The sequence below is a fragment of the Pinus tabuliformis genome, chromosome 9 (assembly GCF_031772625.1).
Source record: "Pinus tabuliformis cultivar Carrire ecotype Pingquan chromosome 9, CPIR1, whole genome shotgun sequence".
NCBI classification, from domain to species: domain Eukaryota; kingdom Viridiplantae; phylum Streptophyta; class Pinopsida; order Pinales; family Pinaceae; genus Pinus; species Pinus tabuliformis.
This window is the reverse complement of record NC_142307.1, coordinates 1,146,288,186-1,146,360,274: the sequence shown is the minus strand read 5'-3', so window position 1 is coordinate 1,146,360,274 and position 72,089 is coordinate 1,146,288,186.

Genomic DNA, 72,089 nt, shown 5'->3' with positions numbered 1-72,089 from the left:
TGGGGATGACGGGTATGTTGATGCACACGTAATATATTTGTCAGAGTTTACGTTTCATCTATGGTGTTTCTTCACTGTCAACGGGCCTGGAAAATACCCCGACAGAGTCAAACAGGAACACAAACATTGTTGTGCTGCTAGTGAGCCTGGTCAGTACCCTGAAAGAATTACTTGCATCACCTCTCTATGCAGGAAGATTTTCTCTTCTTTTGCCTTATTCATTTTTCATGTTTTTATTTTTCCTTTTTTTCAAAACAAATTGTGCATAGGCACTTATTTATTTCAAAGGTGGAAGAGGGATCTTGACCTTTTTTGTTCCCAAGGAAAAATCATAATATTTCATTAATTTTGAAAAATTACATATAGTAGATGCTTGACAGCATATGCATCATTGTCTCTTTGTCAATTTTGTCACAAAATTCCATCAAAAACCATTCCTGTAATGGCTAGAAAAAGAAAAACATTCACCACGCAGGGTGATAGCCTGAGAAAGTATAATATGTATGTTTAAAATCCATGAGATCTATATATACACCATGTAGGGTGATCTCATATGATATAATTTGCAAAAGAACTATGATATATACAGCATAAATTATAACCGAGAACTTCCAGCAAAATTTAAGTTCCATCAACCCGATGATATGCCTGATCTATATATGGCCTGTGATAATATTGGTATTGTGTAGTACCCCTCTGCTCTTGTATCATCCACTGACCTCTGGGAAGTAGCGTGGCCTCCTTGGAAAGCCTGTCAGCGCTGTCGTTATGCTCCCTATAAATATGATGACACATGATGGAATTAAAATAAGATTTGAAAATGTTCACTTCATCCAAAATATTTCTAAGTGTGTGTGAATGGCAGTTCGTGATATTATTGAACCAGCTAATAATGATTTTGGAATCTCTGAAAATCTTAAGATTGCTGCAGTCATGGCTTAGAGAGAAATGTAATAAATGGCGAAGGGTAATTAGTTCTGCAAAATTGTTTGTTCCTTCACCAAGTCCCATCTTGACCCTGTAATGATGTTGATCAGAGAGGTACAGTAGAAATCCACCCCCACACCCATGTTCCTGTGCGGCACTGTCGAAAAAATCCCACGAGATGGAGTGGTCTATAGGAACGTGAGCTAGTTGTCTGCGAGGTCTCGGCTTAGTGAATTCAGGGAGCTCGTGATATGTGGAGATTATTTTTGCAGTGAGAAATTTCCATCTGACTGCACAGTTTTCAAATATCATTGTGTTCCAATCCAGCCAAATAGACCAGCATATAATTAGAGGAAGGAATATCATATTGATTCCCGAGTGCGAGCTGAGCCAGGTGTTCCATGCTTGGATGATGTTGTCCCCTTCCCACTTGCCAGAATAATGAATCTCTGTTGCGATGGATCTCCAAAGATTGACTGTAGTTTTGCACTTTAGAAATAGATTCTCAGTCAATTCGGAAGCTTTCTTGCATAGCACACACCAGTGGGGTCTGTGGATGGCTCTGTGTGTTAGGGATTCCCCACTGGGGATTTTATTGCTAAGTACACACCAAAAGAAGAGCTTGGTCCGGGGGGGGGTTTTTGATTTCCAGATAGCCTGCCACCATTCATGTGTAATCTCTGGTTTTTTGTTATTAATCAGTACAAGGTAACCAGCCTTTAGGGTGTATGCTCCATTTTCCGCCAGGCACCACATAATTTCATATGATTCCTCTTTTATTCTGATGTGAGACTCTATCAAAGAAGCAATGTAATTATTCCAAATTTGGGGCCAATGAAGTGGAATGCTTAACTGATTTGCAAATTTCCAGGCCTGTGCATAAATGGAGGAGTTATCTTGATCTGCAATATGGGCAATCACACTGATATCTCTCTGATTTAAGTGGAGGATTAACTCTTACGAAAGCTAGAATCGACCGCCTCCCCCTATCCAGGGGTCCAGACCATTGCGCACTTTAGTGCCATCATTTATCCTCCATGCCAAATTATTGTGGATGTTCAGGAGGGAGTGGAGCAGTGTTTTCCAGATCGATGAGATACAGATCCTTGTCCATTGTGGTAGCCTAACCCAGTCCATGATTTGGAGAGGCCAGGTATATTTGTGATATGAAACAGAGGTCCAAAGGTTTTATTTTTTGACGAGTTTCCAACCCATTTTTGTTGCAAGAGCTTTAGCAAAAAGGGTTAAATATTTGAGTCCCCACCCTCCCCATTTTTTGGGGAAGGCAATCTTGTTCCAACTAACCCAGGAAAATTTTCTCTTATCCAGTTGACCATTCCAAAGATATATGCTACAAATTTGTTGGAGGCAAGCAAGTATACTTCAAGGTATCCAGGCTAAAGCCATCCAGAAAACATGGTAGCCTCCAAGACTGATTTTATTAGCACTAATCTTCCAGCTCTGGACAAGAAGCGATGACACCAATTTGTTAGCCTCTTCTCCAATTTGATGACCAACCATATCCAATCTACAATTTTTTGGCTCAAGAGTTTGATCCAAAAATCCAGGTATTTGAATCCATGGTTAAGAGGGCGAATACAATAAGGGAAGTGTTGTTGAGCAAATCTAGATTCATGGATGGATGTGTGGGCCAAAGTAATGGTAGATTTCCCATGGTTGGCCATCATACCTGTAGCCTGGGAGAAAGAGGATAGAAGCTTATCAAAGGATACAGAGTCTCGAATGCTACCATCCAGAAAAATAAGGACATCATCGACAAATAGGAGGTGTGTGAGATAGCAATGATCATTGATTTTCAGACCGAAAAGTCTGCCATTTCGCTTTTCATGTGCTATTAACCGACTGAGTCCTTCCATGACAATGAGGAATAGGAGTGGGGATAGAGGGCATCCTTGTCTGAGTCCCCTTTCAGCATGAAAGAAATGGGAAGCAGAGCCATTTATGAGAACAGTGAAGGAGGCAGATGATATGCAAGACATAATCCAGGTGGTGAAAAGATGCAGGAATCCTAGGTGAATAAGGAGCATTTTGATGTATAACCAGCTAACATGGTCGAAAGCTTTTGCCAGGTCGATCTTTAGAATGATGCCTTTAAGATTTATTGATCTAATAGAGTGTATAGCCTCTTGAGCGGTACCAATGGCTTCATGGATCTATCGATCTTCGAGAAAAGCGAACTGCTCAGGTGAAATATGGTGAGATAGGATGGGTCTCATTCGGTTGGCAATGATCTTGGAGATGATTTTGTAGAGACAATTGCAGAGGGAGATAGGGCGAAAGTCATTGAAGGATGATGGAGAATCAGACTTGGGTATAAGGGCAATGAAGGTGGAATTGATGGCATCATACATCTTGCCTGAAGTCCTGCACTCCTCCACCACATTGAGCAGGTCTTGTCCCAAGAGATCATAGAATGCCAGATAAAACTCAATAGTCCACCCATCCGGCCCTAGAATTTTATCTTTTTTAAACCACTTCAGGATCCCCTCAAGCTTAGCAGGTGATACTGGTGAATTTAGCTCCTCTGCCTCCTCATCATCTACAAACCTAGGGAAATGGCGAGCTAGTTGAGTAATATCCGCTAGATTGGTCTCTCGAGGAGATTTGTAAAGGTTTTGGAAATGTGAGGTACCCAGAAGTGATAGCTTTTTGAAGGTGTCAGCCATGCCTCCATCCGGAAGGGGCATTTTCCAGATTGTGTTGGTGACCTTTCTTCCCTTTGCAAAGTTCTGAAAAAACTTTGTGTTATCATCTCCCACTTGTAGCCATAATGCCCTGCTCTTAAGTCTCCAGGTTTCTTCTCTTTCCTTCAGAATTTTGTCCTTCTATTTCTCAAGCTTAATGAGATGCAGTTTTTCAGTAGCAGATGCAAATCCCTTATTGCTGTCATCCATAAGGGCATTCAATTCAGATTCAATCAAAGATAGGGTGTGATCATCCCTCAGTTTTTTCTCCTTGGCCCATGAAATGGAGAGGTGCTTAAGCTGTGAAAGATTGTGGCAGAAGCCCTCAGCTAGGGATCTGTGATTTGATATTGGATGTGATCTCCAAAAGTTCATGACCATCTTGATGTATCCTGAATCCTATAACCAGACATGATTAAATTTGTAGGGGCATTTAGGCTTGGTTTTAGGGCCCAGGATCTCCAAGTATATAAGGGAGTGGTCTGATATGCCCCCAGTACCCACCCATTATCTATATTTATATAGTTGTTGCATCAGGGGCGCCTTAATCAGGAATTTATCGAGCCTCCTAGCCAAAGTTGCATCCCCTACCTTTCTATTTCTCCATGTGGGTAAGGGATTGTTCATGGGGATGTCTGTGAGGTTGTGTTGCTCCAAAGAATCCCTAAAGTAACCAGACAGAGGATCTACTTGTGCTTGGGATCCCCAGGATTCCCCAAATCCTATGGAGAAGTTGAGATCACCTCTGATGACCAGATGATCAAATGAAGTGATTTCCAAGTTGAGGAAAAGCTTCCAGAAATCTTCTCGCCATTGACAAGGTCCATAAACATTTATAACCCGGATATTCATACCCAGATCGGCAGAAAAAATATCCATACCTATGAATCCTAATCACCCTGAGGATGGTGAAACCTTTATAGTGCATGAGTTATATCCAATGGCTAATCCCCGCGATCGACCTACAACATCAAGGGAGTAGAATAGCCAACCATGTTTTAAAGATGCTAAGTTTTGATTGATGAGATCAGCGTCCCCCAGGGTTTCTTGCATCATGATGATATCCACAGGCTCAACTTCAAATAATCTACGTAGGGCTAGTTTTTTGGAGGCACTAGCCATGCCTCTGCAGTTAAAGGAAAACCATTTCATGGTGGAACCCTCCCAGGGGTGTTCATAGCTCTAAGAACCCCTTCTAGAGTGGATTGTCTACCCGAGACCACTTCTGCCCCAGCCTTCTGAATGGCTTTCGTGAGATTGGACTTGCTTCGACAAGATGGTTGAATAGCTGGACCAGGGAAAGTGAGACCTAGCCCTGAGTAGGAGGGAGTAAGGATCTTCAGGAGTGATCGAGAGTGAAGGTTGTATGGGTGAGTCGTCTCCATTTGATTCATGGCAGATGGAAGGGGGGAGGAGGGGGGAGTAGGAACAGATGGAGATGTGGTGGAAATGGTGGGAGGAGGCGAGGAAAGTGTACATGGAATGGAGGGAGAAATGAACCTTGAAGATGTAGTATCCAATGATGCACAACATGTAAGAGATACAGATGAGATAAGGAGGGAGGAAAGAGGTGTACCCACATTTCTTGCGGCCTCGGCAGCAGCAGCTCGTTCACGAGTCATCGGTGGCGATGGATTCCTATGCGTTCCTTCCATAGCAATGGAGGTACCGACCCTATTAGGTGATCAGTGTACCGAAGCCAAAGTGCTGGCCTAGTTGGCTACTGATTTACCCTTAGAGATAGCTGGTGTGCTCGAAGGATCAGTTGATTTCATAATTAATGGACATTCCTTGTAGATATGCCCTACCTTGTGGCATCTTCTGCGACGAAAAGGGACTCCTTCGTAGTCCAATATCTGAATTTGAGTGTAATGCCTCCATTTTAATGTAATTTTATCCTCCAAGCCCTCTCACGTATCCAAATGCACCAAGATACAGGCCAAGGTTCGATTCTTGGTCTAGACATAGGCATAGTCAAGGTAGGTGCCAAGCATGTTCCCGATTCTAACAAAAACTACTTCAGACCAATACTGGAGCCAGAGACCTGGTAATCAAACCCAAATAGGTCCAGCTCCTATTTGCTCCCTTTTCGGGTCAAACAATGGACTCCATCCCTTAAGGAGAACTGACGCCATATCAATATGCCAGTATTTCGCTAGAACCAAGTCTGTATAGTCCTCCTTGGAAAAATGCAGCACGAACCATCCCCTTGGAAGGACCTGGACCTTCGGAAATTCTTTGAGGGTATTGCCCCAAATTTCCTTGACCCAGAGGGTTAGTCTCTCCACTGTGTAAGCCCTTCCCCGGACATGCCCAACCAGGACCGAGCTGGCCTTGTTCGCGACTTCACCCATTGGGATGTCTTCCCTAAAGGAGATTGTGAAGTCCTTTGTTGAGGCCTTTACACACTTAACCTTCTGTTTCCTGGTTCACGGAGCTGATGGATGTCCCTGCAATGGATCAGTGGTAGACCCTCCCTCCTGTTGGTGTTGAGCTGTCGATTTGACCCTGATCACAGGGGTTTCAAAACACCCTGAAGGTGGAAGGCTAGGGTTTGGCTGGCTGGTACTCTGAGGGCCTCCGGATGCCAGATCCATTGTCGGCAAAGGGCAAGACTAGTGCAACTGTATGCCCGGAGGGCACGGCTCGAATGAAGGAGATGGCGAGGTGATGGCAGTGAGCAGATTCAGCGTCCTAAGTGAGAGTGGAGGACAATCAAGGCCATGAGAATCAATGGAAAGCGAGCCAAACTGTAGAGTATATGCAGTATGGCTAGGTAGGGATACCACCGGAGTGAAGTGTGAACAGTGGCGGAAGGCGGAGACACAACAACATTCGATGAGATAGGGTTAGGGTTACTAAAGATGGTCTGACCGAAAAACGGGTCCAGGGAATAATCGAATTCTTCGAAATCCATGCTATCCTCTATGTTGAGACAAGGAACTGACCCCGAGACCGCCAGAAGTAGGTTGACAACGACGCAGGGAGACAGATGTCGATGGTTGCTGGGAGACTGCAGGTTACGGTTAGCTGCAGATTACCCTCGAAATTAACCTAACCTTTTGCTAGGCAGGCTATGCGTGCGAGCCTCCATCCTTTGTCTTTTGATCATATGGGTATGCCACTATACTAACAAGAGGGATCTTGACTTATTGAGAGCAGAACAAGTTTTTCCTTCATAGAAGTATGTTATGTATACCTCTAACATACTTTTTAAGGTTTTACCCCTCACTTTACTCTACTTGACCGAGTTGACAAGGGTTAACCCAAAAGAACCGATTAGAGTAGGTGGTACTAGTTAACAATGTAAGCATTGTGTTTTAACTAAAACTCACTCTGAATAGAATATATTTTCCATCAAGGCATCATTGACTGAAGACAACAATCTCTTCATAAAGAGAGAGGGCAACAGATAACCAAGTGTTGGTAATTGTAAAAGTCCTCTTATATTTTCCCAGCTTGTCTTGAGAGCCAAACATGGTTTCACAAGAGGCTAACCTACGGGTACAAGCAAGAAAATAAAGAAAAAAGAAAAAGTAAAGCGAAAGAAAAACAAGTAGGAAAATCAAGCAAGAAATCAAACCAAACCAAGTAAGCAAGCAAACAAACATGCAAATCAAAAATCAAAGCAAAGAAACAAACAAAGACTACTCCTACTCCTACACTAAACAGTGCATGGGCCTACTTACGTGAAGTGATATTTCCAATGTAGCCACTAGCGCATTGGTTGGCCCATGTTGGCGAAGGCATGAAAAATATGCATGTAAACCAGTGAACCAGAAATATTGATCAGCGAAGACCAACAAGCTCCAAGTTCTAAAACATCCACAGAAAAGAAAAGAGTGAATGCACAAGACAAACATTCTGTGGACTTAACACGGTTTTGTGACACATTGCATGCAAATGATAAGCATACACACTCTCTTAACTATGACAGACAAGAAAACATGAGAAAGAGAGAAAAATTACGCCTTGCAAGTGTGCTTTCCATGTATGATTCCTCCAATGAATGAGCGATGGGATCACGTGATTCGAGCGAAGGAAGCGAAATCTATGTGTTGGATTAATCTTTGGTGTAGATAGATGAGTGATGAGGAGCCTTGAGTGTTTCACAATTTTTCTAATGGGAAGTGGAACTAATCACAGGACAGTGAGGGCCTAACATAACCATTAGCTCAAGTTGAAGTGCCTCGACATCCTGCTAGGTTTCCACTTCATCAATAGAAAGATCATCAGAGACCAGTGGTTTAGACAGATTAACAACGAGTGAATCAACATCATGATCAAATGAAGAAGTATAGGGATCACGACAACCATGATCATAAAATTTAGGATGTTTGTTGGCATCCTCATGATTTGATGAATCATACAGAGGGGTAGATGAGAAGAAAGAATGTTCACCCTTTGTGTTTCTGGAAAAATAGATGATAATTCAAGTGGATTCTCAATGAAAGATTTGTCCTCTCTGCTATCAAACGATGGACTGACATCGAGTGTGTTCTACGGATGATTGGGAGTAGATGCATCTGTGGATGGATTTACACAAGGAAAATAAAAGATAGCAGAAACAGGAGGAGACGCAGACAAAAGGAGGTCATCCTTTACCACAGGTTCATGTTCAAATTTTCACGCACACTCATCATGAATGATAGCACAGGTTGGCTCTGAAACATCAACTTCGTCGATAGCTCAATCCTCATTCACAAAAATTGTGGAGTCCAAAACAGAATAACACAAGACAACACAATTCGTAGGATCAGCAGAATGTAGGGATGAAGGTTGAGGTACCAGGTGCATATGAAAACCCATGGGCTTCCCATCTAAATCTACATAGAAATTGAGAGTAGTGAGGGTGGGAGGATGTGACAGTTGAATAAACTTATGAGCATGCTCTCCGACATCACTCTGCGGGGGTGGAGTTGTTTGATGAGGGGAAGGCAGACAGTCACTTGTGACAGCAACTGTGTCCGCTTGTGATTGCACAGCTCCATCACTGAAGTATCTTGAGCAAGGTTTAAACTTTTTCTTCACTTCGGGACAGATTGATTTGTGACAGAAATGTTCAAATCTATCCATAAGATATAAGAATTCCATCTTACTTTTTGGAGCTTTAAACATGAGTAGATGGAAGCGCTTCCAAAAATCCATAGGTGATTCATTTGAGGCCTTCCATTGTTTTAACATTTTCTTGTCAATAGATTCAGGGTCAAAATGGTGGAAAACAAATTTGATTATATCACTGAACTACTTAAATGAGTGCATGCAATTGTGAGGTAGGTTACGGCACCAATGTTTTGGGTATTCGTGAAGCGTGTATGCAAGCAACATGTTGACTTCTACTTCATCAAAATCTTCCTCATTCCCCAAGAATGCAAGGAAGTCATGTAAGTGCTTAGTTCAGGCCACTTTGCCTTCACCATCATACGTGAGTTCAGAAAGTCATCAAAAAACTCCTTCGTGACTTCAAAGGAATGTGATTTGGAAAAACATCGTGGACGGTTAACTACAACAATATCCATGATAGATGTGCAAATATTCAAAACAATATGTGAGGACTCAACTTTCATCTGGTCCTCCTTCTAGCGCCAGAAATGTTGACGGTGCTGGACCCACCAACATTTAGGGGATATCCCCGGTATGAAGTCCCAACTAGACCTCACATTGTTTGGTGTAGGAGTCTCATCCAGTATGATGATCTAGTTTCCATTATCTTAAATATTTGCCTTAGTTCTTGCTTGTCATCACATGAGAGTGGTTTTCTTAGTCTTCGAACAACAAGGTTCGCGTTCTTGGTGAGTGCTTAGTGTCACTTGTGTCAAGGACGTTATTTCACTGTAGAGGGAGAGGGTGAGAGTGAGTCTCAATTCGAAAGGGAATTGTCCCAACTTTGTTAGAGACACACAACACAGTAGGACATCTGAAGCTTCCAACAGAGTAGTCCACATGGATGTGGCAGTAAAAAACACAAGAGGAATAGATAGCATGTACAACACCCAACGAAATAGTCCACATGAGTGCGACGGTCGTCATTACAAGTTTACGAGAATAAATATTTCGAGTGTCCCACAAAATAGTCCACACGGGTGAGAGAATGTTAACAACTGATACAACACATTTCCAAAAGCATATGTACTAGAAAAATTGAAATAGTTCAATTGTCTTCATACAGGTTAAAAAATATGCATTACAAGCATCCAACAAATAGTCTTACAAACGAATACAATACATGTGTGAAAATGTGCTGGCCTTTTAACAGGATTCTGAGTTAAGCGAAAGTTCAAGGACACATCCGTACACCATTACATCACTAACCCTGATAGCGAGACGTTGGAGCCAATGCTCGCTCCTCAAAGAAAATACTACAAACTATCAAGACTATGTGGGAGGAGACAAGGTTAAAATTCCTTTGCATGTACAAATGAGGGGTATATATATCCAAGGGTGAAACTGACCCTGGTGACTGTTTGACTTCCCACATTACTATTTGACTTACATGACTCTTCAACTTTACATGTGGGTCTCTTGGACTTCCACATTACATTAAATTGATTACAGCAGTATGGCCCACAGTAGTGATGTGGCCAAGATGACTCATGATATGACTCAACATGACCATTTGGTATGTTCATGCTACTCATGGTGTCCATGTCGAGTTGCAGTGTTTCTAAGTGATGAGTGTGCTCTTGGTGTATCATAGCTTCACCTCTGCATGGCAAGGTGTTCTGAGTCTTTGATGGTCTTGGTGTTCACTTGATGTTGCACATGCATGTCTCTCCTTCGCTTGTACTTGGCATGCTCCATGTGTTCGTCCGTTTGCAAACAAGTCTCCTAGCATGCACTCCTTGTTCATCTCGTTCATTACCACACCATGTATCATCCATGTACCTGTATCTGCAATCACTCATGACGAGACCACATCAAATCCAGAGATATCCTAGTCTACCATAATGCATCATCTTTTTCTTTCAGGTGCAGGAGACCGAGAGAGAGGACAAGGCTTTAAAACTGTGCAGAGCACATTTCAGGCCGGGATGCAAGGTCCAAGGCACTGTCAAGGAAAATTGTGCAAAGGTCATTGGGAGGCTGAGATGAGTAGTCCAGAATAGCAGTGACCATTTGTAGGATCTGGCTCGGTTGGAGGGAAAAATTGTGCAAATTTTCCAGGGAGACAGTGCAGGCAGCAGGGAGGACATTGGTAGTGAAAATTGTGCAGATACTCTAGGGAGGTTGGCAATGGGCTATGGGAGCTTTCTAGCCAAAATTGCATAGAACTGGGAGGTTGGCCTACAAGACATCCCTGCGTAGTTTCTAGGTTGAGCGAGGTATCAGGAAGCTCGACGACAACCCAAGAAAACTGCACAGTTTTTAGGAGGAGCAGTAGGTCGGATGACAGGGCGATTGGTTGACAAAACTACACAAATTTTGAGGACAGTGCAGTGACAAGCACTTGGTGCCTATCCATCATGAATTAGAAATTTCTTCAGTCAATGGGGGCAGGTATACTGGCAGCTTCTACGCAATTTTTTGGAGGAGTGAAGCCCGGAGTCACTGCCCATTCAAACTCTCTGGTTGACTAGTGGGAAGCTTGATAGATTTTATTGTGGGCAATGCAAATTGAGATGGCTTGCTGAGAAATTTTTGCATTGTTCGTGGTGACATTCAATTGGTTGATTCCAGGATTGTGTAGTGAAGACAGCCTAGGAGGTAGCCTCAAGCTCTGTGCAATTATGGGCATCAATACATGATCACTGAGGGCTAAGACTGCACAGTGCAACTCAGCGGAGGTCCAGTTGATGGAGGGTGGTCTGGTTGATGGACTTTCAGAAAAATGGCTAAGTGTGTGAGTCAGTGAACTCGTGAATACATGACCTTGTGAACACACACTCAACATGACTTGGTGATAAGACACCTCAGGCCAACAAGACAACATATGCTCAGTGTGACTGACTGTGGGACTGTCTAATGGTGAGAGTGACAAGTGTGACACTTCGAATATACATTCGAACGACTGTGATGACACTTTCCCGACAGTACTTACAACATCGTGTGCAAGTGTGATAAATTTTTACATAGCGAACACAACTCAAAAACAACCTTCAACATCACCAAAATGAGGTCGCAAGCATGACATAGTAATCAACATGCCGAAGATGAAAATTGGTCAAACTAGTGAAAAGGAAGCAAGGCATGTAGAAGAAACACATAAAATGACTTTTCGTGTTTGCACACATGCATGTTACTGAATCTAGGATGTTATGACAATGACAAGCAGCCCTGCAAACTCAGCTAAGAGGTGTACTTCTAAAGGTTTTTTTTACTTACCATACTTACCCTCAAGATGATCATCCATCCAACCAAGTTTGCATGCTATCCTGATCTTTTCCATTAACTAGTCTCTTGATCCTTCTCCTCGACTCCTTGGGAGTGATCTCAGCATGTCACCTTTTCCTATAGTCATTGAGTGATGGATCAGCGTAGTTTCAGTGAAAATTGACTTATATTTTGAGGCACAAGACACTGCTGTAGAATGGGGGTCTTGGGAGGACACCTCTACGCAGTTTCTGAATGGAGGGAAGCTAGATTACTTTGCGCATTTCTGGATAGCAGTGTTGGCTAGGGTCTCTTTGGGCTACCAGGTTTTAGCAAGGAAGAGAGGAAAATTTATGGGTGCAGAAGAAAAGTACAAAGTTCTAGGAACTTGAACGAGGCTAGGTTTCTTGGGAAATGACTAAGTGTTATAATAGTGATACAGATGTAAACAATGATAGGAATCGACTGGGATCACACACGAACATTTAGTGACGCAATGTATAACATCCAGAATTCATAAGACATACTTTTCTTGATGCAACAACCTTCGTGACAAGAGTGCATGAAGTGGGTGTGAAACATGTCTATTTTATGACAATCACTCATGCATACATGCTTTCTCTTGAAGCAAAAAAAAAATTCCCTTTGCATGATGAACAACAACCCTTGTGCACAAAGATGACACATGTTGCATAAACATGAGAACACGAACAACTCTTAAGATCAAGAAAGGTGTAATGCCCTACTTCATCTTATCATGCAAATTTTACTAGTGTTTAAATTACCTCAAAATATTGTTTTATAATTATCAATAAATATCGGTACATACCTACATTGGTGAAACTGTAAATTTATTACTAATATAAATTTTGTTATTATTCAATTCCCAACCTACCTCCTCAAATTTAAGTTTTGATAGGATATGGTCTCCTTCCATTTATTCCAATTTAAATATTCATATCTCATTCCCAAAATGTCCTCTCAAATTTACTTGGTAGAATACATGGTCCTCTCCAATTAATTACCAAATTATATATTCATATCTCATCCCCAAAATGTCCTCTCAAATTTACTTGGGAGAAGACATGGTCCTCTCCAATTAATTACCAAATTATATATTCATATTTCATCCCCAAAATGTCCTCTCAAATTTACTTGGGAGAAGATATGGTCCTCTCCAATTAATTACCAAATTATATATTCATATCTCATCCCAAAAATGTCCTCTCAAATTTACTTGGGAGAAGATAAGTCAAATGTAAGGATGAGGGAGTAGTTATGACATTAATGAGAGGTGGTTGAGGTGGAGAAGAGAAGGGGGCATAAAAGGGGAAGGATGAGGGGAGGACAGGGGATCCTTGGTCTTGCTTTTGGTTTTGGGGGATTTTTTTTGGAGAGGAAGGTGGAGAAGAGAGAGGGGAGAGAAGAAGAGTATTGTTTATTTTGGACACACTACATCTAGTTGTACTTGGGCTCGGAGGGCTACGGAACCTATGGAGGTTTCCTGGGCTAGGAAATAATTCCTAGTTGGCTGGGAGGAAAATCCAGTTGGTAGTCAAGAGGAGCATCCTAGCATGATCAGGAGCTCAGGGGCATCTCAACCAGGGTATCGGAACAGTTATTCCTCTATTTATAGATTACTCATGTAAGTGATTGAAATGAAATGCTTACTATTTAATTGTGGGAAATAAATTTTAATGGTAAATTTTCATCGATTAAAATTTTAGTTAGAAATAAATTATTTCCCATTTTATTGTATTTAAAATTAGAGAAATTTAGTTTTGTTAGAGGACCCTAGGATGGAGTCTTACATGTGGTATCAGAGCGGGTTCAAAATTTGGACCCATGACCCACTAGACACAAACCTCTGCTAATTTTTTTATAAAAATTATGTGGAACTGATTTCTCCACCTTCCTCTCCCATTACCTTCCTTGCAAAATCCTCCAATCAGAGTGTTGTAACTAACATGGTCTGGAAACAACCCTTTTTCCAACATTTCATCCAATAGCTATCTCGCTTTACCCATTCTACCAATCTGACAAAGCCCACTAATGAGAACAGTGTAAGAAAAATCATCAGGTTGAACACCACTTTTTACCACTTTGTCAAATACCTCTAAGGCTACCTGCACATCACCTACTTTGCAATACCCATCGATAACAGAAGTGTAAGTAATACAATCAGCTTCCATTCCTACTTTTTCGATTTTTTCCAACAACTTTACTGCACAATCCATCTTCCCTTCCTTGTTGAGACCACTCGTGAGAATACTGTGGGCCTTTAAGTTTGGCTTTAGTCCCTTTTGCACCATCTCATCCACTCTCTGGAAATCACCATCCATATCCTTCGATGCAGAGTGTCCATAAATTAATACATTATAAGTAGTTGCATCTGGTTTAAGAACTTGCTCAGTCATTTCTTGCAAAGACTCACTCACTTCTTTCATTCTACTATGCCTACAAAGTCCATTGATGATTGAAGTGTAAGTGAAATTATCAGGATAAACACCCTTTTCAATCATTCTTTTTTCAATTTCAACCCCTCTTCCAAATCCATTTTTTTTGAAATACCCATCAATCAAAGTATTATAAGTCACCACATTCGGTGCGCAGTTGTGCTTTAACATTTCGATCTTCACCTTGTTTATTTTCTCTAAATTTCCTTCCTTGCACAAAGAATTAATCATCATACTATAGACATAGACATTGGGAAAGGGACCTGAACTACTCATCTCTCGGTACACTTTCCAAGCCATGTCTTTGTAATTTGATTTCAAGAATAGGCCAATAAGGCTACTTCATGACCTTGATTCAGGCATCAGTCCATGCCTTACCATTCTATGAAAAAATTCATACGATTCATGGACCATTCTGGCCTTAGTATAGATACTAATCAGTATATCAAAAACAATAGAACTGTCGGCACCAAATGCACTATAAGTAGAAATAATCATCTCAAAGATCTTAGAGCTGAATTATTTTTCCATAACTGATAAAGCATGTCATGGGAACAACTATAGATTCCCAAACTACAAAGTTTATGAGCAAAAATAAATCATACTTGAGGGCTAAGAACAAGGTCCTTCCTCATCAATCTATAAAACCTAAAGGCCAATTTGTGATCAGTATTTATGTGTTTCAACACATGTATTATATGATTTGGTTTCAATAAGTTTAATACGGGATGAATTTCACTCAATTATCCTTGACATAGTTTCAATCAAACACTATCAATGAGCTCGACTCTTGTAGTGAAAATGGTTTTTGTAGGGCTTTAGGGATTTTATGAACCTCAGGACAATCATGCGTTGTAGAAAAAGATGCTCGCGACTCAGAAAAACCTTCAGTTGGGTAGCTTTTGTTGCTCGTTTTGCGAGCCAAAACCACTGAAAATGTAGTGGGTGCACATATTTGGCTGATTTCGTTAGTCTTTGGCGAAGCCGAGGTGGAAAGAATAGTGATTTTGCGGAAAACTTAAACGCGCAAAATGTCCCGGTGTAAGTATTTGCCATCTGCACGGTTTTCTGATGTGATTTCTGAATTTTGTAAGCCATGAATTTGCCCACATATAGAAGCATTGGGACCAAATAATATTCTCAGTTTCAATTGGAGTCTGGCCACACTCCATCGAACTACATTGGCTGAAAAAGCCTCAGGGCTTCCATACCATGCCCATTCTGTGCCAATCCCATAATCACTGCAGTCCATGACACGACACTCCTTTGAGGAATTTCTTCAAACATATTCATTCCTTCTTCAACAAACCCATTCCAGAAAAGTCCCGAAAGCATAGCATTCTAAGAAATCAAGTTTTGTGGAGGTATTTTGTTAAACACTTTGTGTTCAAGATCAACTCTCCCGCATTTCGCATACATATCAACTAGGGTAGTCATTACAATAACATTTGACTAAAACCCACCTCTCATTATCATTTTTTGATGAATCCCCAACCCCTGTTCCAGATCTGCCATGTCTGTGCACGTGGGAAGGACTCTAGAAAATGTAAACTGATTTGTTTCAACCCCTTCTCCTTGCATTTTCCAAAACAAACTCAATGCCTCCTCAGGAATACCCTCTTTTGCATAACCAGCAATCATGGCGGTCCAAGAAACCACATTGCGATCGAGCATTTGATCAAAAACTCTGCGAGCATCCTTCAAAATTCTGCATTCTACACACATATTGATTAGTGTGTTCTGCAAATATCTATCTACTACCAAAATGGATCCCTTTTCATTCATGTACATGTGGGCATGGATTCATTTCCCATCTACAAAGGCTTTCCTGCGAATACAATCCTGCAAGAGATGAACATATGTACAAGAATCTATATGCTTGTCTGTAATATACAAAATTTGGATCTAGAATTCCTTTTCCAAAATGAAATCTTTACAAGTCGATCTTCTGCGATCTTATACAGATAAATTCTTGGCATTGGCTTGAATTTGAGTACACATTGGCCGAACAAATAAAACTATCTTCATGATTGTATTCAGGTCGCCTATGCAAAACAACCATTTTTATTCCAGTGCGTCGAGTTGGGAATTAAAAGTAGAAGAAGTATACCTCAATGAAATATAAATTACGTTCTAAAATACAAAATCTATATTGGCATCCATAGTCACAGTGCTCAAACACCAATGCATCTGGTGTGATGCTATGATTGAAGGAGTTACTGATGCACTGCGAAAGTATGCATCCAATTCATCGTCCTTAAAATCACTGCAGCTACTTTTAATGGTATATTTTATCATCGGAAATATTATGGATATTAACTCTATTAATAATCTCTTTTTGAACCCTATTTTTTTCAAATCCAAACCCTTTTCATTGTATGAGATTGAATAATTTCCAACAACATTCAATGGGTTTTGCTCAGGATCAGAATAAACAACCTCTAATAAGTGTCTAATTGTCTCAACTGCAACAACCTGCACTTTGTTTTTGGAATCCGTGACATCAGGGCTGCCATGTTGGCATTGGATGAATCTATTGCTACATAGCAAATAAATAAGCATGTTATTTTTTTGTTTCTGTAGTATCTTTCAGCAACCACTGCCCACCCTTGACTGGAAAAAGAGACTCCATAGCAGAGTTTATTTCTACACTTTTCCCATCATAATGATTTTGTTGGGTTGAAAATAGTATTTCCAGTATTCTAAAAGAGTCTTCAACTAGCCATCCCTTGGAATCTTTGAATCTGTGTAGGCCACTTTTGGTCTTCTTTGTTATTTTTTTCTTTAGTTTCACATCTGGTTGAGCCAAAACTATGTTCTATGTTTCTGAGTCTTTGAATGTTTGGGTATGAAACACATTGCTCTAGGCATGGATTAAACTCATTTTGTGAATACCAAAGCTACACAACTCATTCAAGATATGGCTCAATCTTGCAACCTCACAACCATCTCATTTAAAAAATAAAAATCTAAATTTATCGAAATTAAGTCACAAATATTGACCTAAAAGCTTCTCTCAATTCCGTTAGTTCAATGAGTTAAGAAGTTATGAAAATTATATGTTAGATACATTTTGAAATTGATATTTATGTGTTTTGAAAGTATATAAGTGATATTAATTTTCATTCTCCATTCTATTAATATCAAAAAGTGGCATTCTTTCATCCCACAATATTTTAGATTTTGTCTATGAAGCTAGTAAGAAGTCACATTTATTTTGGTAATGTAATTTTTCTTATTTAAACTAATTATTGGAAATAGGTGTGTGTGTGTGTGTGTGTGTGTGTGTGTGTGTGTATATATATATATATATAGATATATATGCGTTCATGGATAATTTCTTAGGAACCTTGCTTCAAGGACACTGCCTCTTCGAGAGGTGAGACCAATTTTTTATATGTCCTATAGGGGGTCCCAAGATTCATAAAATGGACATAAAGGATTTTAAAAACATAATATAAAGGGTGGGAAGGAACAACTAATGGCCATAGAAGACATGGCTAAAAAGGGTATTATTCACATTAATATTTAACTTAGTTATTTGAATATATTAAACCAAGTTATTAATTGGCTAAATATTAAATTATAGCTATGGTACTAAAGAAAACAATTTGTGTTAGAGCGTGACTTACAAGTATACTACACCAGTACCCTAGTGAATCGCAAGAGAAAATTTGTAAGTTATGTAGAGCTCACACCTAAGAGGATTTGGTAGATCCTTGGGAATCTTATCAGTACTAATAATGCTTGTTTACGAACATAGTAAAAGAAAAACTTATGACTATTGTTATACACATGTATGTGAGTCAGCTAAGAGGGACAAGTCCTAAGAGGGATTAATGAGTCTTGCACATCATACAAATATTTGGACAATTAAAAATGGTGAGGACATGAAGAAATCAAGGTCAGAGAGAGCCATCACAAGGACTTCCTACAAATAACCCATTACCTTCACTGGAGTTGACTCTCATCTTGCGTTCCCTAGAAGCAATTAATAAGACTTTAAAAGGGCACCAAATGAATGAAGTGGAAGTGGAGCACCCTCCATCAGGGTTAGTAAATCTTGAGGGATCAAGAGACTCTGATAGAGGACCTCCAGTCGAGGAAATTACTAGGGAGTTCCAAAATATTACGCTCCCGGAGTTTGCCGAAGGTCTTGCCAGCGAACGTGCAGAAGCCTGGTTAGAAGGAATGAAAAGGTGCTTCGCACTAAGGGATTATAATTCCAATTCAAAGGCTAAAATAACAACATTCCAACTCAAAGATAGTGCTCTGAATTGGTGGGGTAACTTAGAGTGTCAACTACACCTCACTCCGGACACAGTTACTTGGGAGTTATTTGAGGAGAGATTCAGGAAAAAGTACCTACCAGCATATTATGAAGAATAACAGGTAGGAGCCTTCCATGCCTTGGTACAGGGAAATCGTATGGTAGAAGAATATGAAATTAGATTCATGGAATTGGTCAAGTATGTCTCCTACATGGATACTGACTAGCGCCAAGCAGATCATTTTATTTATGGATTGAACCCTAAGATTAGGGCAATGGTGCAGATGTGGAAACCATCCTCAGTTGCAGAAGCTGTGGAACAGGCTCGTTATGTCGAAGAACACTTAGACTTAAAGGGTGGAAACAAAACCATTTTTCCACGCCAACCAAGGTTTATGGGGAAGGCCCCTCGTACCTTCCCCAAGGGAGGAAGTTTGAGGCCACCACCATATGGAAATAGGGTTGTACCCATAGCACCGACAGTGGGGATTTCAATGGTTACTAGTGCAACTTCACCCACAGCTTCAAGGGCGCGTGCAAATCAGGGTCCTACGCGAGGAGAAACAAGTAGGGGCAGGGGTCCCAAGTGAAGGAACTATTTCCAAAGAACTCCACAACATTTGGTTCAAGGTCTACCAATCATCGCTTGTTGGGGATGCGAGGGACCTCATTACTAGCGTGATTGCCCTAAGTTACAAGTTGGTAACAACCATAGAGAAGGAAAAGCACCAATGGTGGGGGGTAAGTAGCCACCATCGAATCTATGCAGCAGTTGATAACCAGCAAGTTGAACACCATTCTAGAAACCTCAAGTATGATAAACAAAGTAAACATTTAAAAAAAATTGATTCAGGTGCTACATATAGTTTCATTTCACCAGTTGCATTAGAAAAATGTGGGTTGGAAGCCTATGAGCACAATGACTTTAAGCAAGTTGAGATGGCTTCTGGGATAAATCAAGCAGTAGGACCTAGCGTTGACCAATGTCAGGTAAACCTCAGGGTGTGTATCACTAAGTTGAAGGCATATGTCACAACATTGGGGACGTATGATGTAATTATTGGAATGGACTGGCTAGAAGCTTATCGAGCTTTGGTAGACTATTTCAAGAAGAAGGTGATTTGTTTAGATGATGAAGGTAGACCAACTGAGATTTTTGGAGTCAAGAGAGAAGTGTCGCTACGATTCATATACATGATGAAGGTAAAAAGTTGTCTCTGACAAGGTTGCAGGCTATATGTGGTCCAGGCTGTAAGTGACCAGAAAGGACCCTCCCTAGATCAGCACCCAATTTTGTCAGAATTCAAGGATGTTTTTCCTAAGGAATTGCCTGGATTACCTCCTGTAGGGAGATTGATTTCACAATTGACCTAAAACCTGGTGCAGAACCAATATCTAAGACACCGTATAGGAGGACAACTCTGGAACTTTGTGAGGTTCAAATGCAGTTAAAGGAGCTCTTAGACTTGGGATTTATCAGACCTAGTATTTCACCTTGGGGTGCACCAGTGATTTTTTTCAAGAAGAAGGATGGTTCCTTACAGCTATGCATAGATTATAGGGACTTGAATAGAGCCACAATAAATAATAGGTACCCAATACCTCGAATAAATGACCTATTTGATCAAATGAAGGGGCCAGTGGTTTTCTCAAAGATCGATCTACGATCTGGATACCACCAATTGAGGATTAAGGAAGAGTACATCTCAAAAACTGCATTTCGAACTCGATTTAGGCACTATGAGTTTGTAGTTGTTCCATTTGGTTTGACCAATGCACCAGTAGTATTCATGAGCCTCATAAATGGTGTGTTCAAGAAGTATTTGGACAAATTTGTCCAAGTCTTTCTAAATGATATTCTTGTGTATTCCAAGAATGAAAAGGAGCATGAAAAGCACCTAAGGGTTGTAAATTGTCAAAATGTTCCTTCTTTCAGAAGAAAGTTCATTACCTTGGGCACATCATTTCAAGAGAAGGGATTTCAGCTGACTCGGAAAAGGTGAAGGCCATAATCGATTGGCCAATACCGAAAAATGCTCATGAGGTACGTAGTTTTATGGGGCTAGTAGGGTATTATCGCAGGTTTGTGGAAGGGTTTTCGAGGATTTCAAAACCCATCACCACAACTACCTAGTGCACCGATCCTTCGAGTACCGGACATGGAGAAAGACTTCATTGCCTACACCGGTGCTTCGAAGCAAGGATTGGGTGTGGTATTGATGCAAGAAGGCAGAGTAATAGCTTATGCATCTAGAAAATTGAAGAAACATGAAGAGTTGTATGCTACCCATGACTTAGAATTAGCAGCAGTGATGTTAGCTTTGAAACTGTGGAGACACTACCTCATTGGGAGATGATTTGAGTTAAGAACAGATCATCAAAGCCTGAAGCATCTCTTCACTATAAGGGATTTGAATGTTAGACAAAGGTGGTGGAGTGAATTCATGAGTGAGTATGATTTTGAGATCTCATACATCAAGGGAAAGGAGAATGTGGTGGTTGATGCACTAAGCAAGAGACCACAAACCTTCTCCCTAGTAGCCTTAACTATCAATTTGAGGGAACGTGTGTTGGAGAAGCTCTTTGAAGATAGTTGGTATCTAAAGGTCATCTCAGCACTCTAGAGTGGGAAGCAGATAGAACCAAAGTTTGAGGGATATGTCCTTGAACCAGATGGACTATTGAGATTTCAAGGGAGAATATACATACCTAAGGAAAGTGGTATAAGAAGGACCATCCTCGAAGAGTCGCATAGAGAACTCTATTGTGCACATCCTGGAGGAAAGAAGATGTACGCGGACATGAAGAAACTCTTCTTTTGGGTAGGAATGAAGCATGACATAGTTCAGTTTGTCGCCAAATGTCTTGAATGTCAATGAGTGAAGGTTGATCATCGCCATCCAGTAGGACTCCTACAACCACATGGCATCCCTATGTCTAAATGGGAGGTAATTTCCATGGTTTTGTTGTGGGTTTGCCACTCATGCCATAGAGGCACAATTCTATATTGGTTATAGTTGATAAATTGACCAAAAGTTCCCATTTCATTCCAGTAAGAGACACTTACGATGTTACTGATGTGGCACGAGTTTTTATAAGTGAAGTTATTCGACTACATGGGTTACCACAAAGATCATTTCTGATAGAGACTCTCGATTTATATCTAGATTTTGGACAAGTTTGCAGTAAAAACTAGGGACTCAATTGAACCTGAGCACTGCATATCATCTAGAAACAGATGGGCAGACTAAAAGAGTAAATCAAGTTATGCAAGACATGCTTAGGATGTATGTCATGGATAATCAAAATTAGTGGGAAAGGTACTTACCATTGGTAGAGTTTTCCTATAATAATGGTTACCACAGTTCAATCAGGATGCCTCCTTATCAAGCTCTATATGGAAGGCCATGTAGGACGTCGTTGAGTTGGGAAAATTTGGAGGATCGAGTAATAGTTGGGCAAGAATTAGTTCAAGAAATGGAGGAACAAGTAAAATAGATTCGACAAAGGTTAAAGGAAGCACAAGATAGACAGAAGAGTTATGTTGATTCACATAGGATTGATCACAGTTATGAAGTAGGGGACCAAGTATTTATTCATATCCGACCCAACAAAAGCACCATTCAGTTTGGGAAATGGACGAAGTTGTCACCTCGATTCGTAGGACTTTTTAGGATCAAGGGGAATATTGGACCAGTTGCCTATCATCTTGTACTTCCAACCCAATTGCATAAAACTCATGATGTTTTCATGTATCTATTTTACGACATTATGTTTCTGATGAATCTCACAAACTGGATTGGAGGGAAGTGCAGGTCTCGGACATGGGAACCATAGTGGTCGAACCATTACCCATATTGGACCGTAGGGTTCGACAGCTCATACGTCGCATGGTGGACCAAGTTAAGGTCCATTGGGACAAGTATAGCCCAGGATATGCTACCTGGGAGGATGAATAGACTATACGTCATGACTACCCCTCACTTTTTGAGCATCTGTGATGCCCATTTTTTACTTAGAAAACTACCTATGCTAAGGTTCTATTTTTTAGTTCCAGGTTATTTATTTATGAACGTTATGTAATATTGATGCATTTAGTTGGACATGTGAAACTACTTATATAAATCATTTCATGGATTTGATATTGATGATGGAAATGTTTGATGTATGGCCTAATGTATGACTTACTTGGTGATGAATTATCTAGTGCATGACTTATCAAAATTATTGTTGTTTCATGTATGGCTCAAGTGCAAGGAAAATTTTAAGGATGGAAAATTTTCTTGAAGTTTAAAAACATTGGCGAATCTCACTAATCTCTAATATGCAAACTATAAAATGTTTATTGATGTATTTGTAAAATCATTCAAATTTTTAATGATTTTATATATAGCCTCTATATAATTTTGGCGATTTTTAAGGTAAAATAATTTTGTATTCTAAAATTTGGGCGAATCATCTTTTATAAAATTGGAAATTGGCGAATCTTTTTTGTGGAAAAATCATGGAAAATTAGCCCACTGGGCGAACATTAGCCCCTAAAATTTTCCATGCTCAAGTGGATATGATTTATTTAATGAATGACTTAGTGAAATTATGATTTATTTCTAATATGAACTGCAAGATTGACACGTGGATACTAGACTTAATAACATGATGTTTAAGATCACTTATCTATATATATCTTGTTGTTATATAAATGCATGAATGGGAGCTAACCCGCAGATTGGAAAGAACTATATGATAGCCAAGATATACTCTTCCACTGTGGGAAGGTCAAGACATCTAATGAGGAAAGGTATAATGTACATTTTTCTATTACATTTTGTATCTACTGGATATGCACTCTTATGACATGGGTAAAATGTGAATGACATGTGACAAGACTACCTGACTAGAATATTCGATGACAAGTATCCAACCAGTGTTGTAGTGTGGTCCATATTAGGGTGTTGACCTAGTTGTGAGGAGGGGTGGAGGTATTTCCCATCGTGTAATCTCCAAACCTGGAATCGTGGGAGGGCAGTGGTGGACACGCTCCTGAAAACGTGTGATGACGATTGCCAGTTTCATGCTGGGGAAGTTAGGTCGATATAGTCAACGCTTCCTCCATATTGGTTTTATCAGTAGTTAGATTGGTATAGTCGATTCCACCGTATATAGCAGCAGAGGATGGATAGGTGGGAATGGAAGTAGGTCAGGAAGGATAGGAGGATATAGATAAGTTGGAGACTCTTGATAGAACACAATGTCATTGTCTGACTTATCAAATTTTACTACTATATCTCTCTCTATATTTTGTTATGCCTTATTTCCAAACTACTTTGAACTCTTTGTATATTTTACACTCTAACTGTTAGCCCCCTAATTTACTCTCTTTTGTCCATTTTCCCCTTCTTAAATCATAACCATTTACCATTGTTTTATCTCTCTTATACACCCTCATCTTGCACTAGTCCAAGAACGATGACATATTTCGTATGAACTTTATATTTCACATTTTTAACTTAACATAGCATTAATTAATTATTTATTACATGATTTCTTGCTTATAATCACTCTTTGTAACTTATCGATATCTCCAATGTTTATTTGGTAGTCAAGAGCTTACCATAACCGCTGATCCTAGTGCAAGATCGGATCTTGCACTAGTGCCAGCACAACAAATCCTTGCAGTAGATCTGGACCTCCTTATCACTGCCTCGTTTTGCGCAGCTTTAGCCATGACAATAGGATCGATCTAAAGGCAGCCGAGCTTTAGCCGCGACAACAAACAATCCAAAGGCAGCCAAGATCGAATTTATGAAGAACGAACAGCTAGAGATTGGCTACGGCCAGTTTTGTTAAACTGCCTAATTTTGAAGGCCGAGAAGCTAAATTTTGCATATCGGTGTTATGTAATTGGTTAAGCGATCTTTTTGACCTTAGACCAAAGATCTATATAATGAAGAATGTAAATAGGATCAGGGAAGTTTTTGATAGAAGTTTGTATAGAACAGAGACACAGCCAAAGAGGCGGTAACAGGTTGTTGTGTTTTGTTATCACCTGAATCTGGGCTGGACTATGTATTCACGCATGTATTTGCCTCAATGAATTAATAGAAAAGGAGTTCCGCCTCATGTTTCATAAATCATATTTCTGTGTTTGAAAGCTGATGAATTGATAAAGTACTGAGTAGTGTTTCTATTTGAAAGGGAAACACATTGGATAGCTAGGGCCCAGCCAACCCAACACGTTTACCTTATTTTCTGTTTCTTTTAATTTATGTTTGTATTGTCAGGTGTGATTTAATTTCAAGCACATGCATTCATGTTTGAGTGAAAGCGGATCTCCTGTGTGAAGTAGTTAAATTTCCTTTTTCCTGCATCTGATTTCGGATTAGTTTTCCCACCTGGTCTAAGCAGGAGAAATAAACCTGCAATAGTGTGTTGGTGTGTTATTCCCTTTTCCTACATTTGATTTCGGATTGGTTTTCCCGCTTGGTCCAAACAGGAGAAATAAACCTGCACCAGTGCACGTTGGTGTGTTATTCCTTTTCTACAGTTGATTTCGGATTAGTTTTCTCCCTGGTCCAAACAGAAGAAATAAACCTGCACCAGTGCACGTTGGTGTGCTATTCATTTTCTGCAGTTTTGTTTGATCGGTTTTCCTACCTGGTCCAAGCAGGAGAAATGAACCTGCACCAGTGCACATTGGTGTGATGCAGCAAGCCTTTCTAGCATGCTTCCTACAATTTTCTTGCTTTCATTAAACACTTTATGACAGGATAAATTATATGTATTGTTTCTTTATTTCTGCACTCTTTCAAAATCAGAAACATTCATTTTTATGTGTGCAATTTGATTTCACAGTATAATAACACTTGCAGTAACTAAGCACTTATTTTAAGAATTAAATACTAAGTGCAAGAAGCTATGATCTGGTGCAATAACTAGTTTCTTGCCACGGGATCTAAGTGCTCTGAACCTGAAAAAGTTCAAGCCCTTTCATGAAATAAAACACTTTTAGTAAAGACACCATTTATACCCTTTGCATAAATCTTTGTTCCTGCACTAGTGCAATCAGACTACGATAGTGCAGGATAGATTAGTGCAAGAAGGAAATCTCTACATAAGCAGGTTTGAGGGGCCCATCTGATGAGACTACTAAGTGTCTATGCTAAAGAAAAACACACACTCGGTAGTTAATCAATAGTTAGCTAGAGTGATTGCCCCTTTATTTCTAAATCCCTTTTGCAAATGCATTCTTCCTTGTTCCAATCTTAGATTATTTTGATGGCTCAAGTTGCCTTTTTCTCTTTTTAGTTTGATTCCGCAATATTTCCTTTAAAGAAAGTAGGGATTGACATTAGAAACATTCATACCATCTCTAGCATTGTCTATGCTTCATCTCTAAGTTTACGAATCCCCCGGGTTAACAATTTAAGTGTTGAGGAGTTTGCTCAAGTGTAATTCCTACACCCAACATTTTGGCGCCGTTGTCGGAAAGACGATTTGATTTGATAAGAATTTTCTGATTATACAATAGAGGTAATTTTTCCTTTATTTTTGCAGTATTGTGTGGAAAATCTTCTTTGAACGAATTTTACTGGTGTTTATTGATTTCTGACTACATTTTTTTATTAGAAGTTGTTTGTTATTTTTCTTTCCTTCTTGAAATGAATGCCTAGAAAATGTAGGGGTTCAAATCCCACTAAGGCCCGAAAGAATTCTGAAAACAATTATCATATTGGGTCTCCTTCTATGAGCAGGAAGCCCAATCAAATTCAAACCCATCACACAGGAACAATCCACCTGGATTCTGGTGACAACAGTTCAGTTGTGGTTCAGTCTGTTGGGAGCAAAAGGGAAACAATGACAGACCATGACGATCATGTGGAAGGGACTGGTGAAAACTGGGTAAGTGGAGAAAAATCCACTTTTGTGTTTCCAATTGTGGACCCTGATACTATGGCACAAATGAAGAATATTCCACCATCAGCTCTCCCTCATTTCCATGGTAAAGTTCATCAAGATCCTGACTCTTTTTTATTCGAGTTTGATATTCTGTGTAGAAGTTATGATTATTCAACTGATGCTCAGAAGCTAAGATTATTTCCCGTTACTCTCAAGGACTCAACTTTACGCTGGTTTATGGGGTTAGGAGGAAACACTATAGCCTTTTGGGATCAGATGAAGAGAGTGTTTTTGTCTAAATATCAAGAATATTGAAAAACTCGGGACATGCAGGATGAGATTTTTACCGTCATACAGCATGATGATGAAACTCTTGAAGATTACCTAGAAAGATTTTTGTACATTTTACAAAGGTCAAAACTTAAGCTTGATTCCAGTACTATTAGAACCTTGTTCTTAAGAGGACTTACTGATAATGCTAGAAATAATTTAAATCTATTAGGACAAGGTGATATTTCTCAGCAAACTTTTGAACAAATTTGTGAATTATGCAGGAAATTTTCAAGAAATCAGTATAGATCTAGTAGAGGAACTCGAAATAGAAATAGAAAAACCAAATCTACTGATGCTATGATTATTGGACTAGAAAATAAAATGGAAAACATGAAAATTGATATAATGAATACTGTTACCAAACAATTGGACTCTTTAAAATTTCAGCAAAAACTCATGAAGGAACAAGAGTCATTAAGCATTTTATGTCCTAGATGTAGAGACAAGCATCCTCCTAAAGAATGTCCTCTTAATTTGAAAGAAACTAATAAATGTGTCATTTTTGCAGAGGACCATGTCACAAAAAAGTGTCCCTCTATACCAGGACTTAAATTTGTATTTATAGGGGGGCAGCCTGAAGCTGAATACTTGTATGCTATGGGAGCAAAAAGAAATTGGCGTAAGGTAGGTGCAGGTATGGCTCCTGAATTTTCTCCACACTATTTTGGTTATAATTCACGTGCATATTCGTATCCTAATACTAATCAGCAGTGGCAGTATGGGAACCAATATCAACATGGACAGCCTTCTCAACCATGGAAACAAGGTTGGAGAGGGCCAACTCATTCTCCATATTCCTACCAACCACCCATGCAGTCATATCCATCTACACATACACCTTATTCAATACCTGAACCTCCGAGTCAGTCTACTCCATCATTACCTTTACCTCCACCTTTTCGACCTCCTCAGTTGCCTGCTCAACCTATGCCCAATCCTAACAATAATAAAGTAGTGAAAATTATCTATGTAACAAACCCACCTTTATTCGAGTACCAATCTATTCCAGTTGGGGTTCATGATATTCAATTAAGATCGGGAAGGACTTTAACATCAAAAAATCAGAAGCAACCTAGAATCATTATTGAAGAGAAAGAAGAAGAGGAAACTCTTAATCATTCTCCAAAAGCTGTCACTAAGCAACCCTTACCCTCTGAATCCTTTCCATATTCTTCCAACCAGCCTCCCTTCCCAGAGAGGCTAGTAATGGAAAGAAGTGAGCCTATTTCTAAGACTAGCTTGGCATCGGAGCTTCGGAATCTTTTCATTAAGATACCTCTGCTCCAAGCCATCAAAGAGATCCCTATTTGTACCAAGATTATTAAGGAACTTTGTCTCAAGAAACCCGGGAGGAAGAGATTGGAACCCCAAACCATTCAATTTTTTGGTAGGGCAGCAGAGTTGATGACGGGATGTGTGTTTACAGAAAAATGTATTGATCCCAGAAATCCTATTGTCTCAGTTTAGATTGGTAATTTCCTTGTCTCTAATGTTCTTATAGACCTGGGGGCAGCCATTAATGTCATGACTAAGCAAACCATGGATCAACTTTGGTTATCTCATCTTCGCCCTACTCCCATTGTGCTTGAATTAGCAAATAGATCTAAAATTAAGCCAGAAGGAGTATTGGACGATGTGATCATCTCATTAGATTCTTGGGAATATCCTGCTGATTTCATTGTGCTTCAGCCAAAGAACCCAGTAGGAGGACATCCCTTGATCTTGGGTCGACCATGGCTTGCTACAGCTGATGCATATATTGGATGTCGCTCTGGTGATATGTATATTTCACATGGAGATTCTAGGAAGAAAGTTACCTTATACCCCCCTACTAGATCCATTCAGGACCTTCGAGATACTTTATGGTTGGATCAGAGTAGTGATGAGGAGACTCAACCCATTTCCCTTATCCATTAGCATACTGGGTCTTCACAAGAAGATGAGATTCAAGATTTCCTGAATAATCTAGACACTATGCCTAATTTTGAGCTATTAAGCCAGATTTTTAGCCTAGATTTTCAAGATAACCATGATTCTCATTCTTCTATACCACTGCATTTGACCACCCCTTTGAGTACTCCTGAGCTTGATACTACTCTTTTTGAGATTAGCCCCAATAAATCCTTGTATATTAGTTCAGATTTGGACTCATCTCAGCGAGAGCAGTTTGTGAATTTGTTGCAAAACCATATTAGTGCCTTTGCATGGGGCTATGAAGATATGAAGGTTATTCCCCCTGAAACTTGCACACATCATATCTATATTCATGAAGGATCCCGACCTGTCCGACAACCCCAAAGGCGAATGAATCCAGCTCTAAGAGATATTGTGAAGGAAGAAGTACAGAAACTCTTGGATCCTGGTTTTATCTATCCTATTTCCGACAGTCAGTGAGTCTCTCCATTAGTGCTAGTACCTAAGAAAGATGGAAGATGGCGTATTTGCATTGATTATCAAGAATTAAACAAATCCACTCTAAAATATTACTTCCCTCTCCCTTTTATTGACCAGGTGCTTGATACCCTTGCAGGAAAGAAATATTTTTCCTTTTTGGATGGCTTCAGTGGTTATATCCAGATACAGATTTCACTTGAAGATCAGGATAAAGCTACTTTTACATGTCCATGGGATACATTTTCTTATAGAGTGCTCCCCTTTGGTTTATTTAATTCCCCAGCTACCTTTCAAAGGGCAGTCCTGGCAATTTTTGTTGATTTAGAATTTGTAGAAATTTATATGGATGGCTTTTCTGTGTTTGGCGATTCTTTTCAGGACGCTCTCGAAAATCTGGAAAAAGTACTTCTTCATTTTCAAGAAGCCCATCTCGCCTTGAGTGACAAGAAATTTAGATTAATGTGCAAAGCGGGAGTGGTACTTGGCCATTTGATTTCTAGTAAAGGTATCCAGGTTGATCCAACAAAGATCGAAATCATTCTGCATCTTCTTGCACTCAAAACTCAAAGGGAAGTAAGAAGTTTTTTAGGACATGTTGGTTACTATAGGAGATTCATTGAAAAAATTTCTAAGTTAGCTGCCCCTCTTTTCCGAATTCTAGCTAAGGATAGTGAATTTTCTTGGACCACAACTTGCCAACAGTCTTTTGAAACATTGAAGGAAAAGTTAGTACATGCACCAGTTTTAAGAGGTCCTAACTGGTCCCTGCCTTTTCACATTTCCTCTGATGCTTCAGATTTGGTTATTGGCACACCTTTAGGACAAGGGGAAAATAAAAAATCCTATGCTAATTATTATATTAGTAAGAATTTGTCTTCTGCTGAATTAAATTATACAGTTACAGAGAAAGAGTTTTTAGCTACGAATTTTGAAATTAATAAGTTCAGACACTATATTACAGGATATGAAGTATTTGTACATACTGATCATTCCGCGATCAAATATTTGATGAACAAGACATTAACTAGTGATAGAGTGACTAGGTGGTTACTATTGTTGCAGGAATTTAATATTACTATTGTTGATAGACCAGGAAAATCTAATGATGTAGCAGATTTTCTTTCTAGATTAGGTAATCCTGGTGAAGCAACTCTTGTTAATGATGATTTTCTAAATGAACATATTTTTGCTATGTCAACAGATTCTCCATGGTTTGCTGACATTACTAATTACTTGGTTACTAGGAAAACACCACCCCACTTGTCCGCTCGTGAAAAGCGGAGTATTGTTCTGAAAAGTGCTGCATATTCCTGGGTTCAAGGAGATCTCTTTTACACTAGTCCAAATTTGATTATCCGTAGGTGTGTGAGAGAGGAGGAAGTGTTTGATATATTGAAATCTACTCATGATGAACCTTGTGGAGGCCACTTCACTGATAAGCGGACCGCATATAAAGTATTGTGTGCTGGTTACTTTTGGCCTTCCTTGTTTAAGGATGCCAAATAGTATGTCAAGTATTGTGATAGCTGTCAGCGAATGGGCCAACCTAGTCAAACCAATGAAATGCCTTTATGCCCCCAAGTTATGATTGAGCCATTTGAAAAATGGGCTATTGATTTTATAGGGCCAATAAATCCAACATCATTAGTTAAAAAGCATATCTTGGTTTATACAAATTTTGTTACGAAATGGGTAGAAGCTAAAGTTGTTTTTTTTGCTACAGAAAAAGTTGTTGTTGATTTTCTTTTTACTGAAATCTTTACTAGATTTGGTGTTCCTAGAGAAATTGTTTCTGACAATGGTCTGTAGTTTATTTCTAATCTGGTACAGGGTGTGATGGAGCAATATAAGATCCAGCACAGGAAATCCACGTCGTATCACCTGCAAGCAAATGGCCAAGTGGAATCCACGAACAAAGTGATTGAGTCTATTCTAACAAAGACATTAAATATGCATCAGAAGGACTGAGCTGAAATATTACCAGAAGCTTTGTGGGCATACAGAACCACTTGGAGAAATAGCACAGGACATACACCATATGACCTGGTATATGGAAAACAGGTTCTGTTACCAATTGAATTCTAGATCAAAACTTTCAGATTTGCAGTTTAGTTAGGACTAGATCTCTCTAAGGCACAACAACAGCGTCTTCTCCAATTAAATGAGTTAGATGAATTTCATAGGGATGTTGTTTAGCAGAACATACTAATTCAGTAGCAACATAAATGGTGGCATGACAAGTCTATTCAGAAAAAGCAATTCCAACTAGGTGATTGGGTGCTCCTTTATGATTCTAGATTTAAAATATTTAAAGGGAAATTCCATACACGTTGGAGGGGACCTTATGAAGTGATCCGAGTATTTGAGAATGGAGTAGTAGAAGTTAAAACTATTGATGGACCAAATTCAATATTCTTGGTAAATGGACACAGGTTAAAGAATTATTTTCAGCCACCTACTGGGAAAGATTTTACACAACAAGTCCAATAGCAATTTGGGAAAACATGAATTATCCTTCTTCTTAAAAAATAAAAATAAAAAAATAAGAAAAAAAAGTAAAGAAAAAATATTTTCCTGTAATTATGAAAATCAATTCATTGACATGATTGTAGAAGGATCAACCTGAAAACTAGCTTGCTAGCAGGAAGATCAAAAATTTCTAATAAAAAGAAAATGTTGCTTGATCTTTAGATATGCTAGCGACCACCAAGTAAAAGCAGGTTCAGTAGAACCAACCTTTATACAGTTGGGGTAATTAGCATGGATATTTTTACTCAAGTAACACTTAATTTTCGCCACTGTTATTTTTTCTTGCACCAGTGCAGGCAGACCTTCCAGGAAATTTTCTTCCTTTCTTCATATTCCACTTTCGTAATATTCCCTCAGTTTTCTTCTTCAATCCCATAATGATTAACCTTCCCACATTCTTCTAAATTTACCATGTCCACTTCGAATAAATCCCACTTACCCTTGAAATTTTTTCCCTATCCCACTTCTGTTTATTCCCTCTTTTGGCGCTATTCCTGGAATCCCTATAACAGAATTCCTTCCCATTCTGAAATTTCCCTTTTCCCACTTCTTTATTCCCTCATGAATTCACTGCAGGATCTCGCGCACAAAGAGCAAGAGGATATGCTCTAAAGCATCAAGAAAGGGAGAAGCAAATTTCCAGTATAAGTTGAGGAAGTCATGTGGAAGTCCAACGTATTTTATTTAAATTCTCTATTTTTTAGATATTATGCTTGCACTAGTGCAAGCATGTTGTCCTACATGATAAAGCAAGAAGAATGGTACTAGCAGAATAGCATAATTTAAGCGATGCAAGCATGCACTCGGTCAAAAACATAGTACAATTTATTTCATAGCATACATCATAGGAAAGTGGTCATCATGAAAATGTATATGAAGTCCTTTCACTTAGCCAACGAATACTTGTGCTATCATATTAACTAGGAGAAAATTATTTAAAGTACAAGGTATTTCTAAGTTAGAGGTCATGATCATTTTTTAATAAATGCTAAGTTCTTTTTTGAATTATAAAGGAATGTAGAAGTGTTTAACCGTTGCTTGGACATAATTGCCCCCTTTCCGCCATAATCCTAGATGTCCTTCACTCATAATGATTACCTCACCTAGCCATTAAAATGTCGCTGCGTGTAATCCGGCCTGACCTCAAAGATGTCGTGCAGTTACGATGAATGAACTGGTGATAAGATGGAAGGGATGGTGGACAGTTGGATCTCTATTTATAAGAACCGATTTCCCTGATATTGCATCTAAAATCCTTAACTGTTCATAGTCGTTAAGCAGCAATGCTGCCTATTCGGAACGAACCCTCGTCTCTTAGTAAGGTAGAGCAGACTGCCGAGTATCGTAATAGTCTTTCACTATTGCGAGACTCAGGTTTTCTTCAGTTCCTGCAGAAGTTTGATGGGCACGATAAAGAAGTGGCTTTACAGTTTTCCAGGATTTTCAGAAATGGCCGAGTGAAAGTTGGGCCTCTCAAATTTAAAGTCACAGAAGAATTTACAGCAGCAACGACAGGCTTGGAGAACACTAGTGAACAGTGGTTTAAAAATCAGATGCTAGAAAGGAAGCGATGGTAGCGTTTCGTCGTTGACAAGAAGATGGAGGTAGACTGGAAGGTAGGAGTTCCACGCAGTGCCCTACTAGAACAGTGGAAAGACCTCCTTTTCATCCTACAGAAATTTGTAACTTGTGAGGGCAGATGCACCCGCACTTTGGTATATCATTTTAGGATGTTGTAGCATTTTGAAGCTGGCCGGCACATCCAATGGATGATGAATTTCCCTATTTTCTGCTTAAGATCTTGGAGAAAATGGCTAAAAGTGTGTCGGACGGATGGGCAGACCAGGCCGACACGAGGCTATATCACCACGGCTTGATAAAAATTTTGGTCCTGAAACAGCTAGAAGTTAAACGTATGACATGGAAGGCGCTGCTAAAATAGCTGCACAAAGAGACAGCTGCTGGAAAGGAGACAGAGGACCCCGCCAGAACAAGCAAGGGCCCAAGTAAAAATGAAAAAGGGAGTCCCTCTTGCACCAGTGCAAAAAAGAAATGATCTGAAAAAGCAGAAAAGGACCCATATTCAAATAAGAATATGGCTAGTGCACCAGTTGAAGAGACCCCTTCTATGCCATCAGTATAGACACAGACCCCCGAAAATGACAACCTATCAGTCCTTGTGGATGCAACAAAATTTGCAGAGGTCGAAGACGATGCTCTATTGGCCGATTTCATCAAAAAGCACTGGAAAAAGAATAAAGTATATGATGCAGACAAAGAACCACAGTCCCCATAGGGCGTGGAATCCCCTCCTGCAACAGTACAAGAAGAAGCACCAGTGCAAGAAGAAGAACCGGAAAAAGAAGCAGAAAATGAAGAAGCAGAAGAAGAAGAAGAAGAGACAAGAGGAGAAGAACCAGACGGCAAAGAAGCAGAACAAGAAGAAGCAGGAGGAGAATAATCCAAAGAAGAAGAGGTAGAATCCGAAAAATAAGAGGGAAAACCCACAGAAGAAGAAGAAGAAGAAGAAGTAGGAGGAGAAGAACCCGCAAAAGAAGAACCAAAAGAAGGAGAGGCAAGAGAAGAAGAACCATAGGAGGAAGAACCAGAAGAATAAGAACCAAAGGAGGAAGAACCAGAAGAAGAGGGACCATAGGAAGAAGAGTTCCCTGATGTAACCATGACGAATATTAAGGCTCCTGAGGAAGACACAGCCCCTGCCGAAACTGAAAAGGAAAACGATTTGGTAACTCCTGCTGCTCGAGTAGTTGAAATAGAGCTTCAAGTGCAGAACTCAGGAAATCTTACAGCCAAAGCACAAGAGGATAAAGAACAGAGTAGAGGAGAATTGATGGCAGAGATCCAGAAAAAGAAAAGAGAAGTTAAAGTCTGGAAGTACCGAGTTGCGCAATGTTTCAGGTGACTTAAAAAGGTGACAAAGAAATTAAAGAACAATAGAAAGAAGAAGTCTGAAACATTGTAGGCTAATGACAGTATGCCAGAGCAGGATTGAGCTGGAATGCTCAAAGTTTTGAATTTTTTTGCAAAGGTAAAGAGTTGTGTGAGGACACACAACAGTTTAGGGATGGGAGGATGTTAGCCCCCTAATTTTCTCTCCTTTTGCCATTTTCCCCTTCCTAAATCATAACCATTTACCATTGTTTTACCTCTCTTATACACCCTCATCTTGCACTAGTCCAAGAACGATGACATATTTTGTATGAACTTTATATTTCATATTTTTAACTTAAATTAGCATTAATTAATTATTTATTACATGATTTCTTGATTATAATCACTCTTTGTAACTTATTGATATCTCCAATATTTATTTGGTAGTCAAGAGCTTACTGTAACCACTGATCCTAGCGCAGGATCAGATCTTGCACTGGTGCCAACATAACAAATCCTTGCAGCAAATTCGAACCTCCTTGATCATTGCCTCATTTCACACAGCTTAAGCCATGACAGCAGGATTGATCTAAAGGCAGTTGAGCTTCAGCCATGACAACAAACAATCCAAAGGTAGCGAAGATCGAATTTATGAAGAACGAATAGTTGTAGATTGGCTACAACCAGTTTTGTCGAACTGCCTCATTTTGAAGGTCGAGAAGCTAAATTTTGCATATCAGTTATGTAATTGGTTAAACATATTTTTGGCCTTCAGCCAAAGATCTATATAATGAAGAATGTAAATAAGATGAGGGAAGTTTTTTATAGAATTTTTTACAGAATAGAGACACAGCTAGAGAGGCAGTAATAGGTTGTTGACTTTTGTTATCGCCCAAATCTAGGCTGGATTATGTATTCACACATGTATTTGCCTCAGTGAATTAATAGAAAGGGAGCTTCGCCTCATGTTTCATAAATTGTATTTATGTGTTTGAAAGCTGATGAATTGATAAAGTACTAAGTAGTGTTTCTATTTGAAAGGGAAACGCGCTGGTTGACTAGGGCCCAGCCAACCCAACACGTTTCCCTTTCAAATAGAAACACTACTCAGTACTTTATCAATTCATCAACTTTCAAACATAGAAATACGATTTATGAAACATGAGGTGGAGCTCCCTTTATATTAATTCATTGAGGCAAATACATGCGTGAATACATAGTCCAGCCCAGATTCTGGTGATAACAAAACACAACAACCTATTACTGCCTCTCTAGCTGTGTCTCTATTTATACAAACTTCTATCAAAAACTTCCCTCATCTTGTTTACATTCTTCATTATATAGATCTTTGGCCAAAGTCCAACACGATCGATTAACCAATTACATAACCGATATGCAAAATTTAGTTTCTCAGCCTTCAAAATTAGGCAGTTCAACAAAACTGGCTGTAGCCAATCTCCAACTGTTCGTTCTTCATAAATTCAATCTTGGCTGCCTTTGGATTGTTTGTTGTCATCGCTGAAGCTCAGCTACCTTTAGATCGATTCTGCTGTCATGGCTGAAGCTCAGCTACCTTTAGATCGATCCTGTTGTCATGGTTGAAGTTGCGCAAAACGAGGCAATGATCAAGGAGGTCTGGATCTACTGCAAGGATTTGTTGTGCTGGCACCAGTGCAAGATCCGATCTTGCACTAGGATCAGCGGTTACGGTAAGCTCTTGACTACCAAATAAAGATTGGAGATATCAATAAGTTACAAAGAGTAATTATAATCAAGAAATTATGTAATAAATAATTAATTAAAGCTAAGTTAAAAATATGAAATATAAAGTTCATATGAAATATGCCATCATTATTGGACTAGTGCAAGATGAGGGTGTATAAGAGAGGTAAAACAGCGGTAAATGGTTATGATTTAGGAAGGGGAAAATGGAAAAAAGAGAGCAAATTAGGGGGCTAACACTAACTTTGGGACGAAGTTTTCTGAAGGAGGAGTGTATGTAATTCCCTACTTAATCTTATCATGCAAATTTTACTAGTGTTTAAATTACCTTAACATATTGACTTATAATTATCAAGAAATATTGGTACATACCTACATTGGTGAAACTGTAAATTTATTACTAATATAAATTTTGTTATTATTCAATTCTCAACTTACCTCCTCAAATTTAAATTTTGATAGGATATGATCTCCTTCAATTTATTCCAATTTAAATATTGATATCTCATCCCCAAAATGTCCTCTCAAATTTACTTGGGAGAAGACATGGTCCTCTCCAATTAATTACCAAATTATATATTCATATCTCACCCCCAAAATGTCCTCTCAAATTTACTTGGGAAAAGACATGGTCCTCTCCAATTAATTACCAAATTATATTTTCATATCTCATCCCCAAAATGTCCTCTCAAATTTACTTGGGAGAAGATAAGTCAAATGTAAGGATGAGGGGGTGGTTATGACATTAATGAGAGGTGGAGAAGAGAAGGGGGCATAAAAGGGGAAGGATGAGGGGAGGAGAGGGGATCCTTGGTATTGCTTTTGGTTTTCGTTTCATTGTGGTTTTGGAGGATTTATTTTGGAGAGGAAGGTGGAGAAGAGAGAAGGGAGAGAAGGAGAGTATTATTTATCTTAGACACACTACATCTGGTTGGACTTGGGCTCGGAGGGCTAGGGAACCTGTGGAGGTTTCCTAGGCTAGGGAGTATTTCCTAGTTGGCTGGGAGGTAAATCTAGTCAGTAGTCAAGAGGAGCATCCTAGTAGGATCAGGGGCTTGTGGGCATCTCAACCAAGCTATCGGAACATGTATTCCTCTGTTTTAATATTACTCATGTAAGTGATTGAAATGAAATGCTTACTATTTAGTTGTGGAAAAAAAAATTTAATGGTAAATTTTCATCGATTAAATGTTTAGTTAGAAATATATTATTTCCCATTTTATTATATTTAAAATTAGAGAAATTTAGTTGTTAGAAGACCCTAGGATGGAGTCTTACAGAAGTGAGCTTAAAACCATCAACTTACTAACAAGTGACCAAGGATGATCGATAACAGGATCCAAGGTAGTCTCTAAAATTTGCATGCGAGACAAAAATTTGGAGGGTTTTTGTAGCTATTACAACATATCCTCAATATTTCAAGGTGGTATTTTTCTCAAAAACCTTGAAAAGTAGTATGCTTCTCCTCTGTTTTGGGCCATTGAAAACCAATTCTAAAATACAAGGAAAGTGGAATTTATGGAGCATTCTCTTTCTAGGCACATGTTGAAGTAACCAAATCGTCTAACTCGCCCAAAGGATGAAGGTTGATCCCTTGAATAAGTTTGTTGGCATCTTTTCCAACTTGGTTGTGTTGTCCTTTTGAATAATTTCTTTCAAAGAAAAAAGGTATGGACATAAATTTGAGTCAATGTGGCTATGGTTGTTGTCTCCTAGGAAACATTTCTTCTACGGGAAGTTTGGAATACATAATTGGAAGGACACCACTCTAACCAACATCTTGAGCACCTATTCTGGTGAATTTTACAAAGGTATTATACGAAAAAAATGAAAGAAGTTGATCAACAATTCCAATGTTTCACAAGTATCTTCAAACTTGTTTTCAATTCTAGCATCGAAGACTATATGATATGCCTCCCCATGTCCTAATGTTGCAAGCACCATAACTCCTATTTATATGACTATTGGGATGGGTTTACAATTGTCACCGGTACTATTCCTAAGGTTGAAAATTATTTGTAAATAACTGGAACCCATTTTCTTTAAAACAATATTGTAGGATTCTTCATCAATAGTATGTATTTTTTAGGCTCCAGCGAAAAATTTAACCACTCAAGACCAACAATCCATGATGCCAAATTATACCAAATTTCAAACCATGTCATCTTGAAAAATTCTTGAAACATATGGTGAATATCATATGTACAATATTTATACAAAATGGTGTTTAACATAAAGCTCCTACTTGCGGACATGTGCCCTTCTTGGGAGGGCATAATAGCCTCAAAGTATCATCATGTCCATATAAGGAATATCTCCATATCAAGAAAAGACCATACACAAAATTTGCCTTTATCAAGAAAAGGAAAGCCATCAATTTACTACTTAAGGGAGCTTATTCATCTCTATACTATTGCTAAAAAAACTTACCGTAGCATGTTACCTAGCACTCTCATTATCCAACTCCCCTTTCCTATGTGTTGAGCCATCATCCAAAACAAGGAGACATCAAAGTTTAAATTCTTGTATGTGAGAACCTTTGTCACTTCTAGACATTCTCCTCTGCTACTATCTGAGAATATATGTGGTTGTTCTATTCTAACCCTTACAAAATGTTAGCTTGTTAGGACACTATAGCCATCTTGTTCTAGTGGGCTTGTATTAGTGAAAGTGAGTTACAAGCACATATCCTCTAGTGGGACATTATATCCAATTATCTTAGGGACAAGTTTCTCTTTGATTTGTTAATTCATTTTTGGTGATTGAGATGAATTTGTAGCCTCATACACTTTTGAAATTCTATTATAAACCATTATTTGGGGATCAAGGAGAAGGCCCTGCAAAAATGATACAGATTAGTGTTTCAACTTTTTGGTTACTAATTTCATTGAATTCACTATGAATCCATCTAGTAGACAAAAATTTACACACATGAGGTCGGTCTACATCAACATTTTTATATACACAAACCAATAGAGTAGTTCAATCTATGGTAGCATTTCCAAATTGTTTGATGTCAAGGAGAGATCCATTAAACCTAATTGTCATGTTTTGCATTTTAGAGTGTACTCCTTTCCCAATCTCCAAGAAAAAGAAGTAGGCATCTCCATTGGCCATAAATAACTAAAAATTGTTTGCTGCTAGTACTCCATCTCCTAGTTGTATACTAGTACTTCTTGATAATGATCTTGCCATTCCAATTTGACGGTGTCCAATTGTTTCACATGTTTGAGGTTTGCAAATCCTTGTGTTATCTTGATGTATAGATCCTTATTACTAGACTTTACAAGCTGCAACTATCCATATTTTGATCTCGTATGTGAAGACCACATGTTTGAATCGCAGACCATTAGGATCAAAGATACTTCCTCTAGTAGTATTGTATTGAAAATTGTTACCACTAAAACTCTTCCTACAAGGAAATTTCGTAACCTTATTCTAATTTAGAATGAAACTACAATTCAATTTTGTATCTAACATTAAAAATCATGTAGGGATAGTAAACATATGTGTTTGCTACATTATTCATTGGGTGGGAGGTCAAAGACTTGTATAATAGGAATTGTTTCACCATCTATCCACTGTCTTGAAAAAATTCTCAGCATTTTCAACTGTGCCCATCAGGATAAAAGTATAAAAAATAAACCAAAGGTCTCATAATTTTCCCTTTCTATTATATGCTATAGTCATTCTTGTTTTCCTAGTTGTATACTAGTACTAAAGATTTTTGATAATGTTCCTTCATTTTGTTAGTGTTTCATTTCATAATAATTGAGATGAAATTAATGCTCTTATCTTTACTCCTACACATGAGGCATTGTATCTTTTGTAAAATGGTTTCAGTTATCATTCCCATGAACAAATCATGATTTATATTCAAACAAAATAAAGTAGGCACATTCTTGGGGCACATATATATCATAAAACACTAACAATTTCAGCCTTTTTGTTTTGTCAAATTGGCATTATAAGCAAGTACTGGAAATCTCATTACTCAAGTACTCAATTATTGGACTGTCGAAACACTTTATTTATATAGAAAAAATGAGGGACATGTACATACTTGTAGCTTGTTAGAAGTTGGAAAATTTTAAGCTCTTCTAGCCCTATCTAGGGAAACCAAGAAAACCCTAACAACCAACTCCTCTAGGATAGGATCACACTTAACCAAATCTGGTCACTCCACCACGGATCCTCAACAACCTAGCATCATTAATTGCAATGAAATTTGTGGCATGAATGTTGGTATGTGGGAGATTAAGGAAGAAGAAGCTACAATTCTCTCACAACTTGTTTGAGAAGCCAATTTGTGTGTTGTCTCGAATTTGTGTGATGTCAATGACCCAATCATGTTTGAATGGGGGGGATCAATTGAAGAAGTTGTTGTATCGGTAACATAAAAATGCAATTTCCATGAGAGAAAATAATAACATGCAAAGTAATACATGCATCAGAATATAGAATTGATCTGAAAATAACTCGTGAGTGATCTCAATTAAATAATTAATGAATGAAGGTATTACAGACTCATGTGTTGGTGTGTGTCTATGTTATCTTAGGCAATGGATCGATCAGATTGAAAAATACATAGACACTGGAAAATGGAAAACACTAAGAGAACACAATAAGCAAATACAAGAACACAACACATTAATAAGGAGTTCACCCTATTCTCTAGGGCTACGTCTCCAGTCTAGCTTTCAGTGGTGGCCTTCTTTTATTGTGTCTGTAAAGCAGAGATTTACAATGAGGAGCTCAACTTGAGTCTCCTAAAATAGATGATGCTTAGTAGGGTGGTTCTTAGATTCCCCAAGCCACTAGAGTGCACAGACTCTTTCCTTACCAAGTCTTGACCTCTTTGGTATTTAATGGGAGGAGCCCAATGTGGTACTTGTTAGCACTTGAAATTTCACCTCAGGCTGAGAAAGGTAAACCTCAAGGCAACATCAAACCATTTAGCCTCGTAGCTAGCCCTACGGGGCAGGAGAAGGCTCTCTCCGGTCTATCTCGTAAAATCTCCAATAGATGAGATGACCAATAAGGTAACACTGATATTAGGCTAGTAAATTGATCAAAGAGTTTGATTTGGGGTTTTTTGGGTTTTTGGTGGCAATTTGAGGAGAGGGCAATTTTGGGTGCGGGGATTGGACACAGTTTCTGCAGGGGGTTCCTTGGGGCGAGGTAGGAGACAGTATTGATGCTTTTGATTGAGGTGGATGGTCAGGAATGAAAGGTGAGGAGCTAAAGAGAGCAAACAATAACTTTGAATTCTCTTTAGACAGTAGAAAACATTGAAATTAAACAAACTTAAAAGCAGAGCATGGCAGGCATGAATTCTTACTTTAACAATTCATTTGTTTAATTTGCAGAAGTAAAAGAAAGGAAATGAGTCACATAACAAGCTTACAAGTACATTGAGAAACACACCATCAACACATGAGTCCACAAGAATCCCAAAGAGGACTGCAAAACCCTGGTCTTCCTTAGCCAAAAATTGCAGAGATACAGTGAATAATACAATGATAGCTTCTCCCTCAAGAGTCCAACCATGAAAATGAGCAAGAAAGTACATAATATAGATGATCTAACCTCTTTCCCTGCCTCCATGGGTCGATCTCACTATCCTAGGAGCTGTTTCAACCACTTCTAAACTAAGCACTACAAACTAGGCAGTCAAAACAACTTGCCTCTATAAGCTAGGAAACCAATTCATTCATTTAATATTTACCCTTTTCATGAATGAATGTTCTAGAAGTGTTACATAAGAGTAAAAGTGTCTAAAAAGTACAATAATTACATCAAAGAGAATCACATTTCATCCCAAAAAGTCAAACTGAGTCAAATCTACGTTTTCTGGGTTGTACAGTGCATTTTTTGAAAAAACTGCCTGACGGGTCGCGCGCCCCTACTTGACGGGTTGCGCGCCTTTGGAGCCATATTTGGGGCACTTGCAGGTGGCCAAATTGAGAAAAAGTGGGCTTGTTGGAAAGTTTTGTGAGTCTACTTTCCAACCCAACTGGAATTTCTGAATTTGGAGTTCATTTGCCCTGTCAAAACTCAAATCTCCCAAGACTGCTTTCTGCAATTCATAAAAGTGGCAGAAAGTCATTTTTTGCTAGTTTTTTTACTTTCTGGAGGCCCAAAACTTCACCAAATCTCAAGTCCATCCATGATCATGTGTATCTTTGCATGAAAAATCTGGAAATGCTGAGTTTTTGCCAAATGGAGTTGCCATGATGAAGGGTCGCGCGGGGGGTGAGACCCGTTAATGGGAAAAACCTGCAAATTGCCAAAAAATGCCAAAATTCACCCAAAATTCTCAAAATTTCTTGGGATTTGTGCTGTGGCTAGGCTATTTAGTGCCTTGATCCTTGAGTGAAGCCTCAGCCAAGATACAGAGGGGATTAGGCCTTTTTCTCCCTTTCAGTGCCTCGGTCAACCGCCTTTGAAACATTTTCATCTTTGCCTTGCACACATGCATTCTTGCCCAGTAATGGTTCTTCATGTTCCTCAACAGTTTCTTCTCTTGGTTGGCCTTAGCCAACAGCCTCTCCAAGTGTGCATTTACCTGGATGAGCATGGACTATCGGTCAGCGGTCAATGGGTCGCCGGGTCTTCTTCGGTTCAAGATTCGGTCACTACGAATCCTCCACAGCTCATCAAGCACTTTCTCCTCCTCCAACTGTTTGTTGCGTTGTTCCAGGTATGTGATGGTCCATTGTGCACCCTCTAATCTCCTCTGTAAGGTATCATTTTCAGCTCTGAGATGCTGAATAACCTCCTTTGCCTCTTGGCTCGGAGAAATGGCCTCAAGATCAACAAGCTCAATATCTGGAACTCCTAATGGCCCCTCATCAATCTTGGGCTGCTTGCCCCTCTGTGCTGCCTGTGCTGCTGAAGAGAGCGAGGCCCCTTCCACCTAATGTGGAGATAACACTCGTTGAGCTGATGATGAAGGCGAGACCCCTTCCACTTGCTGTGGAGATAGTACTCGCCTAGCTGCTGCAAATAAGGCCCTCGGGCTTTTCTAATAGGTAACCAAAGGTGAGGAGCTGACATGTCTAGTGACAGGGATGTTATGCTGCTTTGATGGTCCTCCCTCCTCATGAATAATCTCAGGATGTGGCGAGGGTAGTGCTGTGAAAAACTCACGAGAGATGAACTCCTCCCATGAGATGCCCTGCTGAGCCAACTGATGCAATACTACAAGCTGAATCAAACCATAATGGTACAGGCTCCTAAACTGCTGTGTCGGGCTCTTCCTCTGCAACATGGGCACCATCCTCTGAATGTTCTGATAGAAGAAAACAGGGATGTTCATCATCCTCACTCGGGTGAAGTGCATCAAGAGGCGAATATGATATGAATATACCTGTGAAAATCTACCCTAACAGGTAAAATAGTGCATGATGAGCCTCATCATGGGAGCATACTCGCTCCTGAGAAACCTGAATGGAAACACACCTGCCAAATGTCTCATGAATGGTGACCGGACAAAAGGCTCAAAGTGAACATTATCCAGCACCTTGCGCTTGTTCCACACCTCCCCGACATTAGGTATCCCTGTGGCATGTGAGATCACCTCGGGTGTCAATGTAAAGTCCACCCCTACAAGGTTGACATGTCCATCATGTGAGTGTAAAACAAAAAGCTGAGCCAACTCTCTGTGGTGCTGAATCCGAGAGATCCTCTCACAAAACTCATAACAAGACATATACTGAAAACATGTGACTGCCATAGGACAAGCCTGTAACTCTGCTAAAGAGGTGGGATCCTCTCTCTTATGATGTCCACCCTTACCGCCCTTATGAGGCCTCCTCTGTACCTCAATCTCTGAAGCTGATGCCTTTCTGATAGGTAACCAAAGGTGAGGAGCTGACATGTCTAGTGACAGGGATGTCATGCTGCTGTGATGGTCCTCCCTCCTCATGAATAATCTCAGGATGTGGCGAGGGTGGTGCTGTGAAAAACTCACGAGAGATGAACTCCTCCCATGAGATGCCCTGCTGAGCCAACTAATGCAATACTACAAGTTTAATCAAACCATAATGGTATAGGCTCCTAAACTGCTGTGTCGGGCTCTTCCTCTACAACATGGGCACCATCCTCTGAATGTTCTGATAGAAGAAAACAGGGATGTTCATCATCCTCACTCGGGTGAAGTGCATCAAGAGGCGAATATGATATGAATATACCTGTGAAAATCTGCCCTCACATGTAAAATAGTGCATGATGAGCCTCATCATGGGAGCATACTCGCTCCTGAGAAACCTGAATGGAAACACACCTGCCAAATGTCTCATGAATGGTGACCAGACAAAAGGCTCAAAGTGAACATTATCCAGCACCTTGCGCTTGTTCCACACCTCCCTGACATTAGGTATCCCTATGGCATGTGAGATCACCTTGGGTGTCAATGTAAAGTCCACCCCTGCAAGGTTGACATGTCCATCATGTAAGTTTCAAACAAAAAGGCGAGCCAACTCTCTGTGGTGCTGAATCCGAGAGATCCTCTCACAAAACTCATAGCAAGACATATACTGAAAACATGTGACTGCCATAGGACAAGCCTGTAACTCTGCTAAAGAGGTGGGCTCCTCTCTCTTATGATTTCCACCCTTACCGCCCTTATGAGGCCTCCTCTGTACCTCAATCTCTGAAGCTGATGACTGGTCATCACTTTGCTCATAGGTTTCGGTTTCTGACATTGTTTAAGGAGCAAAGTGGACAAAATGTACTGTTGTTTCTGCCTGTAAAAAGCTGATTTATATGTTGTTTCAAGGGGACAAGGAACATGAGGGAAATGTTAGGGGAGGGACATTTTTACAAGGAAAATGGGAAAACAATGTATACAGCAGGGAATTTAGGGAAATACATTGTAAACATCATTGACATATGCATCATCAAATTCATATGCTTACATGGGCATAAGGAGAGATAGGGTTAGGATGTGATTTTTTATTTTTAAAGGGAAAAGGGGTAGGGTTTATTTTCTTTACAAATTTAAAAGGGAAATTGACATGGAGATATAGGGAAAATGAAATGGGAAAGAGGAAAATAATTACAAGGGGAAAAACCATGAAACAGCAATAAACCCTAGCACATTTTTACAATGTAACATATAGCCATATGGAGGTCTTGCTCTTGTACATTTCGATCATTAAAAACACATTCATAATATCCATCAACCATAACCAGCAATCATAACCAAGATTAGGGAACCTACCTCAAGCAATTTGATGGCTTGGAGGGCGTTTGAGCAAATTTGAAATAGGTTTGAAGGGAGGTTGGCTTGACGGGTCGCGCACCTCGCCCAACGGGTCGCGTGGGCCTTACGGGTCACGCCCGTTGAAAATTTGCACTGCAGGAAACCCTCTGACGGGTCGCGCACCTAGCCTGATGGGTCGCGCGCCTGTCACTCGCCCGAACTTGCTCTGCTTTCGCTCCTTTCACTCTATCACTCACTCAAACTTCTCTTGCAAGTGTCTTGGATGCACAATGAGAGTGAAAGGAGGGAGATTGGGTTTTTATAAGTTTCATTTGAAAAAATTTGATGCTCAAACCCACTTTCTATTGTTTCTCTTTGACACTTTATAAAACTGACTTTTTGGTTTCCTTTATCCTGAAATTGACTCATTGAGTGCTTTTGCTTGATTCTTTTTGCAGGTAGATCATCTGAGGGATCTTGGCAAGGGGACCAGGGTTGCATATTTGTCCGCTGAAAACTTTTGAAATTTCATCACTTTTTACAAAAATTTGAAAAATGACCTTGGCTTTAAAAACAGAGTTTTTAAATCCAAGGTGAAAATTAATTGTACAAGATAAAAAACTTCGAAGAAATATCTTTACAATCATCCCTCTGGCTTGTTGAGCACTTATTGACCTTCAAAAACATGACCTTGTAGACATTTTTGACCAAAACCCTAGACCAAGGAAATTGACCTCAAGACAAGACAAGACAAGCTTAAAAGAGCTTAATGACTGAAATGAACTGAACCAGCAATGCCAAGAGGGGTATAAACACACCAGCTCCTCCATCAGGTTTTTGGCATGCCTAATGGGATGCAAAAATTAACACTGATGAGACACCTACATATGCAAATGCAAAGAGTTTTGATCGCTAATGGAGGGCTCAAGACTGACTCTAACAGTACTCAATTCCCGACAAATCCCCATAGGTATTGCTTGAACCTCTCAAGTCTTCTGTCTGCTCGATGCCACCTTACGCTGCAGGTCAGCTCGTCTCTTTGTTTTTTTGCATCTTGCTTCATTGTCTCTTTCATCTTTTTTCATTGTTCCCTCTTTGGTCATTCCTTGTTCTATTCTCTATCTGTTCATGGCTTAAAGCCAATTTGTCCTTGACTATTCGCTTCCTCTTCCGCCTCTTTGAATCGCCTGCTGCTATTCGCTTAGATTTCCCCGCCTCTACGTCATCACCACTGTGTAACGTCTCACGGGGAAGTGGCCACTTGTCCTCTCATGAACTACGCCAGCTCTTCCTCAAACAGTTCGATATTTTGATTACATTGTGAAATGATTCATCTGCCAACTTAGCAGTCAAATCGGACTTCAGACATTTATGTGCCGCAGATTAATTCTCCCTTCAGATCTGGTCATTCATCGGGCACAATCTCCGCTGTTATATCTAGAGCCCCCAAATCTAACGGTGTTCGCTCTTATCGCACGGTTGACTTGCTCGACCGTTAGCCTACGATGAGAGGTGGTTTTCTCTCTCATCCGCTGGACAAACATCGTGCAATGTATGGAATTGCTCGTTCCCTGCCCAAATCCGCTTACCACCCAATATGCCTCCAATATTCTGCTGGTTTTGGGGTGTGAGACCTGTCTTTCGCCTTAGCGCTTTCCCTATGGTTTCTTGGCTTCCCATGCGACCAAGCACTCGAGGCCTTTCCTTCTTGAGGGGTTTTGCCCAACAATGCGTGATTAGCACTTTAAGCATCAAAAATGGCCTCCGTTTTCTAATTTGAGCTTCCTATTTTCCATTTTTCGTCCTGCATGGTCTCCATGGGCCTCGGTCAGCACGCTTTGACTGAGGTCCTTGTCGTTCCTTGCTGGCTACAAACTTCCACTATCCAGAGGTCTTCCTAATAGCTCTTTGTTCATAAATTTTGAAGTCTGTCCTGATTTGATACAGTCATAGCACTTTGCTAATTTTCATGGATCCAATTCAGATCACAGCCTTCCCACTGAAAAAGCATTTAGACCACCAAAAGTTGTTTTTCAAGCATCGACTAAGTGAGAGTACAATTTTCTCACCTGTCCAATCTCAATCCACTTTGCACTGCTTGGCTTTGAACCCTTGAGCCCAATTCTGAGGTACTCAACATCTCCCTTGGGCATCATCCTCACCTTCTTGTCTAGAACTGTGTCTTCCTGCAATTCATAAAGATATTCAGGTAACAGGTCATCCATAGAAGGCAATTTACTCTGCTCTTCGGGATCCTCAATTAGTGAAGGTTCAAACAATCTCAAGCAATATTCATTCATGACTAAGTAGATGTGCATGTAAGCTGGTATATCAAGGCGAAAAACATTCTCACCAATCTTTTCAAGTATCTTGAAAGGTCCATACCTGATAGGCTTGAGCTTTTTACCTTCACCTTACATCCTGTTCTTGCTGATATACAGCCAGACTTGGTCACCAACTTGGAAACTATGCTCCATGCGATGCTTGTCATGCCTTGCCTTGTATTTGGCTTGGCTCTTTTCCAGCTGTTCCTGTACTGTCTGGTGGATCTCTTGGATCTGTTCAATGAACCTGGTTGCGCTATCCACATCACTGTGTCCCTCAACTGTGGTACCTTTACCAAAGACAAAATCCAAAGGAGACCTTGGGGTGAAACCCAAACAGGTATCAAAAGGAGATCTCTGTGTAGAAGAATGTTTTTCTCTATTGTAAGCATGTTGCACATAACATAAATGTTCATCCCAAAGCTTAAGATGCTTGCTGCAATATCCCCTGAGCAACTGGATCACTGTCCTGTTGACTACTTCTGTCTAGCCATCAATTTGTGGATGAAAAGTTGTGCTTTTCTTTAGTTTGGTGTCCATCAGTTCCCACATACTTGACCAAAACTTCCCCACAAATCAGGTGTCTCGATCAGATACAATGGAAGTGGGTAATCCAAAATGAACCCATACATGTTGAAAGAACAGTTTTGTCATTTGTTCAACTGTAATTTGTTTACTACAAGGTATCAAAATACACATTTTACTGAACCTATCCACAACAACATACAGATAATCATGACCTTTCCTAGATTTAGGCAGTCCTCCAAAAAAATCCATTGAAACACTTTCCCAAGGGTGAGAAGGAACTAGTAATGGAGTGTACAAGCCTCGTTTTCTATTGTTGGGCTTGCTTTTAAAACACATAGTACACCCTCTTACATATCTAGAAACTATCTCGTTCATTTTTGGCCAATAACAAAATCTTTGCAGCTGTGCAACTATTTTACTTACCCCAAAATGACATGATATTAGAGAAGTATGTGCTTCTCGAATTTTCTTTACTCTTTCAATTTTTGGAATGCATAACTTCCCACAATGATATAAGAGCTTGTCCTTTACATGATAGTCCAATTCTTCTACTCATTTGCCTTGACTTAAAGTTGCATATACATCTTTAAAGTCTATACCTTGAGCATATTTTTCAATGTAACTCTCATGTAACACAGAATTATGCAGAAGTATAGTAGATGCATTTATAATGGGTCTAGATAACATATCTGCAACTTTATTGTGTATGCCCTTTTTGTATTTGATGACTAAATGAAATTGTTGTAGAAAACCCATCCATCTATAGTGTCTTGATTGTTGCAACTTAGTTTGGGAGTGTAGATATTGAAGTGGTTGATGATCAGTATGTATTACTGTCTCTTTGCCCATTAAGTAATGTTTCCACTTTTTCACACTCTGTACTGATGCATACAATTCTTTATCATATGTAGGGTAGTTAACTATTGCAGAATTAAATGTATCAGAATGATAACATGTGGGTTTACCATGCTATGTCAACATTTCTCCCATGGCATAGTCACTGGAATCTATTTGGATCTCAAACGGTCTTTGAAGATCAGACAGTCCTAGTACAGGTGTTGTACTAATCTTTTCTTTCAAGGTGTCGAAGGCTTTCTGCTGTTTGCCTCCCCACTGAAACACCTTGTTCAATCCTGTTAAAGCATGTAAGGGAGCTGCAATTAAGGAAAAGTTAGAAATGAACTTTCTCCAATATTGTGCTGCTCCTAAGAAGCTTCTAACTTCTATAGCAGATTTGGGTTTAGGCCAGTTTACAATGACTGCCACCTTAGAGGGATCTATCTTCAATTCACCACCCCCTACTATATGACCCAAATAATTCAAAGATGTTTTGCCAAATTCACATTTCGAGAGTTTAACATGAAGTTTTTCTCTTTTCAAAACATCTAGTGTCTTCTTAACATGCTTTAAGTGTTCTTCCCATGTTTTGCTAAATATCATAATGTCATCTAGATACATAATAACAAAATCATCAAGAAAAGGTCTGAGTACATCATTCATTAATCTCATGAAAGTAGCAGGAGCATTAGTTAAGCCAAAAGGCATAACCAGCCACTCATACAATCCCTGCTTTGTTTTGAAAGAAGTCTTCCATACATCTTGTTCTGCAACTCTGACCTGATGGTATCCATTATGCAAGTCTAACTTGGAAAAATAAATAGCTTCTTTCAATTTATCTAGCAGATCATCTATGCGAGGAAGGGGATAACAATTTTTTATTGTTATCTTATTCAGTGCTTGGTAATCAATGCACATTCTCCATGAGCCATCTTTCTTTCTCAACCAAACGATTGGTGACCCACATGGTGATGTGCTAGGTCTGATGAACCCCTTCTCGAGCAACTCCTGCACATGCTTCTTGATTTTTGCGTTCTCTAATGCAGACAACCTGTACATTCCATTGTTAGGCAATGGAGCGTCTTGCTGAAAAATAATATCATGCACTATTTCCTTTTCGGGTGGCAGACCTTTTGGTTCTTGAAACAAGATATCATACTATGAAACAACCTTTTCTAAATCAGTTTGTTGTTTAGCATTACAGCCCTCAAATACATTGGTTTTATCAGGTTTCTTTTCCTTTACAACCATCAGTAAGAATTGTTTACATGAATTTATCATTCGTTTCATCTGCCTTGAGTTTATGAGAGTATAATTATTCTTGAGCTTATGAGCTCTTACAAAGTATTCGATCCCATCTTTAACAAGTAGATACTTGTTCTCTGCTCTATAGAAAATAGATTTTATGTCATACAAGTAAGGACTTCTTAAAACAATTCCACATATATCCAAAGGAATTATGTCTAACTCAACCTCATCTACAAAGGCTAACCCAAAAGAAAACTTGAGTTTGCATTGTCTAGTCACTTGTAGTTGTCCTTTATCATTTAACCATCCTAATGGGTATGGTTTCTTGTGAGGTGTAGTCACTAATCCCAACTTCTTTACAATTGATTCAGAAATTAAATTTACTTGTGAGCCACTATCAAACAAAGTATCAATATTTGATATTTGGAAATAACTCGAATATGGAAAAGCTCATGTCTTTTTCTCTCATTTTCTTCATCAATAGTAGATTGTGCAGAATTACTAGTAGATGCTTCAGAATTCTTACCTCTTATACCTATGGCTGCAATGGCTGTTTCATCTCCTGAGTTTGACCCCAAATCTTTTTGAATAGTTGCAGCACTCTTCTTCTTCTTGCCCTTGAACTTCTTAGGTCTCAGCTCTAGATGCAGAATCCAACAGTGCTCATCATCATGCCCATCCTTTTTACAGTGAGTGCATGAAGCCTTGCTTTTCTGTGCACTATTAGCCTTCCTTTCTTTGCATTTCTACTTTCTTTTCTCCTTATTCTTGCTTGTAGTGGGTTGGGATGATCCCCCAACTTCTGGACTTCCATTATTTCCTCTAGCTTCTAAATGAGTAGCTTGTACAGATACCTCATCTATACTAGTGGGATTAAACATGAGGATAGTGTGCCTCATGTAGCTGTGTAGACCACCAATGTACTTCAACATAGTCTTAGGTGAGTCTAATGATATTCCTATAATCAATGCTCTCTTTCTAAATTATTAAGTGTATCCTTGTACACTTTGACCTTTCAACTGTCGAAGAGTTTTCAAACTCATCATGGCTTGCTACATGTAGGCCAATGGATAGAACTGTTTTTTGATTGCAGAAACAAATTCACTCCAGACAGAGACAGTCTTACCATGTCTCTTCATGTCAGCTTGGGTCCTGCCTTCCCACAAAACCAAGGTAGTTCCTCCAAGGCGTAGGCTTTCCAGCTGAATCTTGCTCTTGTCTGAGTAGATACTCTGCAATCTGCAATAAACATCAATTTGTCTAATTCAATTGTCCAGCTTTTCTGCATTCAACTCTCCATCATATATAGGTAAATCAAATTAAACATCTAGTTTAATCAAAGATGCCTTCTTTTTATGTTCAGGGCTATTAGGAGGTGTGAGAAATATTTCTTCTTTCCCTATGCCTTTTGAATGGTCATGGAAGTGAGACTCATCTTCTCCTTTGTCTTGTTTGGAGCCTGATGAATACTCATCCTTGTGTTTTCTAAAATCCCTATACATTTCCTCTACCATGGACTTTATGGCTAGGAAACTATTTATGAATTGAGGGTCTGGCCCCATAGAAACTTCTTTTGACATTGTCTTCTGAGGGTAGACTCTCCCAATTTTAGGACTAGTTTCGACCAACTCTCCTTCTCCTAATTTGAGCTTTGATCTCGTTAGCATTCAACAACTAAATCCAACACAAGCTTGTCTAACCTTAACAGCCTAAAGCTCTGATACCACTTGATCTAAAAATCACTCGTGAGTGATCTCAGTTAAATAATTAATGAATGAAGGTATTACAGACTCATGTGATGGTGTGTGTCTATGTTATTTTAGGCAACGGATCGATCAGATTGCAAAATACACAGACACTGGAAAATGGAAAACAGTAAGAGACCACAGTAAGAAAATACAAGAACACAACACATTAATAAGGAGTTCACCCTATTCTCTAGGGCTATGTCTCCAGTCCAGCTTTCAGTGGTGGCCTTCTTTTATTGTGTCTTTAAAGTAGATATTTACAATGAGGAGCTCAACTTGAGTCTCCTAAAACAAAGGATTCTTAGTAGGGTGGTTCTTGGATTCCCCAAGCCACTAGAGTACACAGACTCTTTCCTTATCAAGTCTCGACCTCTCTGGTCTTTAATGGGAGGAGCCCACAGGGATTGCTTGAACCTCTCAAGCCTTCTGTCTGCTAGATGTTTCCTTACGCTACAGGTTATATCGGCTCTCTGTTTTTCTGCCTCTTGCTTCACTGTCTCTTTCGTCTTTTTTCACTGTTCCCTCTCTGGTTATTCCTTATTCTGTTCTATGTTTGTTCATGACTTAAAGCCAATTTGTCCTTGACTGTTTGCTTCCTCTTCTGCCCCTTCGAATCGCCTACTGCTATTCGCTTGGAGTTCTCTACCTCTGCGTCATCGCCACTGTGTAACATCTCACAGGGAAGTGGCCACTTGTCCTCTCACAAACTGCGCCAGCTCTTCCTCAAACGGTTTCGTATTTTGGTTATGTTGTGAAATGATTCATCCGCCAACTCAGCGGTCAAACCGGACTTCAGAATTTTATGTGCCGCAACTTAATTCTCCCTTCAGATCTGGTCATTCATCGGGCACAATCTCCGCCGTTAGATCTGGAGCCCCCAGATCCAATGGTGTTTTCTCTTATCGCGCGGTTGACTTGCTCGACCGTTAGCCATGATGAGAGGTGGTTTTCTCTCTCATCCGTTGGACACGCATTGTGCGATGTATGGAATCGCTCGTTCTTTATCAAAATCTGCTTACCGCCCAATATGCCTCCTATATTCTGCTGGTTTTGGAGCGCGGGATCCACCTTTCGCCTTAGAGCTTTTCCTATGGTTTCCCAGCTTCCCATGCGACCAAGCACTAGGGGCCTCTCCTTCTCGAGGGGTTTTTCCCAGCGATGCATCAGAAACGGCCTCCATTTTCTTATCTGAGCTTCCTATTTACCAGTTTGTGTCCTGCATGGTCTCCATGGACCTCGGTCAGCACACTTTGACTGAGGTCCTCGTCGTTCCTTGCTAGCTACAAACTGCCACTGTCCAGAGGTCTTCCTTATAGCTCTTTGTTCATAAATTTTAAAGTCTATCCTGATTTTATATAGTCATAGCACTTTGCTAATTTTCATGGATCCAATTCGGATCAAGAATACATCAATTAGGAGACTCGTCAAATGCATCTTGACTGATGTGAAATAGAGTGATGGTGGGTCTATCTATGTGCTTCAAGTGAAAGAACAATATTGGGATGTTGCAGCCCTGCAAACATTCACACACTACATTAACAACATCAACAACAACCAGTGCACAAAGTTAAGAGAAAATACATAGAAACAAACCTAGAAAATCACCAATTTGTGTGATGTCAGTGACCCAATCATGTTCGGATCGAGGGGGATCCATTGAAGAAGTTGTTTCATCTATAACATAATATTGCAATTTTGATCAGAGAAAATAATAACATGTGAAGTAATACATGCATAAGAATATAGACTACATCAATTAGGAGTATCGTTAAATGCACCTTGGCTCATGTGATAAATAGAGTGATGGTGGGTCTATCTATGTGCTTCAAGTGAAAGCATGGTATTGGGATGTTGCATCCCTGTAAACATTCACAAGTTACATTAACAACATCAACAACAACCAGTGCACAAAGTTAAGAGAAATGGCATAGCAACAAACCTAGAAAATCACCAATTTGTGTGATGTCAGTGACCCAATCATGTTTAGATGGAGGGGGATCCATTGAAGAAGTTGTTGTATCTATAAGATAACAATGCAATTTCCATCAGAGAAAATAATAACATGTGAAGTAATACATGCATCAAAATACAAACTACATCAATTAGGAGTCTCGTCAAATGCACCTTGACTGATGTGATAAGTAGAGCGATGGTGGGTCTGTCTACGTGCTTCAAGTGAAAGCATAGTATTGGGATGTTGCAACCCTGCAAACATTCACACACTACATTAACAACATCAACAAACAACCAATGCACAAAATTAAGAGCAAAGACATAATAACAAACCTGGAAATTATGACATTTTGATCTAAACATATTGATATCATCTCCCTATAGAACTTACTTGGGATAGTAGAGGATGCATTGTTGGAGCGAGGATGACCACACTTGTTGAGGTGTTGAAACTGAAATGGTTCATCTTCGGATGCAGGGACATTCAAATCAATATCCAAGCTGACATTTTTTGTGCTTATTTTATTTTTCTTTTTAGGACTAAGGAAACTCTTATTCCTCTTCAAAGATGACTCATAAGAACCCAACCCAAGGGTGAAGTCATAATCCATAATATGAATATCATTAACATCATCCAATTTTTTTATCCAAATTAATCAAATTTTTTATCTTTCTCACAGTAAAAGGAGGACTATTCCAAAAGAGGTCTAGATAGCCAAACAAATCCTCTCTCAACAAATTAATTTCTTCAACATTGTCATCATCCATAATAGTTGTGTTAATATCTACGTCAAGGTTTCGTGCCTCTATACTTATCTCAGGAGGGGCATTCAAAGTATTAGGTGTGGCATCAAGATTCAATAAAGGGTTTGAATCCATTAAGAAGGATTGCAACCAATCTACCTTTATGTCATTCTTTGCAAATGTTGCCACAAATAGACCATGGGAAATCATGTGATAAAATTTGTGGAATGCCATATGATATGATATTTCTTTTCAGTTCTACTTTCACTCTTCACCCGATAAGCGTGAGATATGCTCTCATGAGGCCTGAAATCACTACTTGGAATTATTGTAGCCTTTTCTATTGATGATTCAAGTTGCTTCTCTTTCTTGTGGTTGTTCAAATATCCTTCTTTTTTCAAAACTTCCTTGAATCGATAACATGGCTCAACATTTTTTAGGATAGTATAGAATAGCCAATCCATCCTACGAGAACATTTTTTTCATCTATCACATAGAGAGGTTGTCTTGAGGTAATTGTGGTATGACTCCACAACATTATTTATCTCCTGGTTTGCATGAGGAAAATCTCGGCATCCTTTAACCCACATCCCTAAATGGAAAAACTCAATTAGTAAATATATCTTGTCCTTATGAAACAAAAAAATGTACAAACAAAAGAAATAGTATGCAAACTTATGAATCTTGTCACCCACAACCCAATTCTTGTGGAAATAGTCCAAAAACTTCTCCTCATTTGTAAATTTGGTGAAAATTCCATTGATTGCATTATCCACTTTATGACTAGAACAATATTTCATGACATGAAAAAGTTCATTGAACATTTATTTTGCTTTTTTTGAGCTATTTACCAACCGATTAACATTATTTAACCATGCCCTCCTTACGTGCCAAATACACAAGATCACTTCACATTTGGTGATTCTCCTGCCACATTTAATTCATTTTAAGTGAGAAATTTTTAGAATGAATGCAACTTGCAATGTCAAATAAGAATATTGATGTTACCTCAAAGCAATTATTTCAGCCATAGCATCATCAACCATGAAGGCATTGACCTTCCAATTAGGATGAAGCTGAAAACACCTATGCATGAGGTGCTCCAACCATAGTGCTATATCTTATGATGTATTACGTGACATCACCACCCATGCAACTGGCACCCCACTTTGTTGCTCATCAAACATCGCAAGCGTGTACAACTAATAATGTCATATTAAATAAAATGAAGTTAATTGTTAGTCATTAATCATATTGAATCATTATAACCAAAACGATTTTATCAAAGCAATCATTCGAAAAAATACACACCCCATATTTATTTGTATTGAACGTTGAGTCCATGGCTATCTGTTAGGCCCCTATACTACTAATGTAACCCCTTATTGTTATTAGTACAGCCCACTTATTATATTGATGTACCCATGTAGTGCCCATATTGTTACTATTGTTCCCCATAGAAGCCCACTATTGTTATTATTGTGCCCTTACATTATTATTGTTATGTCGGCTCTGATTATGTTATGACCCCTTAGACTCCTATATATAGAAAGGAGGTCTTTTCATTTGTATCATCCAAGAATTGTTCATTTTTGTAATGTAAAGGAGGTTTCCCCCTCGAAGAGGCTGAATTCTAAGGCGTTGATATCTCTTTTCTATCTTTTTGTGAGCTGGTTTCATAACATTTGGTATCAGAGCTTTGGATTCTAGGGTTTCACTACTCCAAACAGATCATCGTGGCATTTTCGCTATAACCTTTTTTCTGCAACATTTCAGAAGCTAAAAAAAACCCATTTGAGAAGAAATCACTGAATCTCGGCTCCGAATCTTAGATCTTTTCGCGCTATATTTGCGGAGTTATGATTTGAGGAAGTTGGTCTTTTTGCAGACTCCTTAATTACATTCCAAACAGGTGACCTGGGGAAAATTGTCTTAACTTTCTCTCTGAGCATCGGATTGAAATTTCGTAAGAAGGTACAGAAATAGGATAGACTGTAGTTTCTTGTATAAATGTTTCAAAGCCAAAGGTCGAAAAAGTGACTCGTGGCACTTCGTACAAGTTCGCTCTACTGAACTAGTATATAATCAGGTCATCTTGGGAGATTGTGCATAACTCTTCCTTGGAGAATCCAATTTGGATCAGACTGGTGGCATTGGAAAGAGGCTGCAGAGGGCTACTACATGTCACAATTTCAGAACTTAAAGATCCGAAAGTACAGAGTTACAGTCGTTTCAAGATCGAGCTCCTAAAATCAAGAAAAAGCAAGATGAGGAAGTTTGATGGCAAGGATCTATTAAATTGGATACTTCAGATGGAGCAATATTTTGATCTACATGGTGTACCACTATTACAAAAGGTATGTATTGCATCTTTAAATTTAGAACCGGATCAATTTTTATTGTATGAAGGGATTTGTTCTCGTAAACAACTTGTTACGTGGTCAATTTTCACGGAGGAAATGATAGCACAATATGAGGATACAAAGAGCAACACCTTCTTTAGAGCAACACGACAACAATTGGAAAGAGTAAAAGGGCTTTGTGACATAGTGGAAAGAAAAATTATGGAAACTAGGAAGCATACCCCTCACAACTATAAAGATGGAAGTGTTGTTTCTCCTAGCCTTCCACAACCTACAAGGGTTACACCACAACAATTGGAAGAAAAAAGAGAAAAAAGGGCTTTGTTACAATTGTGATAGCAAATGCACTAAAGGTCATAAGTGTGCTGAGAAGAAATTATTTTACATAGAATATGAAGAGGAGGAAGAAAAGGATCAAGAAACATCAAAAGAAGAGGATATCTTCCAAGACCCCACCCCAGAGAAAGAAGAAATGAATCAGACCATATATTGTAAAGCATTGGCAAGAATTAACACTCCTCAAACTCTCAAGATAGAAGGACATATCAAGAAGAAAAAGGTGCAAGAAGTGAAAGATTACATCGAGAAAGAAGAAATGAATCCAACCATATCTTGTAATTCATTGGTCGAAATTACCACTCCTCAAACTATCAAGCTAGAAGGACATATCAAGAAGAAAAATGTTCAAGAAGTGAAAGATCACATCGAGCATCAAGAAATGAATCCGACCATATCTTGTAAAGGATTGGAAGAAATTACCACTCCTCAAACTCTAGAGATAGAAGGACATATCAAGAAGAAAAAGGTTCAAGCAGTGAAATATCACATCGAGCATCAACAACAAGTTCTCCAAATTTTAAAGGATAATGCCACTTCAGTGCAAAATAAAACGAAACAACAGGTAGATCAACATCGTAGTGAGAAATGTTTTGATGTAGGTGATTGGGTATTTTTACTGCTACATCTCAAGAACGCTATTTATGAGAAGGAAATGTTGGCAATACTACATGCACTTACAAAATGGCGACCTTACCAAATGGGAAGACTCTTCAAGGATGAGGATGTGGAAGAATTTTTTTGTGCTATTTCTATTATCCAACCAGATTGGATAAATGAAGCAAGGGATGAATGGAAGAAGGACGAAGAAGTATGGCCACTTATTCAAAAGTTGCAAAAGATCCCAATTCAAACAATATTGCGAGAAATTGAAGAGGAAGGAAAAATCATATTGGAACATGGAGCAGTCACAGAAACAAGAACCCGACAGCTACGAAATCGATCAATTTCAGAGTATCTCATCAAGTGGAAGAACTTACCCGTTGAAGATTCCACATGGGAGGACAAGGATTTTATACAGAAGCATCAAGAACTATTCAAGCATTGAGGACAACGCTTTTTGAAGGAGAGGGACATGTTAGGCCCCTATACTACTAGTGTAACCCCTTATTGTTATTAGTACAACCCACTTATTATATTGATGTACCCATGTAGTGCCCATATTGTTACTATTGTGCCCCATAAAAGCCCACTATTGTTATTATTTTGCCCTTACATTATTATTGTTATGTCGGCTTTGATTATGTTATGACCCCTTAAACTCCCATATATAGAAAGGAGGTCTTTTCATTTGTATCATCCAAGAATTGTTCATTTGTGTAATGTAAAGGAGGTTGCCCCCTCGAAGAGGCTGAATTCTAAGGCGTTGATCTCTCTTTTATATCTTTTTGTGAGCTAGTTTCATAACACTATCAAGTTATTGCGGGATAACTTGACCATAGTTTCCAGCATCCATTTTTTCTGTATTCTAGCTATAAAAGGGACCTCTCCAACATTGAGATTTTGGTAGAAGAAGAAATCATTATGGTGTTTTTGATACCAAAGATTCACACTCATTTCATATTTGCTATGTAGTTGGTAATTTTCTTTCGTCAGATGATTATATATGTTTACAATATATTTTCTGTGTAAGAAGAATCCATATCTCGAGTTGTAGCATCTATGTCAAGATATTTCTTAATATGCATTTTACAAACAAATTCAATTGGCAGTTGAAGAAAAAAACAACTTTCTAAATAAGAAATCATGTCCCTTAAAAGTCTTGACTTCTTATGAGGAACACCATCACCAAAATGTTGTGTTTTCCATGACAAGGCCATTTTTTCCCATCTTCATGATCATACATGTTCTATGTTATTACTATTCTATCACGATCATGAACCATAAGTTTTATAATAAAATGGCATTGGAAACCCCTCTTTTTTGCAATTGAACTCCTTGGTTTGGTTTTCCATTCTTCTCTCTTGTCCTCTGGACCATATGAGCAATGATAACTACAAAATAAATTTTGAAATGTCAGCACATCTGATAAATGATAAAGCACTATTAATATCAACATCTAAACAATGATTTTCTAAATTACTTACAATTCCCATTGTAAGGCAGCACTAGCCCTTGAGCTTGGGGGTTTTCTTTTTTGACATAGGAAGGAACATGGATCATATGGATCTAATTCCTCTCCTTTAATAAAATCAGTAATTCTTTCTTTGGGATTTTTGCAACTCGGTCAATATTCATGTTTTTTTTGTATACTTCATACCAAACTAAATCTTTACTAGAAAAAATGATTTTCTCTTTAGCGTCTTGCACTTCAAGACCCATGATTGTCTTCCATTCTTTTCCATGTTGTCTCAATGTCTGCAAAAAATGTGGAAACATATTAGGAAGCTGAATGGATGCAAATCTATAACATAGGTCAAAACACGCTTTAAATCAAGGCTCCAACACTATTAAATTAATGGAAATGTCAATATAAAGCCAAACAAGCCCCAAGGTGCTAGGACAAACCACACCAAGTGATTCTTCCTGCAAGCTCTGTTATTTTTTGTTCCTCTGTAATTTGAGTCCCACTAGCTTGAGGTCTAAATTGAGATGCTTTGAGTAGTAACTGTGTTCTCTTGATCAATTGAGCTGGTAGATGGAATTCATTGAAATTCTCTATTTGGGTATTCAATAAATAATACTATAGTGGTGCCTAATATATTGCAATGTGTTTCTCTTCTACTTGTTTCATTACTGTGTGTTTCATATGATTCACATTTTAACTTCATGATTCTTGGATTTTATTAACATTTTTTATTAGTTGCTCTATTAAATCCCATGGACATCATAACCAAGTTGATCAATTGATCAAGGCAATAGCAGGATTTTTCTTAACAACCATCTTGGGAAAGATAAATGTCTTTTTTTGAATAGTAATAGAATTGCATGTTCTGTTGAAACATGTACTGAAGGTTGTTGAGTCTTTTTGGTGACTTAAAAATCAGATGTGGTTTTAGTGCTCAGTTGCTCTTATAATATGGTTTACCAATTATAAGGCTAGAGGGGTTAGATTATTTATTCCATTTCATTATGACTAATCATCTATCTTGTTGGAAATGGCAGTGAAATCACAATTTTCTTTCCATAATCCTTGCAAATATACCTCAGAAAAGCACTGGAAAATGATTTTCCAGTGCCTACGGGAAAATATTTATTGTGCGAAATTTCAAAATAAATGTATTTCAAAATATTTATTGTGCAAAATTTTTAAAAATTAAACATTAATATTACTAACATAGTATTTAGAAAATTGAGATAAGATGAGAATGAAAATAAAAGAAGCTAAAAAAAACACTACAACAACTACATAATGAACACTACATGTACTCTAAGAAACTCAATATAGTAAAATATAACTAGAAGATGACAACAATGCATTGTTCTTTTCTTCTTAGTATTAGAAACCTAATCTTTATGGGTTGAGGTATAACGTAAATATTTTTGTAGTATTAGGTTATGAGATATATGAAGAGTCATAGGTGAATAGGAAGAGTCATTCATATCTCTTGGAAGATTAAACCAAAGGTCACCACTTTAGTGGCGGACCTGGCCCAAATTGTAGTTTATATATGCATGATATGAGCTAATGACAATCATTCAATGATGGATTTATTCCCTTTGCTCATCAATGGTATCATAGGTTGGTATTTTATAAATCCATGATCGTTCCCTTTTCTAGACATCTCTACTATTTAATGCAGCCAAACCATAATTATATAATAATTTATTATGTACTGAATGTAGTACTTATCCATATCCACAAGAAGAAAGCAAGTTGGAAAGAATTCTTCATAACATAAGGTAACCATCAAGTAATTGGTACTCTCATAAAAACTCAGTGAACATGATTTAGAAATTCAGTTTGTTAATGGAAATTTGGTGTGCAAATAATTTTGATACCTGGAAAAGAGTGAAATGGATCAAGAAAATGATAAGTTGAGGGCGATTGAACAAAACAATTCATTTGTTGGCTTCATAGTTGGGGTTCCTTTAATGACCACATGCCTCTCTTGAATTTCTAAGGGCAACTATATTATTATAACTTGTAGCTTTGTTCCAACAAACAAAACTATTTGTACATTGTGGATATCAAATGACAATAAACCCAAAGAACTCAATCAAAAACCTTGCCAAGATTACTAAATCCTATCATCAGTAACTCACTGTCATAGTAGTCCAAGGATTTTGTGCACTTACAACTAAGGGAACTAAAGAGAGCCAAAAGTATGAATACCACCCTGCTCAGAGAAATAAATCCAACCAAAAAAGAGGATGTTAGCTTAAACAACAATGAAAACTCCTTTTAAGAATACACAGAATGAAGGCATTGGAGGCAGATATAGTGTTAAATATTTACTATACATATTGAGAAGAAGAAAAAATTATAGCAAAAGCCCACAAGGGAGGATTGCAGATAATGTAGTGAAGTGTGTGTGTTAGCTAAAAATCAAGAGGAGGTTTTCAGAAAATCCAAGGGGCTGACGAAAAAGTTACTTACACCAATTCCCTAGGTGGAGATAGAGGAGAAGTCTAGTAGTCCTCAACATCATTCAATAATTCCTCTATGTAGCAACAACATGGCATAATGATGTAGAAGAGAAATATCCTTGGAATTCCTGACCCAGATGTGGAAGTGATATCACTGTCACGAAACACCCTAATGGAAATTGATTGTTTCAATGTGAAATATTAAATAAGGGATTCCAATAGGACCCAAATCTGTATCTTCACATCAAATCAATAAAGACAAATATGTAACTTCATATATAGGAGGCACTGGAAAAGGATTTTCAGTGCTTCCTATAGGCCCTAAAAAATGATTATCTAGCGCCTACAAGAGCACTGGAAAATCATTTTCCAGTGCCTATAAGAGCACTGGAAAATCATTTTCCAGCGCCTACAGGACTTTGAGAAACGTTGTTATAAGAGTCAAAAGGAGTCAAAAGTGGGCAAAAGTGGTCAAGAGTCAAAAGTGGTCAATTTATTAAACATTAAAACTTTGGATATCATTTCATTTTGGAAAAAGAAAAAGGTAAAAGGTAAAGCGATGGTAACAAGGCGGTGGTGTGAATGTGTTAAGGTGGTGGTAACAAGGTGGTGTAGTGGTAATGATTTCCAAAGCGTTGGAGCACACAAAGGCTAATATGTAGCAAAAAACAATTACTCGATCATTCTCAGGATGTGGCAATAGTGGAAACCTAAGGAGAAGCGTTATGAGTTGGTATGAATTAAACCCGAAAATATGAATTTAGTTCATTTTTTATCGTAGGTATGAAATTAAAAACACTGCATGATATATTGCATAAGTGCATTAAAAGTGTGTTTTCAATGTTCTTTTAAACAGATTTCGAAAAAGAAATTGACATTGGTACTTCAATACTCCCAGAAATCTCTGTCCCTAGTCTCTAGAGAATTTATCATCTTATCTTAATCTTCCAAAATACTAAATTCAAAAAAGCAACATTATTAATCATGTGGACATAGAAGTTTAAAACCTTTGCATGTAACAAAGGTGGTAGAAATAAAAACAAACACAAGAAGAAGGATATCCATTTCCAAAGCGGTGGAGCACACAAAGGTTGATCTGCAACAGATAGCAAGGTAGTTATTTGGTCAATTCTTAGGACGTGGGAATAATCAGACAGATGGCCCAAGAGTGGAAACCTAAAGAATTATGAGCCAGATGGAGCAGTCATGTTCCAGATTTATGGTGATGAGGAATTCCCATTTTTCAGAGAAGCAGGTTGGGAGCCCATCATTCACCTGTTCACTGGGTACAAAATTAAACTCTTTTCTAATTTTGTTGATTATTTTGATGGTACTGTCACTAGGGTTGAGGGGCTAGGGTTTCCTATAACAAAAGAAAGCATTGCAGAAGCAACCAAAATACTAGCTGAGGGAGAGAGATGGTTCAAAAGGAAGCCAATATAGGGGGTAAACCTTAATTTTTTCCTAAAAGACAATTGTCATGACCCTTGCTAGCACTTGGGGGTCTACTGTAACATTTTAAAACCATAGTGCTTTAAACCAATGTGACAGATTCAACTTTATCTTAAATGTGATGGCCGATTCGCTAAGGTTTTTTTGTATCACATGAGATTTCTGGTACACATGGTTGGTTTCAATACGATGAATCTCCCCTTTTTCTTGCATCAAAACTTAATTAAAATTGTGGCCTATGCAAGAAAAAGGAAGTTTTTATATCCCCATGATGCCTACCACCATGGCCTCATTCAAATCTTGTACCTATATGTGTTAAACATGAAAACACAGTAGTCGAGGAAGAGGATAATGAGACAACCATTTCCTCTAAAACATAAGAAGGAAAGGGATCTAACTACAAACGCTCAGAGCAGTCACCAAGCTGCTACAAAATCCATAGAAAACCCTAACAGGATGAAAAGCCCTAGGGTTTATAACAGGAGGAGTAGAGGACACCAAACAGAAGTACAAGACAACAAGAAAGATGAAACCATTGGAGAAGCTGGAAAGAAGGGTGAAGATCTTGGAGAATTTCACCATGCAACAAAATACTCAAGGAGGCCACGAACCAGGCCCACAAACAAACTGAGGTTGGGGTTGAAAGCTAAACTAAATCCCAAGCTAAAGGAACCAATTTTCATTATCAATGAGAAAGAAGAAGGGTTTTCTAGAGATGAGTAGGGGCTTCTAGTAGAATATGAACCACAACCTCAAACAATTCCCAAAACCATGCAGAAAAAGGGCAGAAGAATCAGTAGGGCATTGGCCAAGAAGGACAAGCTCAGAATCCTTGTAGAGGCAGCAGAGGTTGTTGAAAACTAAAACAAGGGAAGCTTGGAGTTTTTTAACCTTGGGGGTTTTTCCAAGTAATATAACAATTTGATCTTATGACAGGTTTTGGGATCACTTCAAGAAGATATGGACAAGAAGTGGTTATGGCACGGGTCAGTGATGCACCTAATGTCAAAAATTTTGTGCATGCAAAATGTAGTACAATCAGTTGTTGTTAAGGGGGTTAATCTGGTTTAATTCCTTTGGACAATTAAACTTTGGACTTCAGTCCTAATCTGGTTTAAAATACTAGTTTGTTCACTATCGAATCACCATTTTCAAGGAAAATATCTTATGCAAATGAAGCAAGATGTCTATATTGTTGTTTTGTGGCTAAGCTTCCATGCTATGAGATGTGTATTTATGTTGTCAAAGTCACCTAGGACATGAACCTGGCCTCATCTGGACCCACTTGAAGGTTTTTCCTTCTTGCAAAGATGGTTGTATAATATAAGCTTTTTATTTCCATCCAGTTGTGATATATCACATAACTTCATATAATTATCACTTATGTGATATATAATCATAACTTATGTTGATATTAATAGGTTCACTTTCCCTCATAATTATCACATAACTTCATATAGTTTATGGCCACGTGATATTGGTGCTTGGCATTAGATTCTTTTCCCTATTTGTAAGTGTTGGTTTTCTAAATTTCAGCTCACATGATCATAATGCTTATGTGCAATCCTGTTATTGATCAAAGCTAACTATTTTCCACTACTGGTGAACAAACTGCTTTCACTGTAACACATCTTGTTTGGACACTCTGTTTTGGAGGTGAAACATAATTGTTACTGATTTTTATGGATGTTATCCTATTGGTTGTTTCTTTTTCTTTTTTGCAACTCTCTGAGATTAGTTTCCACTAATAATGAACATTGGACTTGCACGCAATGATATCTTCCATTCGCAAATGAATATGGATTCTATTGTTCATGCATAATATGATGACTAGTGTCCATACATACAAGAATGATAAGGCACATGGAATATGAATAAGAATAATTCTCTATATAAATACCCCTATCTTTGCCTAGATATGTTTACTTGTAAGGATTTTTAATGCTTGGGTAAGATCCTTGGTTAATAGGCAATGGAAAATGATTTTACGGTACTATCGTAGGCGATGGAAAATCATTTTGTAGTGATTCCTGTATATGAAGGTACATATTTGTTTGGCTCACTAGTCACTAGTATGGCTCATTTTGACCCTTGAGACACTCACTTGGATTATTTCTCAAATTTATATGTCCACTTGAGGGTACCAAACTCTAAGTGGGTCCATAATTTCTTAGGATGCATAATTTCAAGTCCACAGCAACTCAAATCCATTTCAAGCCTCGTGTGCTAAAATCTTCAAAGAATTGAGCAATGGATGAAACTAATCATCAGGAGCCAAAATCAAGCCTCGGACAGATGAAATTTGCCTAAAAATGGGTTGCAATATTACCTGTGGAATTTTGCAATGTTCCTTTAGGGGCAATTGAGCAATTGCACAATGTTTGTTTGGCCCTTTCATGTGTGAAATGACTCGCGCTTCATGGGAGTTTCGTGCGGGCAAATGAGGAATTGAAAGTTTTGAACGAGAGCAGGAAGAGTTAATGCAAGCGAGAAGAGTTAATGTAAGTGGTGGAGGGGCTGGGGGTGGCAGAGGGGAGTGCACGGAAAGGTGAACGCCAAAGAAACACAAACAGGCCCCATGGAGCAACGGAGTCACCGGACTATCGACGGTTTCCGGCACCAGTTTCTCCATTTAATCACACTATAGACTCTTCACATTCTTGTTGCTACACCTCTAATGGTTCCGTGGGATACACATGTAATGCCATGGTCCCTGACATCATGCATACTGCTACGGCAAGCCTTATTTACCATGCTATCGATCCATAAATGCGTGGGGGCTGTATATGCCCATCGTTAGATCGAAATAGATAATGTACTTGTTTTATCCAATGGTAGACATATACTACCCCATGCATTTATGGATCGATAACATGGTAAATAAGTCTTGCATACCGCTACCTGCGGCTGTCAGAGAACCAGACAAACCAATTACTATCGTCATCATTACTTTGACGTATGAACGAATCTCTTACTTTTTAAACACACGAAATACAGGTTCTTTTTGACGTTGTCAACGTAGCTAACCGGTCCTCTCCGTCGGAAACTCCTATTTCCACCTCTATAGCAAAGTTAATGTGCCCTGACATGCGCTAGCCAGATATAACACGCGCGTGGTGATGACTAGAGAAAAAAAAAACGACGTGTTATATAGGACTATCGAGGGCGCATGTTCGGGCGCATTAACTTTGCTATAGAAGTGGAAATAGGAGTTTCCCTCTCCGTCTTCATTATTGTCCATTTAGAGAAGCACAAACAATCGTCCCTACGCAAGTTGGAAAACTCATAATTAAGAACCTCCCCTTTTCACTTTACATAGGTATATCCATATGCATACTGGGCGACTAGCCAGCAACATCAACAACAAACGTTATCCACCTGGCTGTAGAGTCATTAAGACTCAACGGGGATTCAACAACCCAGGTTCTGCCAAATGATCATCAATATAAACATCTATGCAGAAACGTGTTGTCATGCTTATGCAACATGACCATCACATAAACACGATGGTATATATCCATGAGGCATTCGTTCTGCCAAATGACCATTAATATAAACATCCATGGAGCATCCGGCTGCCATGCTTCTGCAGATGACCATCACATAGACATACATAGAGCATCTTGTTGCCACTGTAAAAGACTCAGAAGATCTTCTCAGTGGATCACCTCTCAACAGGCAGTCCCTCCCATTTGAATTTTAAACAAATACACAGTCCCTCCCATTTCAACTTTGAATTTTAAACAGGCACTTTGTATTGTCCGTTTTTTCATTTTTGAGCTAACCTGTAACTAGTAATTCCAAACAGTGACAAAATGACTGGATGTTTTTTCCAGGCATGGGCAAACATTTGAACAAGGTCACCATTGTCTGTTAGTGTGATGATAAGAGGATTATGTTTCCACCGGCTTTTGTGGTGATATTCCAAACAGTAAATAGATGATTTTTTTTTTTTTTTTTTCATCTTCCTGTTGCTATTGATATTCCTGTTGCTGCTTCTGTAACAGTTCAGGTATGTACTTCTCCTCCGTCAAAGGGAAATCCTCAGATAGTCTCTGATGCTACGAATAAGACGACCAACTCGGATTCAAGTCCCTCCCCTCTGAGCCAAGGGAGCGAAGGATTTGTGGGCAGTCATATAATTATATCTGGCGGATGCTTCCACGCCTGCGGTCGATAGTCCATATAACCCAAGTTGTAGAGGGTGAGGAGGAGGACGATTCGCTTGTGATAGAGGGTTAGGTGGAGGAGCCGCAGCAGGCGTGGAGGTAATCTAGGTGGTGGCATTGGAGGTGTTGATCTAGTAGTTGAAGGAAATTTTGGTAGGGGTGGAGTGGGTGGAGAATTTGGCGATTGTACGGGTGGGGGCGTAGCATTTGGAGGCAGAGTTGCAGGTGGTGTGGGACCAAGGGAAGGTCGTGGATTTGAGGCGTGGGAGCGTGCTGGAGCCAGCGGTGGGTGGAAGTTGTGGTGGTAGAGCCAGTGGCGGATGGGAGCGTGTTGGAGCCAGCGATGGGTGGAAGCTGTGGTGGTGGAGCCAGTAGCGGATTTAGTGGAGTCGCTGATGACAGAGGAGGAGAGTGTGATTCTTAGGATGATAAGTCATTATCATTTGGCCAATATATTGTATATAGATTCGGGGAGTGATTAAATGAAAATGAATACCACTCGGGAATCAAATAAAACATCTCCCTTTTATGTTTTCACTCAATCCTTTAAATCTAATGTTTGCCCTGGATTCCTAAATCCCTTGATACATTTTCAGCTGGACAAGTGTGAATGATAAAGCCGCATTGCCAACTCAAGCTGGTTTCCCCTCGGTGATCTCTAATTTTAGTGAATGAATTCTTAGAGATGGTGTAATCCATTGTTTTCTTTTATCCATTTTATCCATTTCTACTGTAGTCAGTGTATTGGAATGTATATAATTTTCGAGAGTTTCAAACGAATTTTGTACAACAACTTTGATTTTAATACGCTATGTTTTGGCAAATGTAGAAACTTGGAATTTTATCCATTTCTACTGTCAATATATAGGAATGTATATACTTTTCCAAGTTTCAAACGAATTTTGTATAACAACTTTGATTTTACTACGTTTTTTTTTTCAGAAGGAAAAACATTATATATTGATATTAAGATATGAAAAACAAGGTACAAAAGGGCAAGAAGCCATATTCCAGATATGAAGCATGGTCCCAAAAAGGCACTCCAGAGAAACCATGTGGCGACATGTTGTATCATTGGTGGTGAGAGAAAGACCATCGCAGACGATCGGAACCATATAGCATCATGACATTCTATAGAAAAGACAGACATCAACATATATCGGTCGAGACATGTAGCAGGATATTCTGTGAAGATAATCATGATCTTCTGAATGAAAACAAAAAAACAAAAAATACCTCTGCCTTGAAGATAGACTCAGACTAGGAGAGATCAGGTAAAGACCCCTGTATGATAGGAAGAATGGAAAGAAAAGGGAGGTGACAGTCCTGAAAAATGCGGCGGTTCCGCCACTTCCATATGTTCCAACACGTGAAAATGAAGAGCGCCTGCCGAGAAGAGCATTGGGAGGCCCACCAGGAGAAGGCTTCCGGGATCAAAGAGAACTGCTTGTGAGGAAAATCATATATGCAAGAGAGTTCATACCAGAGAGCCGAGGAAACCGAGCACTGAAAGAACGTGTGTAGATTTGTTTCCAAAGCAGCGAGACAGAGTTGACAACGACCAGGCCCACTCCAACCTTTCCGCTGAAGAACGTCCCATATGAGATTCCTGTTTGAGAAAAGGAGCCATGAGAAGAGAATGGATTTGAGAGGGCAGGGGGCCTTCCAAAGGACGAGAGGGAAGACGGAGGGGAGAGGGGGGAGAGCAGCAGAAAGGACAGAGTAGAGGTTCCGGACAGTGATGGGGCGGATGGCGGTGCTAGTGGACCATATGAGTTCATCCTTGGTGCCAAGTTGGAGAACCCCCGGTGAGAGAATCTAGATGTAAAGGAAGACCATAAAGGACGAAGAGGGGGGGGGATGGCGAGCTGGAGATCAGATTTCCAGACAGGCATGTGGGAGGACCAAGAGAGTATGAGGTGGTTCCAGGTAAAGAGCCCTCTAGAGTGAAAGAAGGAAAGCAGCGGCGGAGGGATCATGGACTCAAGATTATGGAGAGTGGGGTCAATGCCAATGAGTACAGAGGAGCCGGAGAAAAGAGTCCATTTGAGATTTTTGAGGAAGAAGGGATGGATCTTTTTGAAGCTATGCCAAATGGGGGACCCGCTCCTGATTCCAAGAGCAGATCTTCTGAGCCAGAACGCCAGGTTCCTACCTTTCAGGTACTTTTTGTTAATCAGGGAGCTCCACGGACTACTTCCAAAGATTCCCCTGTGGAGGGATTTGCAAATGAGTGCTTCTCCGAAGATCTTCATGTTGAGAAGACCCCACCCACCTTTTTCTTTTGGACGCGAAATGGTATCCATGCTGACGAGATGGATCTTTGAGTAGAAGGAGTGTCCACCCCATAAGAAGTTTGTGGCAATAGATTTCATCTTCTTGATAACCGAGGAGGGGAGCATATAGAGGTGGCTCCAGTATACTGCCAGCTGGGAGAGAACCGCCCGGACTAAGATGTAACGACCAGCAAGGGATAGAAGGCGGAATTCCCATGAAGAGATCTTGCTGTAGAAACGATCGACCAGCCAGGCCCAATCATGGCATCTATATGACGAGGCCTTTAGTCGAAAACCCAAATAAGAGAAACCATCCTTCAACAAGCGCAGATTGATGTGAAACCTATCAGCAATCCAGATGGCCAAAGACGAATTTGTGTCATTATGATATAACACGGATTTCGCGCAGTTGATTTTAAGACCAGTGGCACCTTGGAATCTCGAGAAGATCAGGTAAAGGCAGATCCATGAAGATTTACACAAGATAGCAAAAATGAGAATGTCGTCGACGAATAGATTATGGGAAAGGAAGACATCTCTGCAAATCTTTACCGGCTTACATCGACCATCCTGAACAGCCAGATTGATGCGCGAACTAAGGCAGTTCATAACTAATATAAAAAGAAGGGGAGAGAGGGGGCACCCCTGGCGGAGACCTCTCTCTGCCCGAAAGAAGGTGGATGGGATTCCATTTATGATTACAGAGAAATGAGCGCTTTCTACACATGACATTATCCAGCTGATAGCTAGAGGCCTCAACCCGATCTTGGCGAGGAGAATTCTGAGGAAGCTCCAATCAACGCAATCAAATGCCTTCTTGAGATCAATTTTTAGAGCAGCAGCATCGATGTTCCTCGAGAGAATAGCGGAGAAGCATTCCTGTGTCATTGCGACAGCATCCATGATGAGGCGGTCCTTCAGAAAAGCATGCTGATCCCGTGAGATGTGGGAATTTAGAACTTTTTTCAATCTTTCAGCGATAATTTTGGATATTATCTTGTACAGCGAGTTGCATAAGGCAATCGGCCTGAAATCGCCAAAAGTAGTGGGGTTTGCTTGTTTTGGGATCAGCGCGATGAAAGAGGCCGAAAGAGCACTATTTATGCTGCCTGAAAGACGAGAAGCATCTACCATACTTAGCAGGTCATTCTTGAACAGATCGAAGAAGTGGGAGAAAAATTCCACCGGCATACCGTCTGGACCGGGACTCTTGTCTTTTTTGAAACCCCTGATAGTTTCTGAAAGCTCCGCCTCCGTGACTGGTCTGTAAAAGACGTCGTTTGCTGTCTCATCGAACATGGTCGGCAGATGTTCCACTGCCCATAGTGAATCAGCTAGATCATTTTGTTGCCTCTGATATTGTTCCTTGAAAAATCTAGTCGCTTCTTCTGAGATTTCTTGTTGGGTGTAGATACATTCCCCCTCAGCCTTCTGGATTTTCCATATGGCATTCTTTAATCTGCGACCATTTGCATAATTATGAAAGAATCTGGAGTTCCTGTCCCCCGCCTGAAGCCAAATTGCACGGCTTTTAAGCCTCCATGAAGCTTCCTCTTTCAATAAAAGTTCCTTTTTCTTTCTTTCGAGAGTGCATATAAGGGAGGCCGATTCCAAAGACATGCCTTTTTGTTGAAAAGTTGCTGCAAGACTGTTTAGTTGTGCGTTGATGTTTAATAAGTCTTGTGAGTCTCTGCGCTTTTTGTCGATCTGCCATGCTTTCGTTTTGTCCTTGAGCCGCTGGATTTTTTCCCGAAAAGTGAGAAAGCATGCGTCCTCGGCTTGATTAATCTCCTGCCAGCTGGAATTGATGAAAGTATTAAAAGATTCATCCTGTAAATGGGTAGAGTTAAACTTGAAAGAGTATCCCATTCGCCTCTCCGAATGACCCCATTTAAGGATGATAGGCTTATGATCAGATGTGAAAGCCCCTCCCGTAGAA